We start from the raw sequence: 61781 nt of genomic DNA on the forward strand, positions 1-61781 counted from the left end.
ATATGGTACAATAAATAGTAACATTGAAAAATACAACTCATCACACAAAAAACAAGTCCTTATACAGCGACGTCGATGGATAAATAAAGGAGTTACGATTTTTTAAAAGGGAGGAGGAAAAAACAAAAATGGAAAAAAGCCCCGTCACTAAAGGGTTAAAAAAAGGGGGGGTACGCTTTTGAGGGGATGGCTTACTACACAATGTGAACTCACTGTGTACAAGTACATAGCCTTCTGTACAGAAATCCTAAATACATAGGCAACTTATGCCCCTTTTAGGGTAACTACCCACTAGCATTTTTTTACTGCAAAATTCGCAGCGTTTTCTTTTTCCTGCAGGGGTCTTTGGGCTATTTTGCGCGATCACGATTTTAACAGTACAAGTCCCATAGACCCCTGCAGGAAAAAAAAAAAACGCTGCGAATTTCGCAGTGAAAAAAAACGCTAGTGGGTAGTCACCCTTATACAGGCCACGAATCTCAAGATTCTGGTTTGCCCGAGTGAACGAGCTGGTGATGTCATCATCAGCTCACCCGCACTCGGGCAGCGTGTTTAGACTGCAGGACTCTCATTGACAATCGTGCATTTCTTGTGCACTACTCGTTCAGTGTTTTACGTTCCTATGTGAAACATTGAACGATGAGTTCACGAGCCGGCGCGGATTTTTATGCCGGCTGAAACTGAACGACGAACGAGAATCACACGATTCTTGTTTGCCGTTCAGTCTTTGCCTGTGTTTCAGTTTCGCTCGCCTGAACGATAATCAGTCCATCTAAATCAGAGGTTCCCAAACTTTTTGCCCCGTAGACCACTTACCATTTTTTTTGTTTTCTTTAGGCCCCCTGCCTATCTAAGGCCAGCTGCACACGACCCGCTCAGATTCCACATGCGGGAGCCCTCAGCAGAATCCAACCCTGTGCCCAGGTGGTATTTGCTCATACCGGTCATTTCTTCTTCTTTTCTGTATTGCCGATGGTCTGCACCGCGAGCCGCCAGACATGCACAGTACAGATTTTTTCTTAAATCCCTGCTTCTCCCACGTCATTGCCTAGCGATGACACGGAATCCACGACCTTGCGGTGCATCAGATAGCTTCCATCGACCTCAATGGAAGACGTCCATGCAGAATTCGCTTAAAATAGAAGATGCTGCGATTTTTCCTCCGTGAGCGGAAAATTGCGATTGATTTCCGCTCATGTGCAGGAAAAAGCACTTTTCAATAGCATGTTATGGGCGTTATTTGCTGCGGAATCCGGAGGCAGATGCCCGCTCTGGATTCCGCAATGCAAATCCGCCGTCAGCAGACGGCCTAATATCGAATTCTCCTTAACTTATTAAAGTCAAATGGGTTTTTCCCAGCTGACACAGTGCTGCTCACTTAGATAGGGGTTTTTGTAAAATGGACAATTGTAAAAAAAAGAAAAACATACAATTTTTATTCAGATCTTTATTGAAAAGACAAAAAATGCAAGTAAATATTTGGATTTGGGACAAAACCAATCAGAACCTAGTAAAATCCCTACATAAAATGACTACACAAATAATGCTGTTATTGGGAGGGATGAGCCGGATGCTCGGATAGCAATTGTTTACTATTCGGCGTCAAATTAGTGAGGTATGATCTCAGATCTCCACGTCCAGTGATTTGCAATCAATTTCTTTTTTTTGTAAGAAGATTGGCGACCGCGCTAAAATATTCACTGCATATTTGCCCGTCTGTGTTCTTTTTTTTGCATGCACAAATACAAAATGCACTTATGCCCAGCTGAACAAGCCCTAATAGTGACCCGCATAGTGGCCCCAGAAGTAATAGTGCTCCCATAGTGGTCCCAGTGGTAATAGTGACCTCCCTATTGGCCTCGGGCCAGGCAGCATCCCTACAAGCATTCCACTCACCCAGTCTGCAGTCTGTGACCGCTGTCCTCTCCTTTGAGTATCTGCGCTGCGTACAGGTCGGCGCACACAGCTGGTTGGTCAGCTGTCAGATTGTACTGCTGCCGCTGAACAGGACCTGCAGGCGGGGTGAGTAGGACGCTGCACGGCCGTCAGGCCACATAAAATGCGTTGGGATGGATTTGGCCTGCGGGCCCTGTGTTTGACACATGTCTAATACAGCATCTTCTCCATAGACCCTGTACAAGTTTTACTGCTACTTGCGTCTCAGTAAGGTTACCGGTCTGGTAGCAACCCTGTATGCTAGCCATAATTGTAGGACGTTGGGGACGGTCCTCACTTAGATTTCTGCAATAAAAGCAAACACTGTTATATGTACAGATGCAATGTAATGTAAAGAACACTGTATGCTCTATTTTACATGATAGAGCCCGATTGTTCTGTAACTGTTACTGCGTATGTTCGGCGTTTATATGCAACTACGGAGCGGGAAATTTTTAAGAAAAAAAAAACGTCAGACTGCGTATGGCAGTGTATCTCACGCACGCTCTCTTGCGGTAAAATGCTGACAATGCATACGCTTGTGTGAGCCCAGCCTTTGGCTGGATTCACACAAGCGTATGCATTTTTGAATATCTGGTACTGCGTATTTGCGTATGCAAGTTTTTCACTGTACTTTTTGTACGCAAGTTCTGCACCCATAAAAAAACACGCACCAATGCGCTCAGCCATTGTAATGGCCAATTAGTTTAATAAGTCTAAATTAGAAGATGCATCATATTTTTTGTGGAATGTAATAGGAGATGCAAAATTCGTGCTTGTGAACAAACCAATTTAAATCAATGGGTTCTATTTTCTGTGTATTGCGTGCACAAATTTTTCGTAATGCGTGCATGTCAATCTGGCCACAGTGCCACAGACAAACGGAAGCTTGCATTTGCAGCTTTGGGCTCTGTTTTACTAATTGTAGTCTATGAAGCCATCCATGGTTAATTGTGGACGCTGCCTTCAGCTATCCAGGCAGCATTCTCGGATGGAACTACTGAAGAGGGTTCCAAAGGTAATGTGAATGTAGTCTGAAGCCCTATTTACACGGAACAAAAGCTGGGAAAATGATGCCAGACATTCGTCCCTGCCTACACTCGCTCCCGTGCTGTCACACAGAAGCGAGTATCGCTGTCTGTCTGAGAGAGCAGCCAGCAGGGGTCGGGGCAGCTGGAGTAGATTTTACTTCTCTCCTCGCCCCTCTCCATTCACTTAACACAGGGGCCATTCAGGACTGAATGGCTGCTATTTACACTGAACGATGATCGTTCAGGATTTTATGCAGCATAAACGATGGACAATGAGCTGAATGAGGATCGCTCAGTGTAAGTAGCGGCTGTTCAGTATTGAACTGCCGCTATGTTAAGTCATTGGAGGGGGGCGGGGGAGTGAGAGGAGAGAAATCTCCTCCTGCCATCCCGCTGTGAGCCAGCAATTCTAGCCCCCGTGCAGCAGTATGAGTGCTAGTATGTCCGGGGAAGAGTGTCGGGCATCTTTTGCCCGAGATTCGTCCCGTGTAAATGGGGCTTTATAGGTGTACATGATGTATCTACACACATTTATATGCAGATGATTTCCTTTCCATCAGAGTCTGGCTTTGAATGTTAATCCTAACAGTTTAAATATGATAATGGCTGCTTTTGTTATGGTAATGTTATCTGCCATAGCGCAGTAGTATACATGATTTGCATCTCTCCCCTGTATTCTTCTTTGGAATAGAAATTCCCTAATTTGGGCTTAACCTCGAGTGTCCTCTTTCCTAACCTCTTTCAATGGGGCTAGGCAGCAGTGTTAGCCCCATTGAAAACATAGAGAGTATATCGCTGACTTCTGCCACAGCTGTCACAGGGTTGTAGGCAACCCCAGCATGATTTTCGGGGAAGGGCTAGAAAAATAAGTGGTGAAAAAAAAAATTTTTAAATACTCACCTCTCCCCCGCTCAGGCGCGTCCTCCGGCAGGCTCCCCTGCACTGCTCTCAAGCCCTTTTAGCAGGCGGGGATTTAAACATCCCCGCCTCCTGAAAGGGCTGTGTTGATTGGCTGAGCGATCAGGCAATTACAGGCTGTGCTTAGCTATTCATCAATTAATGTGTTTGGGCGTTCCCTCGGAACACCTCGCCGATTGTTTTCAATGGGGCCAGAAAATACACTGTATGGCATGTGAGGTGCACGCAAGTGCAATGCAAGTCTTCCCATAGAAAACAATGGGAGACACTTGGCGATCCTCCAGTATGGCTAGGATCACTACTTCCTTGAAGTCGGGGTGGGGTTTTTAACAGAAAAATGGCTTGCATTCGCAAAGACCTTGCATGGCCCAATATCGTGTGTAAAAATATCTGCATCGACACATGCCTAATAAACCACACAAACACATGGTTTTAGGTTCGCTATTTGCATTTGACGCATATTTTGAGGTCCCGTTCATTTCTATGGCAATAACCAAAGCGGAAAACAAAAAAAAGTAGTGACATGTCACTTTTTATTTCCATGCTGCAGATTTTAAATACACGTTGGGAAAAAATGTGTCGTCAAGGCAGGGACAAGGCTTCCCATTACAAATCAATGGGACGCGCATTGTAAGCATATTATGGTGCAGAATATGCCGTGCGAACATATCCTAAGGCTAGCTTCACACGGCTGAGGACAATATCAAGCCGTGAAACTCAGTCCGATATCACTTTTTTGCACGTGCGATGTTCCCGCTTATGCAAGGCGTTTTTAGTGTCAAAAATGCCTGCCATAACTTTAGTACAGTTGCGATCTTTTAGCGCGGAGGATCAGCAAGTGTTTCCCATTGTTTTCAATGGCAAACCTTACATCGCATGCCATGCAAGGTGTTTTCCAGCACCATTGGAAGCAATGGGCGATGAATTCCAAGGGAGAGCCCAAAGATAGGACATGCCGCGGGAAAAAAAACATCGCTCATGTATATGACCCCATTCAAAAGCAGTTCATATCAGTGCAAGTTTTGTGCATCTCTCATCGCACAATTCTCACGCGATTTTCACAGCCATGTGAACGCGGCCTAAGACCAGATTCACATGTTCAGTTTTTTGAGCCAAAGTTAAAAGTAGATTCAAAACTGCTTTGCATCACTTTGGTGGAAGTAGCGATCCTCCGCTGCAGCTGACAGCCGTGGCAGAGGATCGTGGAGTTTCTTCCATTGTTTTCAATGGGGAAACTCCCATTGCTTGCACCCAGCAAGCTTCGTAGCTGCCATCGGCCCCTTAAAAAAGAATGGGCGATGCGATGGCACGTCCAAAGGTAAAATGTGGTGCAATGCAGGAAAAAAAACATTTTTCATGTGTATGACCCCATTCAACAGAATGGGGCTCATAATCATACGAGTTTTGTGCGCCTCGCTGTCTGCGGCATGGTTGCGGTGACAGCTGTGGACCCGGACGTCTTTCATTCGACTTCAATGGAAGCCTGCAGAAGCCGTCCATGCGGGAAAATGGAAGAAAATGGAGCATGCTGCATCTTTTCCCGCGCGTGTGTTGCGCACGCCGGGAAAAAAAAAAGACATCCGTAGGTATTTAACCCCTTCATGACATGGCCTATTTTGAGCTTAAGGACGCAACAATTTTTGGCGGATTTTCTTCTCCGTTTATCAAAAGTCATAACTTTTTTATTTTTCCGTCGACGTGGCCGTATGAGGGCTTGTTTTTTGCGTGGCAAACTGTAGTTTTTATCAGTGCCACTTTTCGGTACATAGACTATATTGTAAAACTTTTTTATTTTTTTTTACTGATAGCAGGGAGAGAAAACGCATCAATTCTGCCATAGATTTTTTTATTTTTTTTTTACAGCGTTAATCATGCAGCATAAATGAGACATTCCATTTTTTCTGCGGGTCGGTACGGTTACAACGATACCAAAATTCTTACATTTTTTTAGGTTTTCCCACTTTTCTGCAATAAAAACCCTTTTTCTTGGAAATCTTTTTTTTTTTTCGAAATTGCTACATTCAAAGTCCTGTAACTTTTTTATTTTTTGATGTACGGCACTCTATGAGGGCTTATTTTTTGCGAGACAAGCTGTAGATTTTATTGGTACCATTTTGGGGTACATACGGCTTTTTTGATCACTTTTATTGCGTTTTTAGTGAGGCAAAATGCTAAGAATTAGCATTTTGCCTCAGTTTTTTAGCTTTTTTTTAAGCGTTTTTTTCCGTGCACAGTCAAAAGCATGTGCAACTTATTGTACGCGTCGTTACGGACGCGACAATACCAAATATGTGGGATTTTATATTTGTTTTACCTTTTTTTATGCTAATCTGAGAAAAAGCATAAAAAAATGTTTTTTTTTACTCTTTTTTTACATTTTTTTAATTCATTTTTTTAATCTTTGTTTTTTTTACACTGTTTGTGTCCCTCTGAGGGACTTTAACCACTGCCCTGATGATCGCTGTTATAAGGCATGGCACCATGCCTTATCGCTTATACAGCGATCCTAGGCATAGGCAATACAGGACGCCAGTGTCTGGCGTCCTGTTGCCATGGTGACAGGCCGGGCTCTCGCGATGACATCGCGAGTTCCGGCCGGAGACACAGAGGGAGCCGCGCTCCCTCTGTGAACTCTTTCCCTGCCGCGATCTACTTAGATCGCGGCAGGGAAGGGGTTAACAGCGGGGGCGCAACTCCGATGCCTCCCCCGCTGTTGCAGCGGGACGCCGGCTGTGACTGACAGCCGGCTCCGGCTGCGGGATAGCGCGGGATCATATGTGATCTCGCGCTATCCCCAGGACGTAAGTTTACGCCCTGTTGCGGGAAGTACCAGGCTGCCAGGATGTAAACTTACGCCCTGCAGCGGGAAGGGGTTAAATACCTATGGATGCCCAATGTTAGTCTATGGACATATTGAACTGCGAATCATCCGTGCAGGTGACCCACGCGGATTCCACAATTCAATTATGCCTATGGACATGAGGCCTTATGACATCTAAAAAGGCCTTAAGGAAGATTTCGGTCCCATTGAGGAGTCACTGTGGGAAGAGATATTGCAGATGACCCCCAAGGTGTTTCTGAGTGAATCCCACAGATTGTCACCAATGTATTTAAAGGAAAACTTTACAAAAATACTACAATATATGGCTCAAATGGCTGCATACCTTCGGTCTCCTTAATACTGATCCGCTTAGGAGATAATGTGTTGTGTTTATTGAAAGGGCTGTGTCCTGGAGGGAGGCGTGGGGGGGGGGGGGGGGAGAGAAAGTATACTGTGCTAACCCTTGAATTTTAGTTAACAGCGAATATAATCGTGTACAAGATTCCACGCACGGAGACTGAAAAGCAGAGGATTCTACAAAGCAGACTGGGACAGTACAAGAGACTTATAGGGAAATGTGTATCTGGGGGGTTTGTTTTGGTTCTTATTTGTATTGCATGTTAAACAGCGTCTTTCGACACAAAGATATTTACTTAATACAAAAAACAGGTTTTGAATTTAAAAAAAGAAAAAAAAAAAAGGCCTTAAAGGGGTTGTCCCGCGCCGAAACGGGTTTTTTTTTTTTTTTTTTAACCCCCCCCCCCCCCCGTTCGGCGCGAGACAACCCCGATGCAGGGGTTAAAAAAACAAACCGCTCAGCGCTTACCTGAATCCCGGCGGTCCGGCGTCTTCATACTTACCTGCTGAAGATGGCCGCCGGGGTCTGCTCCCTCCGTGGACCGCAGCTCTTCTGTGCGGTCCATTGCCGATTCCAGCCTCCTGATTGGCTGGAATCGGCACGTGACGGGGCGGAGCTACACGGAGCCGGCATTCTGCACGAGCGGCTCCATTGAAGAGAGCAGAAGACCCGGACTGCGCAAGCGCGGCTAATTTGGCCATCGGAGGGCGAAAATTAGTCGGCTCCATGGGAACGAGGACGCCAGCAACGGAGCAGGTAAGTATAAAACTTTTTATAACTTCTGTATGGCTCATAATTAATGCACAATGTACATTACAAAGTGCATTAATATGGCCATACAGAAGTGTATAGACCCACTTGCTGCCGCGGGACAACCCCTTTAAGCCTGGGGTTCAGTTGAATATCCTTGGTAAAACTGAAAGGCTTTATTCACTCCGTTGTATTTACAGATAAACAAAAAAGCTGTGAGGGACCCTCTACCAACTGGTAACATCTAGTGGTCAATTTAGTATTAAACTTCTAGAAGGAACGGCACAATGTAGAGTAGTAAGAATAAATGCTTCAGAATTGTTATTACATGACAAATATGAGTATTCACTAAAACAGACATATCAAGAGAGCAGGTAGGTTCTATGAAGTCAATAGAGCACTCCCCGCTACTCCACCTCAGAACCTGTGCCGTTAACCCAATCCCATCTAACGTCATTCCTACCTTACTACTGTGTTCATGCCAGACCTAACCAATCTCTACAATCTATCACTCAACACTGGCATCTTCCATTCCTACATCTTTTAAACATACAACTATCACTCCCATTCTTACAAAGCCATCCCTTGATCTGTCTTCTTTGTGCAGATTTCGTCCCATTTTAGTAATCCCATTTGCCTTAAAATTCCTAGAGCACCAGATACACTTTGAATCTTCCCACCTCTAATCCAATTCACAGGTCAACCTACTACAATCTGGCTTCCAATCTCACCAGTCTATGAAAACTACTTTAACCAAGGTCACTAATGATCTGTCAACTGTGAAAGCCTCAAAACATCACTCTTGTGTACTCCTAGAGTTGTTCTCTGCCTACAACACAGTTGACCACTCTTTCCTCTTACACATTTTCTCATCCCTTGGCATCATGAATTTTGCCTCATTGACCAAAAATGTAGTGTCTCCCACTGACATACCATCTCCTCACACTCTCTGTTGGTGTCCCTCAAGACTCTATCCTGAGACCCCCTACTCTTCTTCATCTATACCATCATAGAATCCCGTAGCTCTTAGTACAATCCTATACAGATGATACTCAAATCTACCTCCCTGCTATCCAGAATCTCAGATTATCTATCAGCTATCTTTTTCTCTTCCTACTTTCCAAAACTCAACATGGAGAACATTGAATTCATCATCCACCCAACCCCCACATCATAGCCATCAATTACAGTTAATGGCGCCATACTTCCTCCAGTCCCACAGGTCCGCTGTCCCAGTGTAACAATTTATAGTGCTCGGTCTGTCAAACTGTACATAAAAGTCCTTACTATCTCCAACTTAAAACCATCTCTTAGATATGATCACGGCTTAGCTTTGAGCCAACAAAATTGCTAGAGCATACCCTCATTTCCTCCTACCTACAGCAACCCAGAAACTTACCTCTTCAGAAAAGAGCAACAATAACTCCCACTGCCACCACTACACTACCATATGAGTATGGTAGTAGACTAATTTCACATGGGCGGGGGCGATTTCGGGCAGTGAAACTCGGCCCGATATTGCACTTGCCGTGGACGCATGTTGTTTCTGTAGCAAAACCACCTCGCATCACTTCAGGGAAGTAGCCATCCACTGCCATGACCGAGGATCGCGGAGTATTTCCCATTGTTTTCAATGGGAAACTTCACATCACATCAAACCTGTATGCACTTAGCATTCAGTGCAATACTGCTGCCGGCCCCATTGAAAATAATAGCCGACGCAAGGGCACACACAAAGAGAGGACATGCCGCAATTTTCTCTCTGCATCACATCGCAATGTGATGCGGGGAAAAAATATATAAGTAAGTACTAAAAAAGAAAACTGCTCATGTGTATGACCCTATAAAAAATTCTGGGGTTCATGTTCGAGCGAGATTTGTGCATCTCACAGCGCACAAAACTCACGCGAGACTCTCAGCTGTGTGAAGCCGGCCTTGCCCCGTCTTTCCCTTGTAGTATAAATCCTCACTGGAAGGGTCCCCCTCCTTCTATGGCCGCCTGCACACAGCCGGGTCGGATCCCGCTGTGAAAATGCCCGCAGTGGGACTCGACCCAAGCCCCTGCAGGGACCAGCGCGGCTCCGGCTCTTTGATGTGCCGGCTGCCAGCCAACCAGCACATGGGCAGAGCGCAGCCGGAGGCCGTGGAGGGACATATCTCTGCGCCCCGCACAGAAATAAGAGCATGCCACGATTTGTTTCCTGCGCGTGATTTCACGTGGACAAATCGCGGCCATCTGCCTAGGATTGCGTTTTCTAACGCAGTCCTATGGCAGCTTCCACGGGCGGAAATTCTGCGGGAAATCCCGCTGCGGAACTTCCGCCTGTGTGCAGGGGGCCTATACCAGTCACTCATTTACCTCATACTGTACTGCTCTTGAAGCCCTTTTACACAAAATGATTATTGTTCAAAAAAAAAATCATTTGATTGTGCAAAATTGAACAAATCATTCAGTGTTAACCTGGCCAACAAGAATTTGTTCGTTTCTCGCTCATTGTCAATTATATGCAGGCATAAAAATAACTCTGCAACACAATTTTTGTAACAGATAAGCAGGTAGACGGCTTATAGTAACTTTAGTGCGCTGAATTCAAATATATCCGTTTTTCTCTCCCCTGTAAGGTTTTCCAGCTATGAGGAATAATGTAATCCAATTGCCGTTGTATTGTATTTTTGCTAAATATGCCTATACAATTAATCCTGTGGCTCGCCATTAACATTGCTTAATAAAAAGAACAAAAGTGATTGCACAACTATTTACAATCGCTATTACACACCGTGTGCTGACTGAACACTATAAGGGTAGGTTTATGTAACATATAGGGAATGTTTCCACGTGGCATAAACACTGCAGATCATCCACTAGTAAGTTGTAATTATTGAACTGTGATTTTACAGGTCATTGGTTAGACTGGGACTAATTTTTAAAATGTAATAACAATATGGCTGAGCGGCGCGGATGTCTGAACATCCCTGACAATTTCTGCCATGTCTGCGGACAGTTCACAACAAAGACACAGCGGAGGAAAATAAACTCCTTGGAAAAAAGGGCCCATCACAAGAATTTCAGAATAAAACTAGGTGACCAAGATAAGAAGTGGCACCGCACATCATCTGTGTGTCATGTAACACTCATCTCACACGGTGGCTGAAAAGCCAAGAGTAGAACGCCATTCCGATGGTATAGCGAGAACAAGTAGACCTCCATACTGACTTATTTCTGCATAAAAATAAAAAAAGGTTTCTCCAGTAAACAGAAAGATTCTGTATCCAGATATACCTTCTGCAATAAAACCTGTGCCTTATGATGCCAGATTACCTATTCCTGATCCAATGGGAGGGTTGCTATTGGCCTCTGGCTGGGCAACATCCCTGGGACTACTATGGTGGTCACTATTACTACTCGGGCCACCATAGGGGACACTTATAACTGGGGCCACTGTTACTACCTGGGCCACTCACTACTGTAGCCACTGGGGGGGGGGGGGGGGGGGACAGGACACCTACTACTGTGGCCACTATAGGGAACACTTACTACTGGGGACACTATGGGGGCCACTATCACTACTGCAGCCACTGTGGGGTTCACTTATTATTGTGGCCACTATTGCTACTGAGGCCACTGTGGGAATCACCATTACTACTGCGGCTACTATAGGGGTCACTATTGGGGCTCATTCCCATGGATGTAAGCTCATTTCAGTCACACATATGAAATATGTATTTGCACAACCCAAAAAAAAAAAAATCGTACTCCTGCATTTTTTGCCTGCTTTGGCGATTTTTTAAGTGCACAAATACACTGCATATTTGTGCATGCAAAAAATAATGTATACAGGCTCATTGAAATGGTGTACAAATAAGCAGGTTTCCTGCGTACTCACCGCGTGTTTGTGCCCGCTCATTCACTTCAACGGCTTATTGCAGTGTGTAATACGCCCCAACAAGATCACGCTGCGTATTTTTTGACGCAATTGTACATTTTGCGAAAAAATGCGCTTATGTGAACAAACCCACTGAAATCAATAGGTTCTATTCCCTGTGTATTCCGCACACAAGACATCTCAGTCATTGAGAATCGTTACAAAGGGAAGTACAATCTGAATATCATATCTGGTCTTTAAAGAGGGAAAGTAATGTTTCTTACAGGAGGAAGTCAAGATCCAGGCGTCATTTTCCACCAAAAACTGTGGAATGGTAATATTACGGCACGTCCAAACGGTTATCTTAAATAAAGGAAGCGGTTCGTAGCTTGAAAGTGAGACGTGCCGCTATTATTCAATGTTATCAGTGGAATCAGCAGGTTTTAACTTTACAGAAACGTATCAATTAAGTGATGAGAATTTTAAATACATTTGTTGCTCAGTAATAATTGTTCGCACGTCGTTGCATGTGAACAGCCATCATTTAGTCAGTCTTATTCACTAGTACAGTGTACTGTATAAGAACGACTTGCGAACACCATTCCGAACGATTTAGCTGCCGGTATAAACAGGGTGCAGGAGTGAACTCTTGTCATAGTTCGCTCATGCAAACGATTTATCGCTTAGTGTAAAAGGAGCCTAAGGGCCCATTTAGTCACAAGGATTATTGCTCAAAAGTAGAGATGAGCGAGCACCCAAATGCTCGGGTCCGCGTTATTAGAGTCGAGCTTTTCGTAAAATTCGAGAGCTCTACTCGAGTAACAAACCCCATTGCCTACCATGGGAGACTCAAGCATTTTTGTATGTGAGATGCCGCGTCCCGAGCTTTTTTTTTTTCCCCTTGGTTTGTGTCTCTCTCGCTCTCTCTCTCTCGTAACGAGCACCATCGAGTATGCTAATACTCGAACGAGCATCAAGCTTGGCAGAGTACATTCGCTCAACTCTACTCAAAAGCCATCTTTTGAGCGATACTTGTTGCGTGTAAATGTGCCCATCTTTCACTTTTCTGCCGAATGATGGAATTCAGTTTGGCATAAAATCTATCATTCAGCAGAACAGGTGATAAGACAGACCACACGCTGTGTTCTGCCCGGGGAGCGCTGATAACAGCTGATAACATTATCTCAGCTGTTAGCCTCGCGACAGAACAAAGGGAATTTATTCAGCGAACAGCGGGTAGTCCGTTTTCTCTGAATACAGTTCCTTGCGACTCACGTGCTACTAATTGGTACTCGTATGCATAAGTACCAAGTTGTAGTTTATGCAAAAATGATCGTTCAAAAAAGCCATCTTTTGAGCGATCATCTTTGTGTCTAAATGCACCTTTATGTTATGCTCTTAAATACCCCTTTTCATAAGCAGAGCACTCTGGAATTAATGGCAACTTAAAGATATTCTTATGCTTTCTTTTTCAGTGCAGAAGTGTGACACAAGTGTGTACATAACCTTCAAGAGGATCTGTCACTACTGGCAGTATAGGACGCAGCAGGTCTGCTCTGTTTGGTTTATAAAAGTAATCAAAGAATACTGTGTACTTATACTTAGGAGTCTGCTGTGTTGATGAGGGGAGTGCTCTGCAGATACACAGCAGCCTGTCAATTACTGGCATGCAACAGGGTGCCAGGTCATTGTTGCAATGAGAGTCTCTTCCTGCACGCAGTAACTGAACGAGAAGTAACTGAATTCTCGTTAGTCGTTCAGTCGAGGCATGCACTTACACTGATTAATAATAATCATTCACGTGCGAATATGAACGATTTATCAGCCTGTGTAAATTATACTAAACAGCACAATGTAAACGCTACTGTTAGGGCCCATTTACACGGAGCGACGATCGCTCAAAATTCGCTCAAATGGCAGTTTGAGTGACAGTTTTGAGGAATCACTTTGCAAAACCTCTTAAGTAGTTAAATAGCTACTTAAAGGAGATGTCTCGAGGAAACAGTGAATTTTTTTTTTTGCCCAGTCCCCCTAATTAAACATACATTACTAATTACCCCTGTAAATGACTTTCCTAGCTGGTTTCTACTTACCGTTCCAGCAACTTATAAAACTTTTTCCCAAGATGGCCGCCAGCTCTTTTCGCATCGCTTGCTGTAGCCCGACGTGCGCGCTCCCGAGACGCTACCAGCTGTGTCTCCATGGCAACCAGACGCCCCGCAGCCGCCGACTGGACCCCTGGAGTGAACACGGCCGACCAGTCACCCACCGCCAGGCAGAAGGTAACCGGCGCAGCCTCCCCCATCACAGCGGCAGCCCCCCCGGCCCAGCGACAGCCCCCCCCCCCGGCCCAGCGCTAGTTCCCCCGGCCTAGCGACAGCCCCATCCCCCCGGCCCAGCGCTAGTTCCCCCGGCCTAGCGACAGGCCCCCCCCCCCCCCGGCCCAGCGCTAGTTCCCCCGACCTAGCGACAGCCCCCCCCCCCCCCCCGGCCCAGCGCTAGTTCCCCCGGCCTAGCGACAGCCCCCCCCCGGCCCAGCGCTAGTTCCCCCGGCCTAGCGACAGCCCCCCCCCCGGCCCAGCGCTAGTTCCCCCGGCCTAGCGACAGCCCCCCCCCCCCCGGCCCAGCGCTAGTTCCCCCGGCCTAGCGACAGCCCCCCCCCCGGACCAGCGCTAGTTCCCCCGGCCTAGCGACAGCCCCCCCCCGGCCCAGCGCTAGTTCCCCCGGCCTAGCGACAGCCCCCCCCGGCCTAGCGCTAGTTCCCCCGGCCTAGCGACAGCCGCCCCCGGCCTAGCGCTAGTTCCCCCGGCCTAGCGACAGCCCCCCCCGGCCCAGCGACAGCCCCCCCCGGCCCAGCGACAGCTCCCCCCGGCCCAGCGACAGCTCCCCCCGGCCCAGCGACAGCTCCCCCCGGCCCAGCGACAGCTCCCCCCGGCCCAGCGACAGCTCCCCCCGGCCCAGCGACAGCTCCCCCCGGCCCAGCGACAGCTCCCCCCGGCCCAGCGACAGTTCCCCCGGCCCAGCGACAGTTCCCCCGGCCCAGCGACAGTTCCCCCGGCCCATCACTTACCTGGACGGCTGGGCGGCTTCTCTGCTGGGCTGGGCTTCTCCGCTGGGCAGCTCCAGTTTCTGCACCTTCCTCTAACAGAGGATGGTACAGAATGGCCGCTCCAGCGCGCTCCCGAGCAGTGACAGCTCGTCTGCGCATGCGCAGAAGAGCTGTAGCGGGGAGCACACTGAAGCGGCTTGTGCTGAAAGGAGAAGACCGGACTGCGCAAGCGCGTCTAAAAAAGCAAGCTGCCAGCGAATTTAGACGGCTCCATGGAGACGAGGACGCTAGCAATGGAACAGGTAAGTGGAATAACTTCTGTATGGCTCATAATTAATGCACAATGTATATTACAAAGTGCATTAATATGGCCATACAGAAGTGTATACCCCCACTTGATTTCGCGAGACAACCCCTTTAAGAGGTTATTAGCGTGTTAATGAAGGCAGAGCGGGATACAGCTGATAGCTCTGAGAACAGTATGAGCGCTGAGAACTCTAAGTGAGATACCAGCTGAAAGAATACTAATCAGTGGTATCCCGCTGAGAACTCAGCATGCGGCGCTGATAGAGTCATCACTGACTTTTAGTCTAAGGGCTCCTGCACACTTGCGTTTTTCTTGCACATTTTTTGCATGCGATATCACTGCGTTTTTTTTCACGCGATTGTCAATGGGACTTTCTAATGTTAAAAACGCATGGCACAAAAATTGTAAAGCACAAACTTGTGATGCGTTTTTTCCATTTGAAAGTCCCATTGACAATCGCGTGAAAAAAAAAGTGCGAGAAAAACGCAAGTGTGTGGGAGCCCTAAAGGTGATTTGCTAATTCTGAACACATTCACATCCCCTAACATCAGAGGGTGATCACACTTATGCAATCACATTATTGTTTGGCTTTCAATGGAATTGTACAGATAACTGGTCACAGGGTGGAAATACATCTGCAATGATTCATCTTTGTTGGATTTTTTAAAAGGGCAAAAATATGACATTTTAACAAGGATGTGTAGATTTTTTATATCTACTGAATATGGCCTCTTGCGGGAATTTCCGCCCGTGCCCGCTGCCCTAGGATTGCATTAGATAATGCAATCCTATGCACACAGCCATGATTTGTCCGCATGAAAACACGCACAAAAAACAAATCGCGGCATGTCCCATTTCTGTGCGGGCCTCGCAGAGTGACGTGCCGGCCTCACTCTGCGCCTGCGTTGGTTGGGCGGCAGCCGGCACATAGAGAGGAGAGGCGCCGGGAGAATTCTCGCAGCGGGATCCGACCCGGCCCTATGCAGGAGGCCTATGACTGCTGGTAACCATAAATAAATAACATTTGTTTATTTTGTTAATAAGTTTATATTTAATGGGTTTCTAGTAAAAAGCGTTGCAGATGACATAATAATCTTCCTTTGGCATTAGGACTTTTCCAATCGTGTTCATGTAAATGTATCTAGCGCTTCTCCAGTTTCTTGAACTTTGCTTCTGTAAGGAGAACAAAAGAAAGAAAAAAAATGAATACCAAATAATAAAATGGTCCTGAATATGATACTAAAGCATATTGTAATAGTCATTAAAGGTAATATTACAAGGATGCATCAAAGATATCTCTGGTTCATACAACTTTGGTACAAATCTGTACTATGCAAGTTATGTGCATTAGTCAGTGGAGTCCATACAATAAAAACTACACTGGGGTTTGGAAGTATTTAGAGGAATCATACTGTCACGCCTAGAAAGTCTTCAAACTTTTTGTTTCTGTGTTTTATTGCTTGGTGACCTCGAATTACAGTGGATTTAATTAAAGGTGTTTTTGGAGAGTAAACTATTGATAACCTATCCTCAGGTAGGTAGATAAGTAATCAATAGTTGATTGATGGGGGTCTTCTGCTCAGGATCCCTGCCGATCAGCTGGATAAGCGCCACTGTCACTTCAGTTTATACTACATTGTATAGCAGCTGTGCCTGGTATTACAGCTCAATTCTATTCACTTGATTGGGACAGATGTGATTGATGAAACTGCCGTCCCAGGCTAAGGCTGCATTCACACGAACGTATATCGGCTCGGTTTTCACGCCGAGCCGATATACGTTATTCTCATCTACAGGGGGGGAGGATGGAAGAGCCAGGAGCAGGAACTGAGCTCCCGCCCCCTCTCCACTATTTGCAATGAAAGGAGTCGGGACGGGGGCGGGGCTAAGTTCCGAGAATTAGTCCCGCCTCTCCCCATTGCAAATAGTGCAGAGGGGCGGAGAGGAGGCAGAGAGGGGGCGGGAGCTCAGTTCCTGCTCCTGGCTCTTCCATCCTCCCCCCCTGCAGATGAGGACAACGTATATTGGCTCGGCGTGAAAACTGAGCCGATATACGTTTGTGTGAATGTAGCCTAAAGAAGTGCTCAGAGGGCCACGGCCCTTTTCAGTCAGCTGATTGGTGCAGGTCTGCCAATCACCTACTGATAACCTATCCTGAGGATAGGTTATCAATAGTTTAGTCCTAGAAAATCCTTTTAAGCTTCTTAACAGAAAGAATATACTGGCACACCTATACACGATTAAAAGTAATTCAAAGTATTGCATGCCACTGTGATTTAAAGGGGTTGTCCCAGTCATATTTACATTTCTCTTTAAGATCACACTAAACAAACTTTTTAATTGGAATCGATTTGGAAAAAATCTCCCTCTGCCTAGATATTGCTGGTACATACTTGTTATTGTGCCCCCTGCTATTCTGTTTATTCCCTCTCAGAACTTCCACAATGTATTCTGTGAAGAACCTGCTTCAACTGTACCAGTTAACGAATAACTGAGGCAGGAGGATCAATAAAGAAAATGGAATATATTCACTGGAATGATCCCTTAAAATTTAACTTTTATTTAATTAATTAAAATATGGTGCCCCATACACATAACGAGAAAGACAAGACAACATAAAGAAGGATATGGATTGCTGGTTATGTGCCTCTATGGATGTGCAGGCAACTTGATTCATCTCTAGTCCACCATCAGGGCTAGAGATACTGCTACACTTTATATCTCTACCTCTCTAAGGGGCTTTTGCTCCTAGCACTTTAATAGGGTTACTATCTTACTCTATTAGTGCTATTATCTCTAGAACAGACCTCTTATCCTTTGCCTTATACTCACATTGGAGTATCTAGGCTCTTTCAATCATTTTTGAGGCTATTTCTATAGAGTTAGGCAGGGATTTATAGGAGATTTTTTGGACTTTTATTAGGTCTTAGTGCGGGGTCTTAGTACTCTGTAGAGTACTGAAGGAATTAGTGTACTCTTTGGGGCTCTTACCTCATAGGATTAGACCACTACCTTTATCTAAAGTGTGTCTAACTCCAGGCCTCATCTCCTATTGTAGCTTAAAGGGAAGGATACATCAGCATCCTATTTCTAGTTCATTATATTTTCTTTGAGGTTAGTGCGACGAATTACTTTGAGAAAAACAACACGTATATTCCTATTGCACTACTTTGATCATAGTGATATCTAGTACTTATCGTATAAAGAATTGGTTCCTGATGTTATACAACTGACAGAAACGCGTTGAACCTGAATTTGAACCAGAATCTCTAGAATACGAAACTTACTAACAGACTCGTTTTACCCCTAGTAGTCTATAAGCTGGCAATTCTAAACTGCCAGTATTTCGCTAGTAAACCTGTATCTCTATAAATACGAAACTTGTAAATGGACTTTTCCTAACCCTTAGAAGTTTGGAAGCTGGCTTCTCTAAACTGCCAGTATTTTCTTAGTGATATCTTGATCTGGTTGATTGATAATCAAGTTGCCTGCACATCCATAGAGGCACATAACCAGCAATCCATATCCTTCTTTATGTTGTCTTGTCTTTCTCGTTATGTGTATGGGGCACCATATTTTAATTAATTAAATAAAAGTTAAATTTTAAGGGATCATTCCAGTGAAACTGTACCAGTTAGTATCAGCTGGTCCGCATAATAGCATGAGTCACCTTACCGTCCATGTATAAGAGAATTCAAAAAGATGCAATAATGCATCAATTCAAAAAGATGCAAAAATATAGGATAGGAAACAACTGCCTTATTGGTGGTGGTGGTGGTGTGCTGTCCAACTGCTGGAACTCACACCGATCATAAGAACAAGATTGGGGATTCCTAAGGTATTTGAATGCGCACTACCACTCCATTTATTTAATGGGACTGCCACAGATAGAGTTCAAGCACTTTGCTATCTCTGGCAGTCCCATTGAAATCAATGGAACAGTAATAATAAAGTACTGCGCATCAGTGACAATCACTATTTATTCTGGGCCCTTTGGGATCCCCGTTCTCATGATCAGTGGGGGGTCCCAGCATTCATATCCTTACTGACCAGTGATTTAACTGCGTCCTGTGGATAGGGTATAACTTGTTTTCATAGGACAACCTCTTTCAATTATTTGGCGTGTTATCAGCAACACTATATGCATTGGGTGAACATCCTGAAAGGGCGTCAAAAGAACACCAGAGGGCACCATACCAAGTATGTAACAAGGAACACCTAGACATGGAATCATTAAAAAAATGCTCCTGACTGAAAAATTGTTAGTTTTTCTTGATACAATAGTGAAATCTAGTATTAGATTGTAGTGCAAACCTTTTAAATTGCAATAATTGCTTTTCACCAAAAAACATGAATTAATATTTTTACTTTGTCTGTTCTAATGATACTACTTCTCAGAGAAATTGAATGTGAGCAGCAAGTGTTAAAGGGGTATTCCCATTTCAATAATCCTATTTCAAAGTGTTCACAATCACAAAACAAAGCCCTCACCCATAAGACGTTTATTTCCAAAATGCTCCGTTCTCCAGATATGGCAGCTATTGATTCCTCTGCCCTATGGTTGTTTACTGCTCATTGCATGGAAACAGACCACCACTTCTCTAGAAGGAAATAGCAGAGGAGGCCGGCGCTTGTGCACTTTCGGCCGGGCCACCAGCTACCATTGTGCTGTGCAACGTCTTTCCATGGCAATCATCAGGAAACAGCCAAAGGGCAGAGGAACCAATAGATATATTATCTGGGGAATGGAGCATTTTGGAAATAAATATCTTATGGGTAGATGGATTGTTTTGTGATTTCAAAACACATTGAAATAGGAATCACGAGATTGGAATACCCCTTTAATTATATGTTCACCTTCTCATGAGGAACAGTAATTCAGCATCTTCAGCTTGAATTACATATGCTATGATATAAAGTCCTCTTTTAGCCATGACTTATGCAGGAAAAGTTATTATTTACAATATAGTTGGTTTTTCAGTTCCTCACCAATTTCATGATCTGTGCCTGCTGCCAGTTAACCCCTTGATGACAAGGGGTCTACACGTCGCCAGGGGTGGATGGAGCAGCCTCTACTCGTAGTGAGTACCGCTTCTATTAAACAGATGACGCTGGCAAGCAATGGCCAGAATTTGAGCTAGTTCTGATCATGGCTGTTTAACCACTTTGATGCGGGGTCCAAATCTGACTGTGGCATCTAAGCCATTAGAGAGGTAGGGAGCTACCTTCCCCCATTTTCCCTGGCAACATGATTTCAGGTTACCAAAAATACTCACATCCCTGCACTAACCATAGTAATAGCCTCTGTACGTGGATGCTAATCATCTGAACACAGACATTTTTAAGTAAAGCGGAAAAGCATATAGGATGAAGGGAAAGCAGACTAAAATTGGTTGCTGGGAATAATTATTTTATGTTTGGCTTAACATACATTCAGGAATGTATTAATGCATGCACACCTGATCCTCAGGCAAAATGAATTCATGTCACACAGGATGTATACTTTTTTTTAGATGGGGTGTGGGGGCTTTTTATTACCTTTTTATACATTTCACTGCATTTAATTATGAATTCATTATTTCTTTTATTTTACTATGGTGGCATAGATTAGCAGGGAACACATTATCTACATGTTCCCTGCTGTGCTTACACACCATTAGATTACTGTTTATCAGGGATCTGTAACAGCCCATTAGATCACTGTTACATCTGATCTGTATTCATAGGCATAACGTATTAACCGCCCAAATGCAAAAGTAATCTATATGATCACTGTGACAGGGAATTGGCAACTTCAGTTTTCTGTCAGACTATAGGATCAGGCTATCAATGCGCCAGCCCAATCTTGCCAATGGTGAGTGCCAGGAGCGCACAGTGCCATCAAACAAGAGCAATACATTAATGCATTGCAGGTACAAGGGCCAGCCTACTAGTTTGTTAATTTAAGAAGGGTCAATACTTCAAACATTTAAGAATTATTGTTAGATGTATCCCGTCCTGAGAATCACAGTGACTAAATAAACTAACAATACAAATTCCTGTCCTAATGGTTTGCTACAATGCATCAGTGTAGGTAAAATGTAGCAATTTGGAGTTTAATTAGGCCCCCCTTCCCCGACCCCAATAAAAAAAAAAAAAAAAAGCATGGCTGTTGATTTTTACTCAGGTAAAAGTGAAGCTTTGAAAAGTCACTAACCTTTCAAACATCTTGTGCTTATAGGATATACAGTGTGATAACTAGCATAACTGCTGTTTACTCTTATTATCTAAAATCATGTTTTTGTGTTGAAAAATCACTCTAAAGTGCTGCCTATTAGGGGTCTTCCTTCCTCCTAGCTCGTAGTCCACTGCTTGCTGTCAAATGAGTGATAGGAGGAGGGATAACTTGAAAGGTGAGAAGTCATTGTACGCAGTGAAATGTAGAGAGTTCAGAACAGAGGGGAGGAGAGAAGAAGAGATTCACATAGACTCTGCCTGTAAGCTAATACTAAATCACTGTTTACTGGGTTTTCACTTCTGACAGCTCATGTACACTACTCAGTCTTGCTCTACATTGTCCTACAGCATGATTTTATGTCCATGTGTGTTATAGACAGAGAACAGGATCTTCAGTGCTCTGTGTACAGTCTGCAGAACATAGCACGGCAGCCAGGCCCCTCCCACCATTCCTGAGAATCAGATGAACAGCCAACAGAAATGGAAATTGTGAAAAACACAGGATACAAGTCTTAAAATGGCCATGTCAGGTTATGCTCCTGGGACCTGTAGAATTATGGGAGCATACTTTCACAGGTGTGGGATGTTTAAGATGGCTGGGAGTGGAGTTCTCCAGCCAGCCATTCTCCACCGGTCTACTGCACATAAGTGCCAGCCCCTCAGATTAAGAGGGTGCTGGTTTCCTTATTTCCCTCTCAGTACCCTTGTGGTTGCATCCACTCATGGTTTTCTGTAGGTGTGAACAGCGATATGTTCTGTATGTCTGTGCAGGTGGCCGAACGTGAGGTGAACAGTCGTTCTCCATATGGTATACATTCTCTTGTGTTTTGGTGTGAACTCTGTCCTGTTCTGCTAGGATGGTTTTCCATCTAGGACATGCCAGGTCCTTAGGTTCCAGTGTGGGTCCGTCCCTATTGGGACGATCGCCCTGCTTGCAGGCAGGTCTCATAGGGTAGTAGTCTCGTTAGAGTAGGGACCCACGAGAGAATGAGGACCCTCATCACGGGATCATGGGCTTAAGTATATTGATCAAAATATGAACCAATGCCTTGTACCATAGCAATTCCATCTGTTATGCATGCAGGTATGTTAGTGGAGTGTTTCGTGTGTTTCTCAGTCGTTGTGTTACGTTTGCTGGAGTCCAATTCCCAGTTCACTAGTGCATGTATGTAGGAGACGTGACAGGCCAGAAATTATGTTATTCCTCATGTGCACACGGTAGTTTATTCTGAAAAGTTATTAAAAAGTTGTAAAAGTCTGTAAAATTGTGGACAGCTCTGGGTAGGGGCCACGGAGAAGGGCTCATACATACCCGTGTGCATGGTAATATTATCAGCTACACCAAGAAAAGCAACTTTTATTTTGCTGCATAAGCTTCCACAAGTGCTCTGGGGACAAGGCTTGTTCCTGAAGTGCTCTTCATCTCTGTCCAATTACCACCCCCACAGCTCATTGAACAGAGAGGAAAAGTACTTCGGAATGAAGCCCCGCCCCAGGCGCACTTGCAGCAGCACAGAATAAAAGTTGCTTTTCTTGATGTAGTTTATATCATCATCATATACACAGATATGTATGAGTCTTGCTCCCCGGCCTCTACATAGAGCTGTCAGCAGTTTTTTGCAAAACTGGTGACAGACTCCCTTTAGCTGCAGCTTTAGAGAACCCTCTATCAGAAGGAAGAGCTGAGCAAGACATATGTTACTTGTCTTCATTTTCTGGTCTGGGCAGTAATTTTTTCTTGTAGAACTGGCTTTTATTTTGATCATATGACATTTTCTTTGCACCCTTTAGGCTATATTGACATGGGAGAGGAGTCAGTGAACACTGACTGTTTTCTTTGCCCTCTTATGTGTTTTTCATGCACGATTTGCATGCATTTTATATCCGTTTTTCATGGCTCTGCATTTCCTGTTTTTTTAATGCGGTCCCCTTAAAAATGCATTGCACTCACATGCAAATGGTATGGCATGTGATTAAAGTGAGTTTTTTATGCTCCCATAGAAAATAATGAATACAGCCTTAATGAGCAGTGAGATATAGAGCTAGGCTCCTGCCGTAACTGGAGAGAACTCTGATCATAGCAGCTTAACCCTATAAATGCCATTATGAATAGCAACTACAGCATCTAAAGTGTTTTACAAAAGGTTCTACCATGGCAGCTGGGGCCTAACAAAGACCTTCAAGTTTGACGTTGGCATCTGTCAATGACAAGATAGTACTTTATAAAAGTGATGGATCTTACCTAATCGCTTTGAATAAGCATCAAGTTTATATGCCGCATTTTCCAAAGATGCCACTTGCTCTTCTATCTGATTTATTTGTTCTAGATACGGTTGAAGACTTGCATCTACGGGACAAAACCAACTCAATAATACTGTAAACTTATATCTGAGTTATACAGAAAATACATTTCTAATATTGTTCGGCCAACTTTCAGATTAATGAATGAATGATTTTATTAAATATTAACCCCTTAATGACGCGGCCCCTTTTTTTCCTCATTTTTGTTATTTCCTCCCCCTTTTAAAAAAATTGTAACTCCTTTATTTATCCATCAACGTTGCTGTTTGAGGGTTTGTTCTTTGCGGGCCGAGTTGCATTTTTAATGGTGCCATTTAAAGTACAATATAATGTACTAAAAAACGTAAAAAAATTCTAAGGGGAGTAAAATAAAAAGAAAAAAAAACAAAACCCGACATTCCGCCATCTTTCAGTGCGTTTTGTTTGTACGACGCACAAACTGCAACAAAAGCGACATGATACCTTTATTCTATGGGTCAGTACGATTACTACAACACCAAACTTGTATAGCTTTTCTTTTGCTATACAATTTTTTTTCTTCAAAAGATTAAATTTTTTAAAAATTATTTTCTGCGGTCATCTTCTGCGTGCAATAACTTTTTAATTTTTTTGCCGACATAGTTGAGAGAGAGTGCTCATTTTTTGCAGGAATGTCCTGTAGTTTGCATTAGTACCAATTTGGAATAGATACGACTTTTTGATTGCCTTTTATTGCGTTTTTTCTAGGAGACAGGGTAACTGAAAAAGTGCATTTCTGTCGTCCTTTATTTTATTTTTTTTTCCGGATGACATTAACCGTGCAGGGCAAATAATGTGCTACTTTGATAGATCGGACTTTTACAGATGCGGCGATACCAAATATGTATTTTTATTTTACGATTTAGATTTTTTAATTATAGATATGGCAAAAGGGGGGCGATTTAAACTATTATTTTTTTTTTTTACAATTAAAAAAAACAACATTGATCTTTTTTTTACTGTCCTTTCAAGTCCCTCTGGGGGACTACAACATGCGATGCTTTGAATGCTCCTGCAGTATTACGTAATGCTACAGCATTATGTCATACTGCAATTTGATAGGCAGCCTCCTAAGGCAGCCCTGGGGCCTTCAAGAAGGCCCCCGGCTGTCATGACACCTGCATGGCTCTCCTGATCTCTTCGTAAGGGGGGTAATGGGGTGGTATCAGAATTGACAGCGGCATTTAAAGGGTTAATAGCCGCAATCGGCCGCACAGCCGATAGCTGTTGCCCGCGGGTGTCAGCTGTAATAAACACCTGATGCCTGCGCTGTATGTAGAGAGGTCGCCCCGCGACCTCTCTTCATACATACCCCGACGCTCCAGGACGTAAATGTACATCCTGGAATGGGAAGGGGTTAAAAGGGTTGTACGAAGATTGCTTTTTATCACCTATGCACAGAACAAGTGATAAAAGTTTGATGGGCGAGGATCTCACCGCTGAGACCCGCATCGATCCCAAGAATGGGAGTCCCGTGTTCCCCTCCTATTGCCACTTGGGTTTCACTGCAAGCTCCTGCAGCGATTTGGGGACTGAATGGAGTGGCAGCCGCTCTGTGGGAAATAGCCGGGTACAAATACTTACACTTTTTGTTCAAGTCCTTAAGATTTCGACTAATATTTCCAGCGATATCTTTCATCTCCATATATTTCAAAGATGTAAGCTTATTCATATTTTCTAGAAGTTTGTAGTCTTCACTTGTGGCTGAAACAGCAATTTAGAAAGAAATTAAAATTAAAAGCAGAAGCTACCAAAATCCTGGCGCTAGTTATACAGCGGGACCGCACAACTCCTGATACTGCTAATGTCTTTAGTAGGCAAAATGTGTGATGAATAATAGATTACAAGTTCTGCCTTGATTAACTTTAAATCTGTCTTTACATCGCTCAGAGCTTGGTTTTTCTAATACAAAACTCTAAATCACTGGCACAGGCATAGATGATAAAACTTTGGCAGTCTGCAGCCACCACTAGAGGGAGCTCAATGCATATACAGTACATTGCCTTCTATAATAGTATGCAAAAGCTCTTGAAGGGGTTTAATCAGGATTAGGAAAAATGATTAACTGCTTTTCCAGAAACAGCACCATGTCTGTCCATGGCCTTTGTCTGCTATTGCCTGTCATTAGCTGAGCTGCTATACCAAACACAGGCCTGGGAGGAAAGCGGCGCTGTCTCTGCACTCACAGCTGCCTTTCTAATCCTGGTCAAATCCCTTTAAGCTTTCTTTCTTTATTACAGAACGTCATTTCTAAACCTAGGTCTACACAGGTGATTTGGAGATCTGTATAAGGGCTCATTCCAGATGCCAGTAATGGAGTAAGGAAGATCTGAGGCACATAGCGGAGTACAGAGTATGTGTCAGGGAGATACAATTGCAACAGAGAGATTTATCAGTATGGGTGATGCCGATCATGTCATATGTGTGGTCTAGAAAGTAAACTACTCCATTTCTCATCAGAAATATATTTTAAAAAATAAAGCACATGGGAAAGCCTGTCTAAATTTGTGGTGTTACGCCTTGGATTGGCATAATTATTATACGATACATATCCTATATGCTAAAAACTGGGGGTGGGGGAAGTCCGATAAAACATAAGCCATGTCCTGACTGCAGTCTCATGTGCAGCTAAAAATTACAAGGAATTGAGTGAGGCATTAATGATCATTTTTTCTGATGGCAACTCCTAGTTGTAGCCAAGGGAAGCCATATCTGGCCAAAAGTTGAATGACACGGTAACAATCAAATGCACGGCTGACTGTGCAACACATGGACGAGGTCTGCCAGAGCAAAAATGACTTTTTGTAAGTGTACCGAGATAGGCTGAGGTGTCCCTAATTGCGGACAACACCTTCTATGCCAGAGCTGCCATGGCATAATATGACATATAAACGGGCCATGTTTAAGAGACAATCCCTCTGAAGATATGTCTATCAAAGACATTTATGGCATCTCCCACCGTGCTTAGTAAAGTGACCGCAGGCCACCGCATCCAGGGAAAGCATGAGTGGAGAGGCCCTGCATGTGCGCCGCTCTCGTCAGTCACTGCTACTTGGGAAACAGCCAAGCAGGTCTATATTAGCCAACATACACAATACTATAAAGTGCCACTTACCTATCAGTTCACCGGTGAGGTAACATGACATTTTACTAAACATATCCCTGCAAAGCTCATTGATATCTGCTTCCGGCGGCTCCACCGCCTCCTCCGCTGTTTCGACTGTAGAATCATCTAGAGTAAAGCCATTAATAAGGATTAATATGCTAAAGTATATTATTCATGTTAACAAGAGAATCTGGTGCTTCTATATTTTGGGGTGAAATTCTGCATTAAAACTACAGTCAAGAAGTGCAGACAAAACAGAGGAACTAGGCGAGATGGACCAACTAAAAGGTAATTGTAGTCCTCCCAGGAACCGTTCCGGTGGATTAATGAACCAACCATACAATACAGATATTAAACACCTACTTTTGGAATGTCTTGTCACTCTTAGGTCTGTGAAAATGGTTTTGGACAACGCCAGAAGCTAAATAATGGGTGGACAACGGCAAATATCGATCTGCCAATTGAGCTCAGCTTTTATTGATGAACTTATGAAGCAGTCGACTTCAGCGTGTCCCCGAGGGCACATATGTATGCCAACTACTGTAGCCAACCAAAAAACAAAAGCAACAAAAACAGCAGATTGACCGTGGCGGTCACGCTCTCATGTCCTGTAAAGATGCTGATGTGAAATAGGATACCACACGCAAATTTAGCCTGCAAGAAGATTAAGGTTGTATTCACAAAGGGCTGTAAACATCGACACTTTCAGTAGACTTTGAGGGAATGATCATAGAGAGGGCATATCTCTCAAGGAATACCATATGACTTAAAGGGGTTGTACCAAAATTTCAAGTAACTTGCTTATTGGTAGGGGTCTCAACGCCGAGACCCTCCCCTTAATCTTGAAAACAGGGGTCTTGTGTCCCCCACCCTCCTCCCTGCGTGGTTAGTGCACTCCCCTCCAGTGAGAAGGCACTGGTGCTCCCATTCACTTTCAATGGGACTGCTGAGATACCTGAGTGGCAAATGCCATTGAAAAGACGTTGTTACAGTGGGAGAAGTGACCCCTGTAATGACAGAGGGGGACATGGGACCCCTGCCTGTTCTTCAGACTGGCAGAGTTCTCAGTGGTGAGACCCCCACCAATCAGCAAGTTATCCCCTATGCTGTGCTGAAATCTTGGTACAAGCCCTTTAAAGAGGATTGATTTTCCTTGTGAAGATTAATTTATGGCCTCTCATGTCAGTGGATGGCACCCGCTAAAAAAATTCCCATGTATCCTCTGTTCTTATTTAGGCGCCTGCACACGGTCAAATTTGCATGGCGGAATCCGGAGCAGGCGCCTGCCTCCGGATTCCGCAGCAAATACAGTAGAGTGTTATGGAAAAGTGATTCTTCCTGCACACGAGCGGAAAACAAGTCCCAGCATGCTCCATTTTTGCGTGGACAGCTTCCATTGAGAAGCAAGAGTTTAAAAAAATAAAAAAGGTGTACTGCGCATGTCCGACAGCGAGCCGTGCAGACCATCCGCAGTACAGATGAAGAGAAAGAAAAGCAGGTACGCGCGGACACCGCTGCTGCCGTGTGCAGGCGGCCTTAATGTCTGCTGCTTGTGAAGGGAGTAACAGGACTGTATAATGCAGTTTTATGTATGGGCAAGTTCACCAACAGATTAAGGCACTTCTGCACTGGCAGATGAATGAAGAATCGTTAACCAGATCGCTTGCCTATGTGAAGGTACTGCTAGAAAGCCGACAAATTAGGAAAAGTTCGTTTGTCGGATCTTTTATGCGGCACCCAAAATCATCTGTTGCCAGCAGCACATCGCCCTGTGTAAAGAGGGATGTATCGCTGATAATGTCTGAGCAATTGTATTAGCAGCCGTTTACGCAAATATAGTATTGGAGCTGAATGTCAACTGGGACTCGACTCTGCAGAAAATCGGCCCGTGTTAAAGTATCTCTAGGCTGGCTTCACATGAGCGTATGCGTATTTGCATGTACATGAGCACCGCATTCTTGCAGAACTAACGTTGCTTTTTTGCGTGCGCATTGGTGTCTTTTACTGTACTTTTTGAACACGCAAGGTATGTGCATTTGCGTGCGCAACAAAAAAACAAAAAAAAAGAGCACCGATGCTCCCAAGCATTGAAATGACTAATTAGTGTAATGAGCTCCAGAAGTGTTCTTTTTCCTGCACAATTACGCAATGTTTCAGGCATCTCCTAGCGTATTGTGCATGTATTTGCATATCCCCATTGACTTCTATGGGGACTCTTGGTGCGCAAGTGCACAGGACAATAGAGCATGTCCATGTGAAGCTGGCCTCCGTCCACAGCAGTTGACATTTTAACAAAAATATAATGAGCAAATGACTTGGTGCCTTACCTTGTGGCGCTGGAGGCTGTGATACAGGGGGCGCTACAGGCTGCTCATCTGTAGGTAACTTCTCTACTGCCCCGGGTTCTGCCATACCAAAAAATGCTCGGTAGAGGTCCTAATGGCAAACAATATTCTGTGAAGACGTAAGGGAAAAGATCTAGAACCACCGTAAGTAGAAGCTCATACAAGTTATTGTACTTATGCTTTGAGCTCCTCTCTGGATGAAGAAGTCCTTGCGTTATTAAGCCTGCTGTACCTGCGATGTAACATGAAGGCACGCAGAAGTCTTTATATCCTCCTAATACAGAGCCTAATGGACTATAAATAACAGCATACAAAGGGTTTCTGCTTCTGGATACACAACTAAGATAAGCTTTGTTGCTCCCTTGCATACATCCTGTGGAATGAAGAAGCACTACAATAGGATCTGTGCAGTAGAGACCTGGGCATATACTTCAGTAAGGTGCAAGCATACAGCGCTTTGTCTTCTGCCCCAAATCTAGGCAGACCCCATTATAGTCAATGGGGTCTGCCCGGCGCTGTTCGGTTCCGTTCACAGATGTAACAGTCCAGCCGCAGGGATTCCCCTTTACTGCTCCCTGAATGGAATCCCCAATGCGGGGGTGAACCGCCCTTATATCGCTAGGATGTTCCATTAATGTCTGATCAACGGAGGTCTGAGCGCTCTGAGCCCCGAAACTAAGTGTCACAATGCACAACGTCACCTTGTCCCATTCTATTATCAGCAGGGGTCACATCCGATTGTGGCGCTCTTACATTGGATGACTGTTGTGCGCCTCTGTGCAATAATCGTTACACTGGAGCAATCATCACTCAATGGGTTTTATTGGATGCGCAGGTTTTTCGTGTGTAGCCCGCTGTGCAACTATGTTGTTGTGAATCCGGGTTACAGGCCCCTTCACTCGTGTCTGGAGTCAAAACCGCTCATAAAAAGGCAACACCTTTGCGCCGTGAATAATGTGTTTTTAGGCGGATTACTTGTGCTCACATGGGCGCGGGACACACCTCTGCCACGGTTTAAAGGCTATGTAGCCTAAGGTGTTCCAGATGTGTTATTTTTCTCTGCGTGACCGCGCTCCGTCCTTAGACGTCTATGGGGACCTTTGGTGGGCAAATGCGCACAAAAAAAATAGAGCGTGCTGCGTTGTTCTTTTGTACGCGACAAAACAGTCTAATGAGAATGAAGCCATTGAAATCAATGGGCTCTATTCTTTGCGTTTTGTGGCGCAAACACCCTCACGTGACGCGGCCGTTATAGTCACACAACGCAAACTTCCAGATGTATGGCAGCGGCTGGCTGAGTGAGGAATCTGTTGCATCTTTAGCCGAACCCTATACCACCTATTAATTGGCTTAGTTTACACCACAAAATACGCCAAAATTTGGCATAAACATTGGCGCACAAGGTCGCATTTAGGCCAAGCCCCCTATTCCAAAGGAATACCCCGCTGCTGTAAAAAGAGTCGTAAAAAACAGGAAATGTGGCGCAAAGCAAGTCTAAAAGTTTCCTGGTGCAAGTTGCGCAAAAAAACAAAAAAGGCGTATTTCCAATAGTACATCTGCCCCACTGCTAGGTTTGTATTTGCCAATCTCCGTACCTTTAAAAGACTCCAACGGCCGAGCCTGTTCCCACTGTAACCATCAAGCGGGGTGTCCCTCCCGAAGATCAAATCTGCTGTCCGCAGGATAGGGGGTATCTGCATGGGCCGACCACCGAAACAGGGGCCCCCGGATGAACAGCAACAGTGGGCACTACCACTCCATTCACTGCAATGGGCCACTGGCAATAGCCAAGTCCCCGGCACGGAGATGAATGGCGCACTAGTGCGCACACGAACACCGCTACATGCATTCATGGACCTGCACGATCTGTGGGGTTCCAGCTATTGGACCCTAACCAATTCCTACGAACAGGCAATACATTTTTTGGGGTCCTCGAGTGGGACCCCCGAAGTAAGCTTCAAGGGTCACTCCTAAACCTCTGACCCTGATACAGCATATTCAGCTCTAATGCAAGAGGTCAGTGTAGTATATACTACATACCAGCTACTACACACATCATCTGTCATACCTCTCACCTAGCGGGGAGCGGCGCTAGTTCCGTATTTACATCCCAGCACGGGAACCTCTAACTGCGCATGTGCAGAACTTCATCGTCTAAAATATAGAGGGAGCAGCAAAGCCATGTAATGTGTCCGCGTTCTGGCTGTTTTCCACTAGTTATAGTAATACTCGGTCTTCGACAAAATGTCTGCTGGCGGAAATGGTAATTCCAGGACTCGGCTTGCCTCCGGCGCATGCGCAGACGTTCTGTGTGTTCTGTAAAGCCCGGAGTTGTCACCCCACCTAATGAAGCGGATCTTGTCCCCGCTCTGCCCGACAGGTGACGTCAGTTCCTGCGCCCTGACTTGCTGGTAAGACATGTATGTATGGGCAGCTGCTCTACTTGGCTGTGGGAAGGTCATACTTTCTGTACCTGAATGCACTAATGGCTACTAGTTGTACTGTCACCATGGCACACAGTACTTGGTACCAGGTAGAGCAGGGTTTCCCAAACTCCAGTCCTCGTGGACACTAGCAGGTCATGCTTTCTGGATTTCCTGTGCAATAGTGAGGAAATCCATAAAACATGACCTGTGGGGTCCCTGAGGACTGGAGTTTGGGGAACCCTGAGTTAGGGCATAGTTTTAAAGCGCCACTTTCCTGGCGGTCCACCAGGTGATGCGGCTTCTTGTTTGTCTTACCTGTTGATCCAATGTAGAAATAGTATTTGTATTTTGCTATGTGACTCGTTAACCCCTTCGTGACCAGTGTAGGGTTTGTCACCGTCACATTGTAAGAGCCATAACTCGATGACAGTCGTACAAGGGCTTGGTTTTTTTTGGGGGACGAGCTGAACTTTTTAATGGCCGTACTCCGGGGTCCATATAATGTGTTGAAGAAATTGAATTAGGGTGGAAATGGAGAAAAATGTCCTGAAATAACGCCATTGTTTTGGGGGTTTTCTTTTACAGCATTCACTGCAATATCAAGTTCATAGCCTTTTTATTTTTTTTTAAACTATTTTTGTACAATAATAACTTTCTTTTTTTTTTTTTTTGAAGAAAAACAATTGAATCTGCATTCTAAGACCCAGAACATTTTAATTTTTCCAGTTTCTCTTTAGTGCCCTTTTTTACGCTTTTTTTTTCTGTCCATAAAGGGGTCTTGAAGATGTGATGGTTCGAGCACTGGGATAGTACACTGCATTACTTATGTAGTGCGTTATACTAAGCCTATGATATCGCCCTATTGGACCCTGTGGGAGGCGGGGTCTAATTGGCTGAGTTTCATAGCAGACAAGGAGGCCATTTTCAAGTTTCCGGCTGCCATGGGAAGCCATTGATACCTTGCAATCACGTTGTGGGGTGACGATAGGTAACAGAAGTAGCCCCCTCCCCCGTTATCTACTTACATTCTGCAGTTGCTATTGATTGTGGCATGTAAGAGTTTCGGAGGTTTCTTCATACCTGGCAGTTAGAGCAGGAGCCTGGCTGTCAATAGTCAGCCAAGCAACTGCCTTAAAAAATGTATATGCAAATTAAAAGACAATTAGTGAAGTCAATAAAAAGGCGTATTGGCCGTCACTAAGGCATTAACATGTTTTTTTTTTGTGAAAAAATGCCACCATTTTCTTATTCCACAAGTGTGGCGCAAGTCACACATGTGCCGTTTTTCCGGCATAGTTACCACATTTCCAGGAATGTGACGCATTGATACATGTGCCTGAAAGACAGAAGGGTATTGGCCATTGTGAATGTATTTTGTGCTGTCCTACGTCTTGACCTTATTTTCTTACGACCTTCCTGAGTGACCTTGTTCTGCGCAGCCTCTTCTCCGGCGTTACTCTCTCCTGTGATTAGTCAACAAGTGTTCTTTACTACCTGCTGAACGCGCAGGATGTGGTAATACCTGTTGGAAGAGCAGGTTGGATCTGGTGAAACGTCTCAACGGCATCTCAACGCTTTTGTCTTGTTCGTTTTTATGGGATTCAGACTGCGCAAAATCCACACGACACAACGGCGTTACGGCTCACGTTTCCACTACAATTGGAAGTTGTGATCTCCCAAGTGACCTAAATCCAACAATTGCCAATTTCTGCAAAACAGGATTTTCGGTGCAGGGGCTTTGGACACTTTGGAATAAAAAAAGTGAATGTTTTGTAGGTATTTTGGTGATTTTTGGCTAGAACACTTGAGCAATTGATTGTCGGCATCAAGAAAAGTACGTAACCGCTCTGGTCTTAGCTTCTTTGGAAAATGGTCACCTTGGAAATCACTAGAGATGAGCGAGCATACTCGCTAAGGGCAATTGCTCGAGCGAGCTTTGCCCTTAGCGAGTACCTGCCCGCTCGAGAGAAAAGGTTCGGGTTCTGGCGCGGGGGAGCGGTGAGTTGCGGCAGTGAGCAGGGGGAGCGGGGAGGAGAGGGGGACAGAGAGAGATCTCCCCTCTGTTCCTCTCCGCTCCCCGCCCGCCGCCAAGCCTTTTCTCTCGAGCGGGCAGGTACTCGCTAGGGGGAATGCCCGCTCAAGCAATTGCCTTTAGCGAGTATGCTCGCTCATCACTAGAAATCACCTTTTCAAATCTTTCTGCTGATGTTACCGCAGCGGTCATTTACAATCACTAGGGGTAGTTGTCTGAGGCTATACATCTTCCCTGAAGTGAAATATAGTATTAAGTTGCCTCCACATCTGCGCTGGAACCTCTGTTGTAGATCCGGCATAAAATACCAGAAGAAATAGCGCCGCATGCAGCACTTTTTCTAGCAGTACAAAGCCGGGCAGCTGAGCGGAAACCGAACGGATCCTATTATAGTCAATGGGGTCTGTTCGGTCCAGTCATAAGACGGACCCGTTCAGCCAGGAGATTCCCCTTTCCTGCTCCCAGAACAGAGGAGTAAAATGTAACCCCAAGTGCGGATGTGTAAGCTGCTTTACTTGGTGCCCTTTCATATGAATATACAGTGGGGGGGAAAGTATTTAGTCAGACACCAATTGTACAAGTTCTCCCACTTAAAAAGATGAGAGAGGCCTGTCATTGACATCATAGGTAGACCTCAACTATGGGAGACAACATGAGAAAACACATCCCGAAAATCACATTGTCTGATTTTTAACGAATTTATTTGCAAATTATGGTGGAAAATAAGTATTTGGTCACCTAGAAACAAGCAAGATTTCTGGGTCTCACAGAGCTGTAACTTCTTCTTTAAGAGGCTCCTCTGTCCTCCACTCATTACCTGTAGTAATGGCACCTGTTTGAACTTGGTGCCCATACGCTATGTTTTATTAAGATATGATTAAAATACGAAAAAGGGCACAACACTAACAAACATACAGAAACCAGGTGAGGTAAAACACCAAGAAGTGGTGGTACCTGTGACAACCTGGGTTATGACACTCAATGAGTATTAACACTCCACCAACAAGGATCGAGGAGACCCTAAAGAATTATACAGGGGAGGGAATTCATCGGGATCATTTGATTATATTTATATGAGAGCCAAGTAGAGTCCTTTAAGTCTCTAAACTCCACTCCGTCCCTGTAGAAACGTATCGGGTGAATACAGTTTTATGATTTGCATCAGGCGTATATGGTCCGATGCAAATGCATAAATTAAGATTTGTATGTCCGTTATGGACAATCTTTCGTAAGGTGCCGCAGTGATTCCCTAGCCTACCATCAAGGCGACGGGTTACTCTCTCCGCTATGCTCCTGCTGGAGCTCTTTTTTTCTTTTATATGAGGGCATTAGTTGCTATCTGAGGTTGCTCTGAACCAACTTGCTTGCTTCAAGGTCTACTATTGAGATTTTAGATATAGACTTTGCTGCATTTCAAAGGTTTATTTTACCTCTTAATATAAGCACTAGTCTTTTTTGGCATTCAACAAAGACTGGGGTTAATAGACACACATTGTTGTCTTCCCTCGTAGTGCTTTATTTATGCTAGTATCAGGCTGTTGAATACGCTAAATCGCCTGACTATCGCGCCATAGTCCCTCAGATTGAGAAATAGCCTGTTATACTTCAGCTATGAGCAGGAGCTAATTGCATCGATAGCTAGGATTCATCTCCTCAGACTCTTAAGATAGGTCACTGAGTTATTTTAGGTGACCTATTGTTTCTATTAACTAAACTGAGAGTAGAGTTCATCACTTGACTCTTAAAGGAGGTCACTGAGCTACTTTAGGTGACCTATTCTATTAGCTAAACTGAGAGCTCATTTTTTACCGCAGTTGATAGCTTATCAATTACTGCAGCTGCAAATCTTCTATGATACTCTGTGATTATATACAATTCCGTCATTTAAGTACTATATCTCCTGATGATCCACAAAGATCGTGTGGTGAAACGCGTAGAGTCTAAAGTACTGTTTTCACACATTCATTATTAAAAGCAGATACCACCACTGCACTACTAATTTTCAGCTATCTTTAGCACATAGAGGAGAAAGCACAATTGTACATATATTTCCTCCTGGTTATCTACAGTCGTGTATTTAACACCTGGAGAAAATACACTCCCATCATAATATATCGAGCTATAACTGACCCTAAGTGATTTTATCACAAATTGTGGTTCTTCTTGGTGTTCTATAGTATTGGTGCCTGGTGATTTCACTGCGGCACCTTACGAAAGATTGTCCATAACGGACATACAAATCTTAATTTATGCATTTGCATCGGACCATATGAGCCTGATGCAAATCATAAAACTGTATTCACCCGATACGTTTCTACAGGGACGGAGTGGAGTTTAGAGACTTTAAAGGACTCTACTTGGCTCTCATATAAATATAATCAAATGATCCCGATGAATTCCCTCCCCTGTATAATTCTTTAGGGTCTCCTCGATCCTTGTTGGTGGAGTGTTAATACTCATTGAGTGTCATAACCCAGGTTGTCACAGGTACCACCACTTCTTGGTGTTTTACCTCACCTGGTTTCTGTATGTTTGTTAGTGTTGTGCCCTTTTTCGTATTTTAATCATATCTTAATAAAATTATAGTTTTAGTACAAGTCACGTCTGTGAATTGGGCCTTAATCTACTTAGCTTGACTTTAACTGCCTACTCTCTGAGAACTCCATACGCTATGTTTATTGCATATGGGTTACGGATCGGTCAGCCTATATTGATTTCAATTGAGGCCGTCTGCGTGAAATCTGCTGCAAAAGAGGGCATGCTGCAAAATTTTTTTCTTCTTCCCTTTGCTCGTGGAATACCCAATGTGTATCCATGAGTGTGAGCGAAAAAAGCGTAAATACATGCTTTTCAATGCCCGTGTTTTGCAGCGTACGCCAATCACTGATTCTGAAATTAAAATCTGCCTGTGTGAGTCCAGCCTTAGAAATCAATCGAGTGATCACTACAGTCCACAAGATTGTATCCAGCTCAATGGATTCCTTTTGACTGGAGCTGTAATTTAATAGTGAAAATCAATCAGTAGTGCTACAAAAAGTCATAGTATATATAAGACCTACAAGGAGCACTAAGTGGGGGACTTTGCATGTATGATATCAATCTGCCTTACTAGGGCAAAAAAAAGGTTTGATATTGGATAAACTCCATAAACAGCTTCCTGACTTCTGGAATACCTTTGAGGATTTGTTCACATCTTTATTAGAGATGAGCGAGTATACTCGCTAAGGCACATTACTGGAGTGAGTAGTGTCTTAGCAGAGTATCTCCCCCCTCGTCTCTAAAGATTCGGGGGCCGGTGACAGGTGAGTTGTGGCGGGTAGCGGGGGAGAGGGAGAGAGAGATCTCCCTGCCACCCGCCGGCCCCCGAATCTTTAGAGACGAGCAGGGAGATACTCAGCTAAGGCACTACTCGCTCGAGTAATGTGCTTTAGCGAGTATACTCACTCATCTCTAATCTTTATGCATCCATTTGGATCCAGGCGCACATTTCATACCTAAATTTTCATCACATCTGGTAACTTTCTGCATCCAGTACAAATGAATGAGGTATTCTATAGCCAATTTATATTATCTGGAAATGCACTGCAAAACATCGAGTGCCAGCTTTGGTTTTTTTTTTGTTGAAGATTATCTGTAAAATGGAAAAAAGTTTAGCACCGTGTTAGCAAGTAGAGCAAAATGGGATTGTTCTCAGTAAGAGAAACCAAGTAATCTTGTAGATATGATACCTTTTACGATATACCTTTTTAAAGTTTCGTAATGGCTAACAAAATTGCATGATGTTATAGCGAGCTTTCAAACCTCTCAGGGTCCTTCCTCAGGCATATTGGAACAAATCTAAAGACGTATTTGATATATACACATGGGAGGGCACGCACATGATTTACTTAATTTGCACTAGATAAATACTGGAGGCAGGATAAGAGGGCACAGATGTTGTGTGATTAATAGCTCCTAAATACATAACTGGGAGGGATGAGCATAACAGTAAATAATTAGTCCCGTGACAAGGAATGTGAAAGTTTATAGTCTCTAAACTGATGTTAGGGGGTCAACAGGCCAACGTGTTACCTCTGCTCTGGGTTTCTCATATCTCAATCTCCACTGATGTAGAAACCCACCTCCGAGATTCATAACGTTTCTGATAGTATCAAAGATGGTTATAAACTTCTTCTTCCAAATTCTTCTGTGACGTTGGGACTTAAAATTGCCTTTAAGTATAACTCCTATATGTTGTATGTTGTGTCTGTGAGTAGAAACATGCTTTGCCAGAGGTAATTCTGTCTTTCTCACTTTAATTGTGTGGCAATGCGATCTCATCCTGATTTTCAGTTTTTGTCTTGTTTCCCCAACATAAAGGGCCCTAACAGGACATTTACTACACAGGATCAGATACACAACATCAGACATGGAACATTCAATGGATATGAATCCTTATCCATGATCCCAGATCTAGTGGAAAGGCAGAAGTAGTCGCTGGTAAAGCATCAAGAGGGGGAACTAAGTACTCATGCAAAAATGAATGGGACCAACTTGTAGGAAGGCCATGTACATGATGTCACAGGCTGAAGAGGAGGCCATAGACCCTTCAAACAGCTCATCAGTCAGACCCGTACCGATCTGCTAATGATGGCCTATACTAACGCTATGTCATCACTATTGAAGTCCTTGAAAACTCCTTTAAAATTTACGTCTTGCAGTGTCGGGGTATGTATCAGAAGAGATCGCGGGGCGACCTCTCTTCATACAGTGTGGGCGTCAGCTGTTTATTATAGCTTTATTATACCCGTGGGCAATAGCTGCAGTCAGCCGTGCGGCTTCGCAGCTATTAACCTTTTAAATGCCGCTGTCAATTCTATAAGCGGCATTTAAATCGTATGGCCACCCCGCGGTGAGAGCATATTAACTTATTTCTCAAGACTTCTGCTCCATTCACAACCTGATTGGTTGTTTGGGTTGGCTGATTCACAATTCCAGCAACCTAATTGGTTCTTTGGGTTGGCTGATTCACAATGATTGGTTGTTTGGGTTGGCTGATTCACCAAACAAGCAATCGGGTTGCGAATCGAGCAGGAGTCTTGTGGAATAAGTTAATATGCGCGGTGAGATTGCAGGGAGCCGTGCGGGTGTCATGGCAGCCGGGGGCCTTCTGGAAGGCCCCAGGGCTGTCTTGGCAGACTGCCTATCAAGCCATCCCAGTATTATGTCATACTGCAGGAGCGATCAAAGCATCGCATGTTGTGGTCCCCTAGGAGGACTAAAGAAAAAAGTAAAAATTACATCAATAAAGTTTTATTAATTGTAAAAAAAAAAAGTAATAAAAGTTTAAATCTCCCCCTTTTGCCATGTTTATAATAAAAATATCTAAGTAATAAAACAAAAATACATCTTTGGTATCATTGCGTCCGTAAAAGTCCGATCTATCAAAGTAGTGCATTATTTACCGTGCATGGTGAACGTCGTCCCCAAAAAAATAATAATAAAGAACGCCAAAAATGCACTTTTTTGGGCACCCTGTCTCCCAGAAAAAATGCAATAAAAAGTGATCAACAAGTCATATGTATTACAAAATGGTACCAATGTAAACTACAGGATGCCTCTCAAAAAATGAGCCCTCGCACAACTATGTCCATGGAAAAATAAAAAAGGTATTGCTCGCAGAAGATGGTAGCAGAAAATAATTTAAAAAAAATAGTAGTACAGCAAAAAAAAAAAACTATACAATTTTGATATCATAGCAATCGTACTGACCCATAGAATAAAGTTATCATGTCATTTTTGTTGCAGTTTGTGCGCTGTAGAAACAAGACGCACTGAAAGATGGCGGAATGTCGTTTTTTTCTTTTTTTTCATTTTACTCCAGTTAGTTTTTAAAAAGTTTTTTAGTACATTATATGGCACCATTGAAAAATACAACTGCAAAAAACAAGCCCTCATACAGCGACGTCGATGGATAAATAAAGGAGTTACTATTTTTTAAAAGGGGGGAGGAAAAACGAAAATGGGGGGGGGGGGGGGGAAAGGGCCGCGTCATTAAAGGGTTTATGATCAAGGTAGATGTTAAATGATAAATATATTAACATTTCCTTGTTTTTGTCTTCCAGTATTCTTCTACATATTTTCTGTAAAGGGAACATGCCTAATTGATCAAGATGACTTCTGAAGCAGCTATTACTCCATCCAAAAGCCGACTACAAAACCCAGGATACAGAGACTTCTACTGGGTTAGATCTTTTGTGGCAGGCGGTAAATACCTTTTCTTGTCCTAACAATAAATAACAGTTTTTATAAGCGTAAATATAAGGTCATTGAACCAAAGAGAAATGTTTGAAACAAAGGACCGCCAAAACCAGAAGTGGATTCAAGAGATGTGGGAAATATGAATTAAGGACTTCTGTTTCTTCTTTCTGCTGGATCCATTTCTGAATTTGGCTTAAGAAAAACTTCATGGAATAAGTGCTACAGAACTCTGTGAATGTTAAACCGATCCAAGGCTGATGTCTGAGTGACATGTGAGTAGTTTTGTTTGGCAAGGTCTGAGTGCTGAGTCACATACTGATCGCTAAATGTAAAGGGAAGAAGCGCTCGTCTGATCATTGTACTGGATCGCCTCTTTGCAGTTCTCACCATGACTTGTCAAAGTTTATGGAAAGTTTAATGACACTTTAACAATTTATTGGGTACAAACTGCCATTTGATAAAACAAACCCCTCCAACTACACTTCAACCATAAAACTATATTCTGTCCTGTTAGTCAGGTAGCCAGATATGAGAACCAGCTCTTTTTTGTTCCCCCTTCAGAAGACATGAGGCCATGAAAGTCCTCGCATTAGCAAAACTGAAGGCCTAATGGAAGTTTTATGCATAACTGCTGTAGAGTGTATTGTCAGCACAGGGCAGCAAAGTTTAGTTCATGGACTTTTACCCCAGCAGCAGTGATGAGCAATGCGGCCTGCTGTGGGCAAATGTCCATGAATGAAACCTCGTTGCCTTCTGGAGCATTATAGTAATTAAAGTTTTGTCCATCGGCTTTGAATAATAATACTCTGTGCATTTTAATATAGGTGTTGCAAGTTGTTGTGCGAAGACAACCATTGCTCCCCTGGACAGGGTCAAGATCTTGCTGCAAGCACAAAATGTCCACTACAGACACTTGGGTAAGGACAACTTCATGTTGAGCCCAATGGTATCCGCTAACTTTCTTCTATATTTTAAAGGGATCTGACCAAGCCCACAGAATGGAATACTGGTGTACCACAGCGATTCAGTTCATTTCATGCATTTTCAAATCTCACCTGTTCACAGGAGTGCTAGCTACTGTATTCGCCGTCAAGAACAATGAAGGTTACTTGGGATTGTACAAAGGAAATGGAGCCATGATGGTCAGGATCTTCCCCTATGGCGCCATCCAGTTTATGGCATTTGACAAGTATAAAAAGGTAATCTGTCTTTTTTTTAATGATGCAAGAATTTTGCAAATGACTGTCAGTGTAACACCGGGAGGATCGCTACAGCTGTTGTCTCCTTTATCAATTAAATGGTACATAATGGCTTAGGAGTGTTTTAAATGGGGCGTTCCTATCCTGACAAAACAAAGCTGAGATGGGAACACTGCTGATTACGAGGTGGCTGTGATGACTGAAGCAACAGAGCTCTGCTGAGCTCCCATAGAAGTCATTGGGATTTAGTTATGCAAATAGCGCAGCACAGTATAGTGTAACTCCCATTCACTTCTGTGGTGATTATGGAAACAGTGTAGCATGGGGTGTCGGATTATTTCTGCCCTCCCAGTCACCACCTTAAGGGTGGCCTGGAGTGATTGGTGCCCTAACTCAGCTTGTAGATATGCCATACAAGCCTCAGATAGGAATAGCCCTTGAACCCCTTCCCACCTCAGGACATAAGTTTCTCGTCCGTATCATTGGGGGCCACAGCCTAGACCATGGGATATAGCCACTGCCCTAGGAGGCGACACTAAGTAAAGAAGTGTTAGCTCCTCCCCTCTGGCTATATCCCCCCTGCAGGCACTCAGCTAATCAGTCTTTAGCTTAGTGTCTGCTAGGAGGCAGACGTGGCTATTCGCAGGAATCCGGGGAGTCGGGGCTTTTCCCTGGCTCTACTGGCCTCCCGGGGGAGACGCAGGCAGGGGGTGTCTCCACCACTACTGCGGCGTCTCACCCAGCGAAGAAAAAGGGGCCCGACCATGCAATGCGCATCTGAGTCGGTTACCCGCCAGCCGTAGGGCGCCCCCCTCCCTGGAGTGCGCACTGTCTGACGGTGACGCATAGGGGGCAGCACTGCTGGAACGGTCGACGCGCGGACAGGATGTGGCCCCTGGACAAGACACCGCGTTGGGACTCCATACGGACAGCGGCGGCAGCAGCAAGCTAGGCACGGTACCTAATGGAGAGGAAGCAGCAGCAGTAACAGAGGCAGCAGTAGTAGCAGCAGCAGCTCTCCCGGACAAGGGCTGAGGCAAGGCAGCTCTAGGGACGCTGGCCGGCAAGCCACTTCTAGTCGCGGCACTCCGCGGGGCGCCGTCGGGCGGCCGGCAAACGTCACTTCCGGGTCACGGACGGACTTCCGGGGCAGGCCACGCCCCCTCCGACCGCGGCAAGTTCAAAAAGAGCAGGCAGACACGGGACTGACCGCTCTCAGCAGCTGGACACCTAGTTCTGCCTGCATTCCGGAGCCCAGCACTGCACAGCTCTCTGAGCAACAGAGGCGCACAGGCATTCAGCCATCCAGACCTGCAATCTCCTCTCGGCCACGGAGAAAGCACCCGGACAGCAGCAGCATCTCCTGTCTCGGGCACCAATAGCTGCAACAACACCGCAGCGGTCCCTGCCAACACATGCCGGGTCACCTACGCTGCTAGATTGTGCGGTGGACCCGCGTCGACCTCCGACAGCATCTAAGCGTCAGGACCAGAGACTCCAGCTGGACCAGGGGAACCGCGGAAACAGCTGCCAGACTGGGTAAGCCCTGCCCAAGGCAGCACTTCGCGGTGTTTCCCCATCCCTCCCTGTCCCCCCTGCAGGCGTTCCTGTAACAGTACGTAGCTGCCCCGATACCGGGAAGTTGTCCCCTTGGCATGTCTGACCCTAGATCAGAGGGTTCCAGCCCGGCCAAAGGGAGGGTGAAGCATTACGCTTGCTCTACTTGCAGCGTTAAGTTTGCTTGCGGTCAAACCGACCCCCGCTGCGCTAGATGTGCCACGGCTTGCACAACTCCAGGGACCCCGGTGCCCCCCCCCGCCGCCCCTGTGGAGCCAGGGCCCGAACCCCAATGGGCAAGGTCCCTGGCCGCTGCCGTTTCTGGCTTGGCCACATCCTCTGCGGCAATCTTACGCCGGTTAGAGCCCAGCTCGGACGCATCCTCCTCGGAATACATACGAGGGAGGGCACGCAAAAGAAGGAGGTCCCACAGCAGCGAGGACTCTCCCCGTAGATCGCGCCACACCAGGAGGTCGTCTAGATCCTCCAAGTCCAGGCGATCCAGGGACTCGCACGGCTCTCATGTGTCCAGGGAGTCCGTTTATACGTACCACAGATCAAGGCACTCTTCACGGTCCCGGTATTCTGCGAGACCGGCCTGGGCTCACCAGGAGCCCCCGCGAGCCTCTTGCTCACGGGCATCCCATGACACGGCCCAAGCGGCAGGCGAGAGCAGCGGGTCGGAAGACTACGACCACTCTGTGGGCTCGTCAGTTTCGGAGCTAGATGAAGAGCAAGTGTCGCGCCTAGCCAGTCTAATGGACAGCCTGGTAATATCCATAAGAGAAACCCTCCAGGTTACGGAGGAAACAGTAGGGACGGCCCCGTCCATGGTGTCGTTTAGACGACAGAAGAGATCACGACAGGTCTTCCCAGACCATCCGGATTTTTCAGAAGTCCTTAATAAGGAATGGCAAAACCCGGACAAAAAATTTAGGCAACCCGGGAAAACTTGGGAAATTACGTACCCATTCCCAGGGGGCTTGAAAAAGGGTTGGGCGGTACCTCCGGTAGTCGACCCACCAGTGTCACAACTAGCTAGACGCACAGCATTGCCAACAGCCGAAGTAGCGACGCTAGCTAACCCGCAAGACAGGAAGCTGCACACCTTGGCAAAAACGGTGTTTCAAGCCACAGGCACGGCTTTGTAGCTGATATTTGCGGCTGCATGGGTCAGTAAGGCATCTATAGCCTGGGCCAAACAGCTACAGAGAGACATTATAGCAGGTGCTCCACCAAGTGAGTTGCTCGAGCTGACAGACAATGTCATACAGGTAAACAAGTTTGTATGCACAGCACAACTTGACGCAGCCAAATTTGTGGCCCGGGCGTCCGCCGCATCGGTCGCGGCAAGAAGAACTCTCTGGCTGAAGAGCTGGTCAGCGGATACAGCGTCCAAGATGGCGCTAACAAAGTTGCCTTTCGAAGGAAACAGGCTATTTGGGCCAAAACTGGATTATATGATAAAGGACGCCACAGGCGGCAAGAGCACGTCATTACCGCAAATGCCAACAAGAAAGGAGAAGGTTCCATTAAAAAGGAAGCCGTTTTTTAGATCCTTTCGGCGTTTCTCGTCCCGCCCAGGGTCAGGACAGTGGTCCCACTCTACGAGAACCCCGACAGAGTCAAAGAGGGGCCCCTCTTTCAAAACAAAACAAACGTGGCGATCCCGACCCGGAACATCTAAAACGGCGGGATCAAAGAGCGTGGCGTGAGACGCTGCCCCCACCCAGTGTCACCAGGGTGGGGGGCAGGCTCTCCCAATTTCGGGAGACGTGGGGGAGGCGCGTGAACGACAAGTGGGTACAGGAGATTGTGACATCCGGGTACGCAATCGAATTCACGACTCTCCCACGGAATTGTTTCTGCAGGTCCAGAGTGCCTACCACCCCGGAACGGGTAGCCAACCTACAGCAGGCAGTACAGAATCTGCTGGCACAAGGGGTTGTGAAACCGGTGCCAGGGGCTCAGGAGAGGCAAGGGTTCTACTCGAACCTTTTTCTGGTACCCAAGAAGGACAGCAGAGTGAGACCGGTGCTGGATTTAAGGAGGTTGAACCAATTCGTCAGAACAAAACATTTCCGGATGGAGTCAGTCAGGTCCGTGATAACCTCCATGCAAGCGGGGGAATTTCTGTCCTCGATAGATATCAAGGACGCCTATCTTCATATCCCGATTCGGGAAACACATCAAAAATTCCTTCGTTTCGAAATACAGGGAAGGCACTTTCAATTTACGGTGCTGCCATTCGGCCTGTCTACTTCGCCAAGAGTTTTTACGAAGGTACTAGCAGCAGTGATGGCGCTAGTCCATGCGGAAGGTATATCGACCATTCCATACCTAGACGATATACTAATAAAAGCACCGTCGTGGGACGACAACATCAGGAGCTTAAACGTCACGATAAAAACGCTAGAAGAATTCGGCTGGATAGTGAACCGCGAAAAGTCATGCCTAATACCGACACAACGCTTGGAGTTTTTGGGCATGATATTCGACACCAGCCAGCACCGGATCCTGCTACCTCAAGCAAAGGCAGACAAGCTCCGGCACTGTGTCCGGTCCCTAATGCAGGGGAAACCGCTAACCATCAGACACTGCATGGCTATCCTGGGCCGGATGGTGGCAGCATTCGAGGCAATCCCCCTTCGCCCAGTTCCGGTCAAGGAGGCTACAACACCTGATATTGTCGCGCTGGAATGGGTCCCGGCTGACCCTGGAACAGCGAATCCAGATAACCCCTCAAGTCCAATGGCCGCTGAAATGGTGGTTGAAACCTGGCAGGCTTCAGGCGGGACGACCCTTGGGCCCAAGGCGATGGACAGTAGTAACGACGGATGCCAGCCTTTCGGGTTGGGGCGGAACACTGAGGGACCAGTCTGTTCAAGGAGTTTGGTCTCAAAGAGAAACAAGGCTGCACATAAACATCCTAGAATTGCGGGCCATCTAGCTGACTCTCCGACACTTCGGGCCTAGTCTCGAGAGAAAAAGTGTACGCATCCAGACAGACAACACCACAGCGGTGGCCTATGTCAACCGGCAAGGGGGTACACTGAGCGCGTCGGTAATGAGCGAGGTAGCAGTTGTACTAACATGGGCGGAGAAACACCTGAGCTCAATATCCGCGGTTCACATCCCTGGAGTAGAAAACTGGGTGGCGGATTACCTAAACCGGGAAAGAATAGATCCCGGCGAATGGGGTCTGCATCCAGAAGTCTTTCAGACGATGTGCCGGAAATGGGGCACACCAAACGTGGACCTCATGGCGTCCCGGCTAAACTACAAAGTACATCCATTCGTGTCCCGAGCACGGGATCCACAGGCAGCGGCAACAGATGCGCTAACCATTCCATGGGGGAAGTACAAACTCCTATACGTATTCCCGCCAATCCCGCTCATACCAAGGATCCTAGGGAAAATCAAGCAGGAAGGGCGACCAGCGATACTAGTAGCGCCAAACTGGCCAAGAAGAAGCTGGTACGCGACCATCATGGAAATGCTGTTCGACACACCGTGGCATCTTCCCGAGCGAAGAGACCTGCTATCCCAGGGACCTTTTGTTCACCCGGATTCCAAGTCTCTACATTTGACGGCCTGGCCGTTGAGACCGAGGTCTTAAGAAGGAAAGGTTATTCGGAGAAGGTTATTCAGACAATGATACGGGCCAGAAAACCAGCCTCATCGGCAATTTTCTATAGAGTCTGGAAGCGCTTCTTCATCTGGTGTGAGGAGAGGCGGTTACAACCGATGCAATTTTCGGTGGCCAGACTTCTTGCATTCCTACAATCAGGCCTCGAAGTAGGATTAAGGGTAGGCTCGCTGCGGGGTCAGGTGTCAGCATTAACGGTACTGTTCCAAAGACCAATCGCAAACAGGATGGCTGTACGTACGTTCCTGCAGGGAGTCGCCCATACAACATCCCCGTTTAAACCTCCGGTCCAAACGTGGGAACTTAATCTCGTGTTGGACACTATTACAGACCAGCCTTTCGAGCCGCTGAAGGAAATCTCTATGCGATTACTGACCTGGAAGGTGGCATTCCTCGTCGCTATCACGTCGATCCGTAGGGTCTCAGAACTAGCGGCGTTGTCTATACAGACGCCATATATGACCTTCCACCAGGACAAAGCGGTACTAAGACCATCACCCGAGTTTCTACCAAAAGTAGTCTCGCAGTTTCATATTAATGAAGAAATTGTCTTGCCTTCTTTTTGTCCAAATCCAGTACACAAAAAGGAAAAAATGCTGCACCACCTGGACGTAGTAAGGGCATTAAGAACCTATGTGAAAAGAACAAAGGAATTCCGTAAGACCGACTCCCTCTTCGTTATTCCGGAGGGGACCCGAAGGGGCCTGGCAGCCTCAAAAGTCACCCTATCGAAATGGATAAGGTCCCTGATAACAGAAGCGTATCGCGCCTCGGGACGCTCACCACCATTTCGGGTTACGGCCCACTCCACACGGGCGGTAGGGGCTTCCTGGGCAGTCCGCCACGGAGCCTCAGCCCTTCAGGTGTGTAAGGCAGCCACCTGGACTTCCTTACATACATTCTCAAAATTTTATAAGGTCCACATAGCTGCATCATCCGACGCCGCTCTTGGACGGAAGATCTTGCAGGCGGCGGTCGCTTGACCGCACAGCCGAACTTTGAATACCCACCCAATATATTGTTTTCGGGACTGCTTGTGAACGTCCCATGGTCTAGGCTGTGGCCCCCAATGATACGGACGAGAAACAGATATTTTTGGTATAACTTACCGTAAAATCTCTTTCTCGTCGCGTTCATTGGGGGCCACAGCACCCACCCCTTATTATTTAGGCGGTTGCTGGAACTTTCTGTTCTTCGGTCATTTTTTGTCAAAAAATTACGCCAAAGATATGTGTTTTGGTATGTATAAAACATAATATGTATAATTTTACTCCCACTGGCTTCCTACTGCTTGCAGACAGACTGATTAGCTGAGTGCCTGCAGGGGGGATATAGCCAGAGGGGAGGAGCTAACACTTCTTTGCTTAGTGTCGCCTCCTAGGGCAGTGGCTATATCCCATGGTCTAGGCTGTGGCCTCGAATGAACGCGACGAGAAAGAGATTTTACGGTAAGTTATACCAAAAATATCTGTTTTTACATCCTGGTTGGGGAGCGGTTTCCACAAATGGACATAAACCTACGTCCTATGCATCGCATGGGCTCAGAAGCTGAGCCTGTGCCATCCACAGAGGGTGCCGTCTCTGCACTGACAGCCGGCCCCGCACTGCAACAGTGGGGATCAGTAAAAACCCCGCTGCCCACTATTAACCTCTTACATGCCACGATCACCATTGATTGCGGCATGTAAAGGGTTCGCAGGGAAGGTGCTCCCTCTATGACATCTTCGACCCTCCACTGTGTAATCGTGGAGTGCCAATGGGTTTGCGATGGGAACCAGACAATGGTGTCTGGGTCTGCCATGTCCTATGATCGTTATGAATATCGATAATATATTGCAGTATAGAAGTACTACAATTTATTATCAGTGTGTTCACAGTTCAAGTTCCCTAGAGAAACATAAAATAATGTAACAACAAAAATAGCAAAAAAAATAGTAAAAATCGTTTTGGAGCACTTTCCCCTCTTTGTTTAGTAAAAAAAAAAGTTTAGTACCATGCCATCCATTACAATTGGTATAATAAAGTGAACACCCCTTTTATCCCGCACAGCAAATGCTATTAAAAAAATTAAACCAAAATTAGTTTGTTTTTTTTTAATTTTGCCTCCCAAAATCGCAATAAAAATGATCAAAAAAAGCCTTTTGGACCCCAAAACAGTACAATAAAAACTATAGCTCGTCACGCAAATAACAAGCTCTCTGTTGATGGAAAAATAAAAGTTAGGGAACTTTTGAATGCAGCGTTGCAAAAAAATAAAATTATTTCTAAAAAGATGTGTTTTTATTGTGCAAAAGTGGAAAACCCTAAAATCATGTATTGTCATAATCGTATGAACCAGTGAGGGAAAAAGATTTATCATGTCATTTATGCTACATGATTACCGCTGTAAAAACAAAAAAGAACAGCAATAGCAGAATTGATGTATTTTCTCTTTCTGCCCTCCAAAACATTTTAATAAAAGTTATACAATACACTATATTTACCCAAAAAGGTTGCCAATCACGAAACCACGAAAAAAAACAAACTGTCATACGATTGTGTTGACGAAAAAATAAAAAACTTATGGCTTTTGAAAAGTGGAAATGAAAATTCCCCCAAAATCTTTGCATCCTTATGCCCAAAATGGGTCGTGTCCTTTAAGGGGTTAAAGTCATGAATGTCAGTGGAAGTGAGTTTCACTTACAGAAGACCCGACGGCTCTCCTAACAAGGCGGTTTTAATAAATGCTTGCATTGTCCATGTCCTAACTATTCTGAAGCATCTCTTCTGACAACTGTGTTGGGCCATCCCTCTGTTATTGAAAATGTATGACCATATGACCACTAGGTGTTCCATTCTGCTTGTCAATAGAATGTGTTCCGACTCTGTCTGCCACCATCAGTAGTGACTGGACAGTCTGTTTGTACAGTATTGCACTTTTGCAAATAGACCCCTTTTAAAGTCCTCTTTAGGGGGGCTGTCTAGGACTTGAAGCATTTTTTTTTATTGATAAATCATCAATAGCTGATCGGCGAGGATCTGCCGCTTGGAATCCCCACCAATTATGTATTGATGACCTATCCTGAGGATGGGTCATCAATATGAAAAATGCCCAAAGTCCTGGACGCCCCCTTCTAAGATGATGCAATTCCACATGCCATAATACAATCGGTGCAGTTTATGTTGGCTATGTGTATGTGGGTAATGCTGACTTTTTCTGCTGTATGTGTGTTTCTTTTATCTTATTGCACCAATGTTAGTAATTCTGCTACTATTGACAAGTTCCAGGCAGTCCAATAACTCTCTCTTCACACTACTATGGTGGTTCCAGTTTGGCAACTAGAAGTCACAATGCTTTGTAGGAACTGCCAAAAGATGCATAGCACTAGTGCCTGACAGATTCATGGGCCTATCATGGGGTCTGTCAGGTTCTACTGCGGTTTCCATAATTTTGACAGAAAGAATAGTGCTGTGTGCAGTGCTGTTCTTTCTGTCAAAACTGCTATTGGAGACACCAAATGGAGCCTCTTACAGCAGTGTGAACAGAGCCTAATGTAATAAATGGGGAGGTACTGGATATCCACTGCTTTCCAAGGACATGTCATTTATGTGTTGTTTTTTTCCCCCCAGGGTCACTTTCAGATATATACAATAATTACTAGAGATGAGCGAACCTACTCGGCCACGCCCCTTTTTCGCCCGAGCGCCGCGATTTTCGAGTACTTCCGTACTCGGGCGAAAAGATTCGGGGGGCGCTGTGGGTGAGTGTGGGGTCGCAGCGGGGAGTGGGGGGGAGAGGGAGAGAGGGATCCCCACCTGTTCCCCGCTGCTACCCCCCGCTCCGCCACGCCGCCCCCCCCCCCGGGGGCCCCCGAATCTTTTCACCCGAGTACGGAAGTACTCGAAAATCGCGGTGCTCGATCGAGTAATTGCTCGAAACGAGTAGGTTCGCTCATCTCTAATAATTACCCATTAAAAGAATCCGTGTAAGAGTGGTTTCACATCTGCGGCAGGGATTCTGTCTTCCTGCTCCATTCAGGGAGCAGAAAAGGGAAATTCCCTCAGCCGAATGAACCCCATTGACTATAATGGAGGCCGCCCATTTTCTGCCCAGTTGCCAGCCTTTTGGATGGAAGAAAAAGCGCTGTATGTTGCGCTTTGTCTTCCAGTATTTTCAGCCGGATCTGTGATGGAACCTCTATCTGCAGCTTCCTAACACAGAGGTGAAACCGGCCGTGTAGTTAAAAGTATCAAATAAAAAAATTTTGAACCAAAACTTTTCAGGATCTTCTTTCCTGAACTGTTGTAGGAATGCTATAAAGATTTATCACAAGAAACAAGACATGTTGACCAAAGGTTACATATTTGACCGATAACGGTTACCAACATAACATGTTTATCAGTGTTGAACTTTGTAATCATTAAAATCTGCCACTTGATGGTATCATGGTAAATGTCTTGTGAGCATTACAACACTCATGTACTCCTCCTAAAGTCACTGCAGACTGACAGTAGGCCATAGAAGTCTATGTCGGGGAGTTCATATCCCTAAATAGATATGTAAAAATAGTAATTGGCACAGAATTTTGGACCTTTTTAGCTAAAGAGAGGAAAACCAAATGGTGTTTAGGGGTATTTAGATTCCCCCCCCCCTTCTTTTAGGAAAAGGGACCTCTATAATTGCAGAATATGTATAAGTTTTATAAATTAGTAAAATACATTAATTTTAAGGTCATTACAGTGGACATACACCTCTAGAAGGTCTCGTTGGTTAACGATGTGGACATATACTGGATTGGCTGATTCAGAAGTAGATGACCCGATGTTCCCTTCCTTCATCACAAGTTTTTCTTACATTAGTTTCAGATTTTGCAAACAAGCAATGTGTTACTGCATCCATTATACAAAAGTATTGTCTGTTATTTTAATTGCAGTTACTGCGTGCAAAACTTGGAAAATCAGAACACGTGCACAGATTAATGGCTGGATCTATGGCAGGTACAGTATCAGTATATTATATAGGACTGTGTAGACAGCTGCGATTTCGGCATCTATGACACCTATTATAAAAGCATATGGATTTGTCTTTTACTGCATATGCCATTCAATAGACTTTATAATCGTGTTTTAATCTGGACACACAAATTGACATAAAGGGGAGAAAGGGACCTGTTATTTGTAAAGCGCCAACTTACTCCGGAGCGTTTTCTAGTAATTTATTTATTACACCCCAGCAAGCTGGGTACTCCTTTTACCGACCTCAGAAGGATGGAAGGCTGAGTCGATCTTGAGCCGGCTACCTGAACTATGTGGGGTTGAACTCGCAACCTTCAGGTCGTGAGTGAGAGCTTAGGTCTGCATACTGCTGTCTTAACACTCTGCACACACGAGGCCCCTGAGATCATAAAATAGATAACCCTTTTATTAGACATGCTGCCAGGGATTGGAGTACCACTTGGTGAAGGACCAGGGAGAACTCGTTGACTATTAGGGTATACAAGCTGCTACAACTCATTTCAAGTTACCATGGTCTTGGTGGATCGAAGCGACTTGTAGCACCTTGTATGATCAATAAAGTCCTTTTAACCTGACTGCTGGACAAGTCATTGGACCTTTATTGTAAAAGTGCAAACAGTGTTGTGTAAGACACCACACTAAAGGGCCATTTAAACAGGACGATTATCAATGAAAATTCGTTCAAACGAACTAAATTGAGCGATATTCGTCCAGTGTAAATGCAAAAGAATCGTTTACTATGGGTTCACTTCTCGTCATCGTTGACTTTTAGTCAGCATAAAAATATCGCTGGATCGCAGGCTTTTCGCTAAGTGTAAATGCTCCCTACTCAGCGAGAGGCCACAATCCAGAGGTGTTCTATACCTGTCTAAACAGTCTGCTCGAGTGCTAACCACCTTAGCTATGACCTCAGCGCTCGTGCAGTTGTTTAGGTGACTCTCGTTCCGTCTAAATGGGGCATAAAGTCAGCATGCTAAATGTTGCCACACACATCTGGTATAGGGGAGCCCAGCAGTAGGCGTCACTCTTTTCTTTATCACGTCTTATTATCCATGTCGCATAGAGGAACCAAAACCTTCTGTGTGACATGGCACCACATGTAAAGTTGGCTATACACACATTCAAAATTTAGTTTGAGCGATCAACCTTTTTGGTGAAAGCTTAAATTATGCATGATTGACCCAACTAGTCAGTGGTTTGCCACTTTTTGCTGGGTTCTACCAGGGGTTATTAAGACTAGTGTTTCAGACACCAGAGGATAGTGTTCATGCATTGAATAAATAGAGAACTCCAATGCAAATGTTGAGCACCAGCTTCCCTAGATGGACAGTGAGGGAAAGGGGAGGCAAGGGAGTCCAAAAAGCAGCCCCTGGCTTATGAGCCCGTAAACTTAGTTTATGGAGCTCATAGGACCTGACAGGTTCCCTTTAAATTTCTATATGTTGGGATGTATAGCTATGGAATGAACACAAACACGGGCCATGTGATCGTACGTATTTCTCTGCACAATTTACATATAGGAAGGTTAAATTCTAGTAGAGGAGCATTGAATAGGTGGTTAGATTGTGCAATGGGTCTCTGATGTGTTGTTACATTGTGTAAGTCTGTGTTAATGTTTTAGGCATCACTGCGGTCATTTGTACCTACCCGCTTGATATGGTCAGGGCACGTCTAGCATTTCAAGTGAAAGGAGAGCTCGGATACAATGGCATTCTGCACACCTTCAAAACTATTTACACAAAGGTAGGCTAATTCTTTCTTTTTGACATCACTGGTGTGTTTTATCCATAACCTTTTACTAGTTGCGTAAATAATGGTTGCATATAACTTTTTTTAATGTTTTTTTTCCCTTCTTTCCAAAACCCCATTTTTGTAGTTTCTTTCTCATTTATATTACATAAATTAGTCATAAACCAATTCAATGTAATCAGCTCTTGTGGACAGGATGTAGCTTGGAGTGAAACCCATTTTCAGCGCTTGCAGACTAGTTAGCCAACACTTTTATGATCAGTAGTGATCTGACGTCTGGTGTCTCCACTGATCCTGAGAATAAAGGGGTATTAGTATTGACTTGGGTTCCTTTCTAGACTCTCTTGTTTGAACGAGCGAGTGATGTCGCCGCGAACTCATTCGCTCTCGTGCAGCCCGTTTAGACAGGCAGCTATATTGTTGGCTTGTTCAAATGTAATCATTTACATTCGCTGTATAGGTGAAGGTGAACGACTGAATGATTGCTGTTTAAACCAAATAAACGAGCCAATCATAATTTTTTTGCCTGCATAAAACGAATGACGAACGAAAAGTGAACAATTATCATTTGTTGTTTAGTCGATGGCTGAGTTTAGACCGAATGATTATCGCTCACTTTCACTCCTTGAACTATAATTGTTCCGTCTAAAAGCACCTTTAGCAATATGTCGTCTTCAATGTTTTTTTTCACTGCGCAGCAGTGCCCGGCCCCTCTTTGTAAAGAGAACTGTAGCATGGCCCCATTCAACATTGTATGCCATCACTTCTTAGGAGAGGAAAACCCCTTTAATGCTAACCACTTTTTTTAAGCACAGTGCTTGTATTACCTCATTTTTTTTTACTTATTGTAGGAGGGAGGACTTCGTGGTTATTACAGAGGACTTATCCCTACCATTGTGGGAATGGCTCCTTATGCAGGTAAGTTATTCTGGGAACGTCAGATTATTCTGGGTTACTTTGACATTTCCCACATGTTACTGGTTTAGAATGCAGGGTGCAGAAGTTATAGGAGCAGATAGACATTAATCTTGTCTAATAGGCAATATAAAGAGACCCGGTAGTCTTAAAATGTAGCAGATTTATCAAAGTGGACTATGCTGTATGATAACTCTGCTACATCTTGAGACAGGCCAGTCTAACTATTTTATACCACCTAATAGTAGGCTTAGTTTATGCCCAAAAATATGGCATACAGTGTGGCATTTATGTCACACCACTATTTGACAAGGCCATGCCCCTTTTCCATTAAGTCATGCCAGTTGACCCCAAATTTCCATTCAGGTAGCATCAGCTGTATGACAAGCCAGGATTTAACAAGTTACATAGTCGCTGTTTGTTCTCTTGACTGAGTAAATCTCTTATTTCATAGGATTTTCATTTTTTACCTTTGAGACATTGAAGACCACTGGCCTCCGACACTTCTCTGATGTTCTGGGGAAACCATCTTCAGACAACCCAGATGTCATGGTTTTGAAAACCCCTGCTAGCTTGTTATGTGGTGGAGTAGCAGGAGCAATTGCCCAGACTATCTCGTAAGTTGCTTCTGTTTCACATCCAAGCAGTAAGATACTGCAAGATGTAGTAAAAGGGTAATTCACTTCCTTGGGGGTGGCATCTTAATTTCTGTTTCAAAAGGACTTAAAGGGAACCTGTCACCTGCCTAAAGCACCAAAAACTAGGGTTCTTTTTACACGGGATGACTGTCGGCAAACAATGCCCAACGCTGGTCCCTTCATGTGCTGTCACACGGGAGCTAGTAGAGCTGGCTCGCTCACGGCCAGCAGGGGGGCGGGGCAGTACAGGAGATTTCTCTCCTCTTGCTCCCCCGCCCCGCTCCCCCGAACGATGATCAATCAGCTGATCGTCTATTGTTTATGTTGCATAAAAGATCAGCAATGAGCTCATCGTTCAGTTTAAACAGCGGCCGTTCAGTAGTGAATGGCCGCTGTGTTATCTCAATGGAGAGGGACGGGGGAGCGAGAGGAGAGAAATCTCCTGCAGCCACCTCGCCCCCCCCCCCCTGCTGGCCACTCCATGAGTGAGCCAGCTCTGCTGGCTTCCTTGTGATAGCATGGGAGCGCGGACACAAAGGTACGAGTGTCGGGCATTGTTTGCATGACAGTCGTCCCGTGTAAATTGACCTTTAGGTATGGTACTGTTGGGGCAGATGACAGGGGGCTTTTTTTTTTCATACACTCCCACTTCCTGGTTTCCCTTGTGCTTGCTTATGAAGTCCATGCATTGGCCAAAAATCTGACTCTCTTTTCAGAGTCCTGTGTGCATGTTCTCCTATACAAGTCTATGGGAAAGTGTGCGCACAGGATTCAGATTTTTGTCCAGTGCGCAGACTTCATAGATGGACAATGCAGGCTCCCTGTCACCTGCCCTAATAGCGCCATAAGTTAGTTTGTAGTCTTGCAATGTGTTCTCATGAAATGAATTGAATTAGGTTTTTAACTATTTTATCCTAATGGATTATGCATTATTTTCAGTAGCCTGTGGATCTTACTATCGGAGTTTGGAAGAAACGTTATTTCTACATGCTCTTATGTATTCAGTACAAGTTCACTGTTGGAAGTTAGAGTCTGAATTGCAACAGTTGCATTATGCTGGCATGGTTAATAAAATAAGTACCGCTCATCATAGACACAGGTTATAGATCACTAGGATATGCTGCCAATGTTTGGTCAATGTGACTCCTGCTAGAACAAAGTCCTTATAATGCACCGAAGCGCTTTATTATATGCTCCACTTTTCTTCGTCAGAGCGAGTAAACTGGAAACAAAGTGTCACATTTCTTGTGCCACTGCCACTTAATTCTAGCAAGTGATGAGGTTCATAGCAGTCAGACCTTGGTAGCATAGCCTAGCGACTTACCATCTATGTCTGTAATAAAATAACCACTTATTGGATACAATACTAAGGTGTTTTTAGATGGAATGAGTAGCGTTCAAAACAATCATTCAAATGAGCAGCAGTGAATGATAACACTGGTCAACAAATCAAAAAAATGTTTCTGTATCTGGTCTGAAAACAGGTTGATTCAACTAATTTTGGGATGCTGAATTCAGTGGAAGAATCAGATTCTATCTATCACGTCACATTTGTGTAATACATGGTACTATTACATAGACAATAATACAGTATTGTCAAATATTGCCTGGTTTTAAATACAAAAAAAACCACTCAGAACTCAACAAAGTTTTTCTGGTTATGTATTTGTGAATGAAACTCAAAAAATAGCGATATGCTGAGGTAAGAATGAAGAGAAGTGCTTCATGCAGATTACACCAAACACTAAACAGCAGTACAGATAGGCTCATGTTGGTAACCTTCCTGCTCAACTACATTGTGTGACCATTTTTAGAACTTCATCCACTGTGTTTTATATTCAAATAAAGACTTTAGCTTAGTCACTGATGTAATTTTATATAAATAAATAACCAGAAAATGAACACAAAAACCTTTTTAAAAAATTTTAAAAAATCCAAATTAAATAAAAACCTTATGTTATACATTATTTCTAAAGGTAAATTCGGATTCTACACCCAAAAATCCATAAGAATTGATATATGGTACACCAGATGCAGAAATGCTGTTGAGCAGTGTAATCATTCAGTCATGAGCCAACAACCAAACGATAATTGTTCACTTTTCGTTCATCGCTCATTTTAGGCAGGCTTAAAAACCATGGTTGGCTCGTTCACTTATGGTTCTGTTTAAACAGCGCTCGTTCAGTCCCTCTTATTCACTTATACAGCGAATGTGAAAGACTGAATGATTTCTCATTTGAACGAGCAAACGATGTATCCGCCTGTGTAAACAGGCAGCACTAGAGTGAATGAGCTGGTGGTGACGTCACTCGTTTGTTCACTCCTTCAAACGATAATTGTCTCTAACATGACCCTTATGAAAGAATTGGACATGTCTCTAATGACGTTCAATCAGGATGAGGAACGTCCCCTTCCTGGCTCTGATTGTGACTGCCCTTGGCTCCATTAGAGAGCTACACGTGAGGCAGGTTAACCAGCGCAGGTTTTGCTGCAGTGTATTTTAGGTAAAATCATAGCCTTCATATTTTTATTCCCTTTGATCCTTGAAGGTATCCACTGGATGTTACACGGCGTAGAATGCAGTTGGCAGCTATTCTACCGGACTCGGAAAAGTGCCGGTAAGTAATTACTTGACTTGCAGTACGACCGTAACATGTATACACTCCCACCATAAAATACTTGATTATATACAAACATAAATGTGTACATTTGGTGGGTATTCTCTCCAAGTCTGCTTCGCCATAGTATTCACGGCTCAGTAGCTGTATTGATAGCAGTGGGCTGTAAGCGATATATTGGAAACAATATAATCATGGCGTTACTTCTGTCCGCTTTTGATTGGTGTAAGACCGAATGTCCACATGCGGATCTGATTTGTGGAATCCATGCAGATCACCCATGCGGAAGATCCGCAAATAAATAAAGCATGTGGATTTGATTTGCGGACCTTATGGTCTGGGGGAAAAAAAACGCAGTATGCTCCATTTCTGTGCGGATCCCGCACAGACAGCTTCCTTCGAAGTCAATGAAAGCCAACCGCTCCTCACCTCGACTGCGAATGGGCCATGGATACCACAGGAAAGCAGGAGTTAAAAAAAAAAAACTGCACATGTACAGCAGCGCATCGGCCGGCACTTCCACATACATACGCTGTGAAGAAAAAGCAGACCAGCACAGGTCCCAGACAGGTATCGCAGTGTCCTCTACCACGGGCAGGGTCAGATTTCGCTGCGGGCTCCTGCATGCGGAATCCGATCTGCCCATGGATATGAGGCCTAAAACTGACCATTTTCCATGTGATTTTCATGTGGAAACAAAGGTGGTAAAAACAGAAAAGGGAGTGGAGCTACTCCAGTGAGGATCCGGTGAAGGCAAAAACAAGCAAGGGTGTCTTTGCTTTTCTTTCTTGGTTCTTGTGTGGTAGAAGGAAGTGTGTGCATCAGAATTCCAGGTGCTACCAAATCAGTAACTGTGCAACCGATATCGGTCTGCCAACAAAATAACGAGTGAAAGGGAAAAGGGCAGAAACTGATAGAGTGGCACAACCGTTTTTAGAAAAAAGTGCACATATTTGAATAAAAATGTCGTTCCTTTATTAAAATAAAATCCAGCACTTGTGCTGGATTTTCTTTTAGTAAAGGAACAACATTTTCCTTCAAATATGTGCCCATTTTTGTAAAACCTGTTGTGCCACTCTATCAGTTTCTGCCCTTTCCCCCCCCCCCCCACCCATGTGATTTTTCATGCACCTGAAAAACATGCACTGTTATTGTAAGTTTTTCTACGCTCTGCATTTACAGTTTTTTTTTTTATTTTACCAACTAACTAACTGTGGGTTCTTTTTCCATGCAAGTTCTGTCCATCTCGAGATCAGCTAGAAGTTACACGGAAAATAACCCGTGTGAATGCACCCTTACATTGCTGCTGTAACAAAAAAGATCAACACTTATTGTATAATGTCAGTTTTCAGTTTCTTTAGCCTGACAGCTCTCTCTTCTTATACAAAGGGGGGAGAGCTGTCAGACAACATGTTGAGGGTGGGGAGAGGCCGGCATGGGCCGCCTCTATGACTCGGAGCTCCGTTCTGAGTCTAACCTCAAAGTGTGTGTGTTCTGGAATGCTGCGGCCTTTCAGAAGAACACATAGAGGGGGGCAGTAGGCATGCTATCCCAGGTTCATGTTGCCCGTGATTAGAGCAGTATATGAACTCAGTGACCGGTTCCCTTTCCCACTAAAGCCATTCATGCCCTATCTACAGAGGTTGGACCCCTAGCAATCCTGAGACTGGTGCACCTGAATGCCCCATGTGAATGTAGCGGCAGTTTGCATGCTCTAGTCATTTCAATGGGACAGAGGGAGATTGCTGAGCACATCGTTCTCTACCTGTCCCATAAAAATGAATAGTGCAGTGTCTGAGCATGTGCACCGCCGCTCCATTCACATGGGACATTTGGAATGGACAGATTTCGGGATCGATTTAGACATTTTATTCCTTATCGTGTCTTTAATAGGAAGACCACTTCAGTGCCGCAAACTAAATTGGTACATCATGTAGTCATCTTTTGCACTGTTCTTTACACTGCAGCACAGAACACAGATGGTAACCATTCCTGATCATTTTAAGATGACCTGTATATATATTTTTTCATTCCAGGACCATGTTGGAAACCCTTAAATATGTCTACAATGAGCACGGCATAAGGAGAGGACTATACCGAGGCTTATCTCTTAACTACATCCGCTGTATCCCATCCCAGGCTGTAGCCTTCACCACCTATGAGTTTATGCGACAGGTCCTGCATTTAAACAAGACTCTTTAATCCTATACCACATCCTAGTGGTTTGTACAGTGTAAATAGACCCGGGTAATAAATTGTGAAAGTTTTCCCCAGCGACCGCATTGGTTTAGCCATTTTGTAGGATATTGCAGATTTTGCATTAGAACACAACTGTACATAAGATTACTTTTGTCCTTTTGTAAGATGCAACCTTTTTTAGAGTGATTTTTATAAAGATTAATTATATTTATGGTTCATTTTAAAGTAATAATTATGCAGGTAATGTCCGAATAGAAAAATCCAGCTGGCTGATTAGTTTTCACAGAATATATTAATGTATAAGTGGTCTTCATCATGAATTCTTGCACCAATGTTTCCAGAGATATTGTACATTTCTTTCTGAAAGTGTGACGTTTGCACTCGGGTTTTAGATCAAATGTTTTTGAATTGTTTGGTAAATCAAGAATAGTAATGATATTATCCTCACTGTGGGGAAATGTGCTCTTTTTTTCCCTTTTTTACAAGATGGGGAGAGAGAGAGAGAGCAATGTGATAATGTATAATAATGTGATTTAACAAGTACATTCATGTGTACATATATACCTATAGCACAAATAAGTTTCTAGGACATTTCTATCATTTGTGGCTGCTGCTTTTGTTGGCAACACGTTGCCTGTTACCATATAAAGTGTCATTATGAGATAGGCACTTTCAATAAAAGCCTCAATACCCTTACAATCTTATCCTATGACATCCACCCTTAAATGGGGCAAAATGGCTTCTACCTCATTTTTTGTTTTGTTGTTTTTTTTTTTGCTTTCCTCTGGATCAACACTGGAGGGGGGGGGGGGTAAACTGGATGGGCATACTATGTTACTATATAATCAGTATGCACTGGCACTACTGATATCTATGGTATTTCTGTACATATTTAAAGCTCTTCTCTTACTTCTGGCTGTTTTGCTGCAGGTAGGAGACAGCTCTGTACATTGTTCAGTGGCCTTTATTGGTGCTGCAGGCTGAGTCCCACTTACTTCAGCCTGCAGTACCCATTTAGGCCATTGCACTATGTACAGAGTTGTCTGCTTCCTACAGCAAAACAGCTGTAAGTGGCTTAACTTCTTTTAGAGGGAACCGGTTGTCACTTTTGAGCCCAAAAAACTTTATAGGGCTCAAAAGTGAAAGGGAATAGGGGGAGTCCAGGGAGATGTATTTCATACTCACCAGATCCTCTGTTCTAGCACTGTGTCACTGCAAAATTGATGCACACATACAGCATAACTTTTTCAGATGGCTTTGTGTGCTCTCTCTTCCATAGAGATGAATGGGAGAGTGCATGCATAGAGCCGTCTGTAAAGAGTCGAGCTTTGTGCATGTCCCAACTTCGTGGGTAGTGCCTGCTGAGTTTGAAACACAGCACCCTGTTGGCTTACCTTGGCTCACCTCAAGAGTGCTGATTTGGTCCCTTTTAAAGAACAGTGCTAACAGTGAACTGGCGGGCTCTAAGGGTACCCGGAAAGTAGCTGGCATGCTGCTGAAAATTTTGGGAGAAGTATTTTGAGCTCGTATCTGTTCATTGTTTACTCTCAGTCGGCATCTCGGGGAACGATCCTGGTTTACCAATAGGTGTAGAGCAACTGATTGACAGCAGGTCACAAACTCGCAATACTCCTTCCAAAAATATCAGGCCTTTAAAAGACCCTGTGCCGACCCAGCGTGCATTGTGCTCAGATCCTTGTCTAACTAATGCGTCCTTTGCATATGCAGACTTTCTCATAGCTTAACCAATGAGAGAAAAAAATCCCCGTAGATATTTTATGTCCTTTTAATTTCCGTAGCTATACAAGAAAAACCTTGCATTCTGTTTGATAGACCAGCCTAGTCCTCCTGCATGCAGTTTAGATAAGCAGTCTGTGGCAGCCCTCACTATATATTGCCACTGAGTAGTATTGCATAACTGGGCACAACTAACAGAACAAATAGCCAGCCGGGGAGCGGTCTGCAGTATTACAGGACTTTCAGGTCAAAGTTTGAGTATTGCCTAAAAGCAACATTTTACTCAATAAGCTGATTTTCTTCAAACTTCACCCTTTTCCTTATTTTTAGAAATGGCGCACTGCAGCATCAGGGCCATTTAACACGGAGCAATCATTCAGTTTATCAAAGAATTGTATAAAGTGAAGGATAAGGATCATTCCGTGTAAACGCTGCCAACGACCGACAAATTCGTTCACTTATGGCATGACGATCAGCGCACTTAAACAGGCAGTTCTTCGTTGATGATTGCCTCCGCCCGCCATTCACAGTAGATTAGCAATTTCTGGCATGCTCCGCCTCATTTGTTGAATGATTATCACTCCTGTGTGAAAGCCATCTGTATGTCTAATGGTCTGGGGACCCTACAGCAAAGCTGGAATCCCACTTGGAGGAGTAAGGCGTAAAAAACGGGGTTTTGCAAGTGCTGCCACTTCAGTTAGCCCACAGCTAAAGCAGTATTTCTGCAAGGTGGATCCACAGGCACCTGCCTGGCAATATGACAGCCAATGTGATTAAAAGCAAACTTACAAATCTTTTCATTCACCTAA

At 44.6% G+C, this 61781-nt stretch overlaps 2 protein-coding genes across 9 annotated transcripts; one reads left to right on the forward strand and one right to left on the reverse strand.

Annotated features, from left to right (window-relative positions):
- Positions 1-16036: 16036 nt before the first annotated feature.
- On the reverse strand, positions 16037-31183 carry BLOC1S2 (biogenesis of lysosomal organelles complex 1 subunit 2). 5 transcript variants are annotated; one of them, XM_066600666.1, is made up of 6 exons: positions 31094-31183; positions 29001-29127; positions 26683-26799; positions 25152-25271; positions 23491-23595; positions 16037-16205 (listed from the first exon to the last, which is right to left on the reverse strand). In XM_066600666.1, exons 2-6 carry the CDS (start codon positions 29083-29085, stop codon positions 16174-16176), a joined length of 459 nt encoding a protein of 152 aa, XP_066456763.1. In that variant the 5' UTR covers positions 29086-29127; positions 31094-31183; the 3' UTR covers positions 16037-16173. The 5 variants fall into 5 exon arrangements, with proteins under 5 accessions (XP_066456763.1, XP_066456762.1, XP_066456764.1 ...); XM_066600665.1 differs by having other exon boundaries at positions 31087-31183; XM_066600667.1 differs by having other exon boundaries at positions 29001-29109; positions 31087-31167.
- A 128-nt stretch (positions 31184-31311) lies between these two features.
- SLC25A16 (solute carrier family 25 member 16) lies at positions 31312-59985 on the forward strand. 4 transcript variants are annotated; one of them, XM_066600669.1, is made up of 10 exons: positions 31312-31429; positions 39581-39722; positions 40541-40633; positions 40782-40915; positions 51035-51098; positions 52738-52859; positions 53717-53783; positions 54235-54397; positions 56968-57036; positions 59073-59985. In XM_066600669.1, exons 2-10 carry the CDS (start codon positions 39629-39631, stop codon positions 59236-59238), a joined length of 972 nt encoding a protein of 323 aa, XP_066456766.1. In that variant the 5' UTR covers positions 31312-31429; positions 39581-39628; the 3' UTR covers positions 59239-59985. The 4 variants fall into 4 exon arrangements, with proteins under 4 accessions (XP_066456766.1, XP_066456768.1, XP_066456767.1 ...); XM_066600671.1 differs by having other exon boundaries at positions 31423-31438; XM_066600670.1 differs by lacking the exon at positions 31312-31429 and adding an exon at positions 37842-37955.
- The last annotated feature ends 1796 nt before the right edge of the window (positions 59986-61781 follow it).

This window comes from Eleutherodactylus coqui, chromosome 4 (assembly GCF_035609145.1).
Source record: "Eleutherodactylus coqui strain aEleCoq1 chromosome 4, aEleCoq1.hap1, whole genome shotgun sequence".
NCBI lineage: Eukaryota > Metazoa > Chordata > Amphibia > Anura > Eleutherodactylidae > Eleutherodactylus > Eleutherodactylus coqui.

Excerpts from the sequence above, each read along its gene's own strand:
- SLC25A16 (XM_066600669.1), top strand. The coding sequence starts at position 39,629 with ATGACTTCTGAAGCAGCTATTACTCCATCCAAAAGCCGACTACAAAAC. Across the intron at positions 40,634-40,781 it reads TGTCCACTACAGACACTTGG|GAGTGCTAGCTACTGTATTC; the intron begins GTAAGGACAACT and ends ACCTGTTCACAG. Across the intron at positions 51,099-52,737 it reads AATGGCTGGATCTATGGCAG|GCATCACTGCGGTCATTTGT; the intron begins GTACAGTATCAG and ends TTAATGTTTTAG.
- BLOC1S2 (XM_066600664.1), bottom strand. The coding sequence starts at position 30,718 with ATGCAGATACCCCCTATCCTGCGGACAGCAGATTTGATCTTCGGGAGG. Across the intron at positions 26,800-29,000 it reads ACAGCCTCCAGCGCCACAAG|ATGATTCTACAGTCGAAACA; the intron begins GTAAGGCACCAA and ends GCTTTACTCTAG. Across the intron at positions 16,206-23,490 it reads TGCTTATTCAAAGCGATTAG|AAGCAAAGTTCAAGAAACTG; the intron begins GTAAGATCCATC and ends TTCTCCTTACAG.